Source organism: Nelumbo nucifera, chromosome 4, assembly GCF_055504915.1.
Source record: "Nelumbo nucifera cultivar China Antique chromosome 4, China Antique-T2T, whole genome shotgun sequence".
Classification (NCBI taxonomy): domain Eukaryota; kingdom Viridiplantae; phylum Streptophyta; class Magnoliopsida; order Proteales; family Nelumbonaceae; genus Nelumbo; species Nelumbo nucifera.
This window is the reverse complement of record NC_142652.1, coordinates 17,031,091-17,103,179: the sequence shown is the minus strand read 5'-3', so window position 1 is coordinate 17,103,179 and position 72,089 is coordinate 17,031,091. Positions and strand designations below refer to the sequence as shown.

General features: G+C 38.9%; 3 protein-coding genes and 1 long non-coding RNA gene across 6 annotated transcripts in view; 2 read left to right on the top strand and 2 right to left on the bottom strand.

The window, feature by feature from the left end:
• GASA6 (Gibberellin-regulated family protein) overlaps window positions 1-1,536 on the bottom strand; it is a 1,736-nt gene extending 200 nt beyond the window's left edge. Inside the window, exons 1-4 of one of the 2 annotated variants that reach the window (XM_010260047.3) lie at window positions 1,275-1,525; window positions 992-1,027; window positions 788-821; window positions 1-176 (exon numbers count right to left, since the gene is read on the bottom strand). The exon at window positions 1-176 is cut by the window's left edge and continues 200 nt beyond it. In XM_010260047.3, coding sequence (XP_010258349.1) covers window positions 1-176; window positions 788-821; window positions 992-1,027; window positions 1,275-1,340 — 312 coding nt within the window. In that variant the 5' untranslated portion in view covers window positions 1,341-1,525. Of the gene's footprint in view, window positions 177-787; window positions 822-991; window positions 1,028-1,274 lie in introns of both variants that reach the window. The other variant, XM_010260048.3, reaches the window with a different exon arrangement.
• Window positions 1,537-49,121: 47,585 nt separating this feature from the next.
• On the top strand, window positions 49,122-50,400 carry LOC104598131 (zinc-finger homeodomain protein 8-like). Its single transcript, XM_010260050.2, has one exon. It carries the CDS (start codon window positions 49,322-49,324, stop codon window positions 50,210-50,212), a length of 891 nt encoding a protein of 296 aa, XP_010258352.1. The 5' UTR covers window positions 49,122-49,321; the 3' UTR covers window positions 50,213-50,400.
• Window positions 50,401-61,300: 10,900 nt separating this feature from the next.
• LOC148792045 (uncharacterized) lies at window positions 61,301-71,456 on the top strand. 2 transcript variants are annotated; one of them, XR_016068619.1, is made up of 4 exons: window positions 61,301-61,792; window positions 61,956-62,049; window positions 65,889-67,435; window positions 67,765-71,456. It is a non-coding gene; the product is annotated as an uncharacterized LOC148792045 (long non-coding RNA). The 2 variants fall into 2 exon arrangements; XR_016068618.1 differs by having other exon boundaries at window positions 61,341-61,792; window positions 65,889-71,456.
• On the bottom strand, window positions 64,494-65,774 carry LOC104598132 (mini zinc finger protein 2). The gene has a single exon (XM_010260051.2). The coding sequence runs from the start codon at window positions 64,971-64,973 to the stop codon at window positions 64,680-64,682; it is 294 nt and encodes a 97-aa protein (XP_010258353.1). The 5' UTR covers window positions 64,974-65,774; the 3' UTR covers window positions 64,494-64,679.
• Window positions 71,457-72,089: the final 633 nt, after the last annotated feature.

The following is a 72,089-nucleotide window of genomic DNA, read 5'->3' as shown; positions in this document are numbered from 1 at the left end:
GCATTTGGGTCCTCCACGCTTGGTCTTCCAGTTGTTGTAGCAAGGGCACACACCTTTGTTGCCATAGAAACCCGGAGGCACGCACAGGCATTTTCTGCAGCACTTCTGACAGAAGAACATGCATGGCTTATGGTACTGGGTCTTGCTGCATCTTCTCGTGCATTGCGAAGGGCATTCTAGTCATCACAAATCCAACACAAAATGATCAATCATCGGAGATGAAGTGGGCCTTGGGCTGTTTTGGAACCTGCTATGCTATCAATCACATCTCATAATGAACAATGACATCTTAGTATTTACACTCGATATTTTTTACTTTGTCCCAAAGATAAATGATGAACTGAATTAGCCAAGGAATCATGTATAAAGTCTCCCAAACCAATATTTTTACACTCGTTATAAAGTCTCCCAAACCCAGTGCAAACAGCGAAAGTGAAGTGATCTCCGGATCTCCCCCCTTCTCAGCTGCATCACATCAGTCAAACTAGTTTGACTGATTGCGTCTCCATTCTCCAGGCAACATGCCGCATTTTGTGCATCAGTTTGCGGAAGCGAAGTGCGCCAAACACATGCTTGTTGTCTCCACCCGCCATCGCCCCACCCCCACCCCATAACCACAAGACAACATACGAATATCTCATTGTGCATTGTTCTCCCTTCCCTTTGTTTCTTTTTTTTTTTAATTTTTAAAGATTTTTATTCGAAACATATGTATCAAAAGTGTTTTTTCTTTAACAAAAACTTCAAAGAAGATGAACTTCAGAAGGTTGAGGAGTGGACTACTTACGATAGGACTTCAGACTTCCCGGTCCATATCGGTTCTGGAAACACACAAAACATTAATGCTGTTTGTTTAGTCTAACAATTCAACTTCATCAAAGCAATTAAACTCTGATAAAGAAACTAATTATAGAAAACTATGATAACTTTGAAAGGGAACGTGAAAAGGGAAAAAAATAGAAAAAAGGGAAAAGGGTAAAATGGCTTATACACTATCCAAGTGGTACTCTGCTTCTTTGGCCAAAACCTGCATCAAACCAAAAGGCAGAAAATGGGAGATGAAGATCTATTTACGAATCTTTTCTGATAAATGATAATGAGCTTTAACGAGCTAATGTATACAGTGCATGATGTTGGATGGAGATAACGGGGCAAGACCAAGGATATTGGCACCTTGTAACAAGTTCATCAAGTTATTATATTGAGGGAGAGAGAGAGAGAGAGAGAGAGAGAGAGAGAGAGAGAGAGAGTACATTGAAAACAAAAACACTCACCATTGTTGCTTCAATCATGGAAATGGCAAAGAGTGCCAGGAGCATCAGAGCCACAACCTTAGCCATAGCCGTTATGCCACCAAATGACCAAATAAGCAGAGCAGACAGAAAGGAAACCCCTTTCCTCTTATTAAAGGAGAAAGACGATCGATGATGGAGAAGGGAAGAGGAAGGAAGAAAAAGCAAGGGAAGGGGGCTTGAGTTCAGGGTTCCTGGCTACCTGAGTAATAAATAGATGTGTTTGGGCCTCCCTTGGGCAGTGGGCTAGCGCCTAGCGGGATGGATATCATATTGAGTGATAAGAATAAACGGTTGATTTAAGCTGTCTAGCATTCATCCCATATTACCCATCCTCTTTTAGGAAATCACATGTAACTCCCCCTTTTACTTTTATAATTCATTCTCATTTTGAAGTTGAACGTTATCATTACCATTTCCCTGGTAGGCTCGTACATTAATAATAAATATTGCAACAGTACTTTAAACTTTTTAATTTGGTGTACAAAATTCAACACGATGTCAGATTGTAACGTACTATCATCATATTATTATATCATCAGGATCAGGTATCGTATCCTCCTGCATGGTTCATGGTTCAGCGTTTAGATTCGGGTCCGTATGTCCGCAATTTGAAATCGGTTTAAGGGTTAACTACATGGATCCAAAACAAATACAAATTATCCGAGCTGCGGGTTAACTACATGGATCCAAAACAAATACAAATTATTCAAGTTGCGTGTATTTCTGAAATAAAAGGCCATAACTAAGATGAGGCTATCCAAGCCCAAAGTCAGGGCATAAAATACGGGCATAGGCTGGCCCAATTTTTTTTTTTTTTTTGGGGAATTGGTGGATGAGGAGGCCAAGTTACTCCAATGAAGACATGTGCACTGCAGTCAATGTTTGTGCAATAGCCGGTCCCAATGTACTCGAGTATGTCATATGTGGGGTCCCTCTCCTCTAACAACGGAAAACAGAGAGAGAGGAGAAGCATGTAGGGGCCAATCTTGTTCTCACCTACCCGGCGACCCGGTAGAGGCGTAGAGCAATGTCACAAAAATCACAATGGGTGTGGGCCAAACATCCAAATTGCAATTATGGTTGGTCTGGCCGGCCTGGATTCGGGTTGTTTCAACGGATCGATGCTAGAGCTAGGTAGCGAGGCACTTAAGTGGGACCGATTGTGACGGGCACCGGCCGGGCGCGCCAGGCTTAACTGCCGCACTTGATAATGGGTACAGCAATTAATAAAATACGGAGAGACAAAAGGAAAGCAGCAGATGGTGAGTGTGTTAGTGCGCGCGCGCGTTTCATGTCATCCGCAAGAGGCTGAGGTTGAAATGAATACATAGAAACGGAAACTTGGCATATATCTTGTTCTGTATAGAGACTAGAGTGCCAACTGCCAAAGCCAAATGGCAAGGGAAGGATGAAAGGGGAGTTCACTTTCGCTCATTCAAGACGGACGAAAGCATCCGTCCCAAGATTTTTCTTGGGCCAGTTGGATCTATTAATCCACGTCATAGTTGCTTGTCCCAACGTTTAAATGAGACATTATAACGACGTCAGATTTAATTTGAACAATTCCAACTATTTTCAACTTTTACGGCTTGCATCTATTAGGGTTTGAATTTTTTTTTCAAAATAAAAAAACAAAGAGAAGAGGGAGACCGACCTTACTCCTCCTAATCACCATAGCAAAGCACATGAAAAGCACAATCATTTTCGTAATACGAACTGGTTTCTGTTACGCCAACATCTCCTTTGTCTCACCATTGCATAGAACAAGAAAGGAAGCACAACCATTTCCGTAATACGAACTGGTTAGCTTTTATTTTTGTTTTATTTTTCTATTGTCTATTTTTTCATTCTGATTTCTGTTACGCCAACAACTCTGTCTCACCATTCTGAAAACTATGTAATATCAAGCAAAAAAAAAAAGATGAAATATAGTTTCAGTTCTAATTCGTTAACAACTCCCTACATGTGAAAGAAACACATTAACTTAAGGTTAACAAGCCAAATATTACTCGTCTTTTTCTTTATATATTGGTGAGATACGAACAAATAGTTTCATGCATTAAAAACAAAGTTGTTTTCTGTAAGTTATAGATGAAATTATCGGCAGACGAATAATTCATTGTTAAAGATTAATCCTAGTCATTGATGAATTTATCGGCAGAACAAAGAAGATTTTTTGTTTAAAGGCTTAAAGCTAACTTGTTCTAATAATAGAAACAAAGGGGTTATTGGCGGAAATGAAAAGATTTATTGGCGTAACAGAAACCAGAATGAAAAACAAAAAAATAGACAATAAAAAATAAAAGCTAAGCGGTTCGTATTATGGAAATGATTGTGCTTTTCATGTGCTCTGCAATGGTGATGGGGAGGAGTAAGTTTGGCGTCCCTCTTCTCTTTGCTTTTTGTTTTTTGGAAAAAAACTCAAACCCAATCGTTTCTGGTTTAAACGCATTGGGACAAGCAATTCTGACGTGGATTAATAGATCCAGCTGGCCCAATAAAAATCTTGGGACGGATGATTTCGTCCGTCGTTGAATGAGCGAAAGTGAAGTAATGAAAGGGAGAATTAAATGAGGAAAGATGCCATATTCCCATATATATATGGGCTGTTTTGATTTTGGCCTTTTGGCATGCATGTGCAGATCTGTCCCTAGGTATAAGCACACTTTATACTGAACAATACATTATACATGTGATGTGAGGCGAGATTGTCTCACCTCACAGACCGCGCTTCCGCTCTCCCCATGAACAGAAATTTACAAGCATAGACATGTTTCCGATGCACGGCTAAACGTGCTGTGAAGCGCGCGCTCTGTGACTGTGACTGTGAGAGCAGATCCCAACTCATGTGAGGTTGCTTCTTCAATTCCCCTGCAGCGACAAAAGTGAGTGCGATATATTGCGTCGGTCCTTAATTCATGTCATCATCTAAAATCTAAACAACTACCATTTATCCCTCCTTAACTTCATCTCCCCACTACGAGTTAAGTCGTTAAACCCAAACAAACATCAACGCTTCAAGTTGGTTGTTGAAGTTGCAGGGTGAGAGAGAGAGTTATTGATGATTGCTGCCTACCCTACCCGGGCCACAACCGATTTATTTATTGACAATCCAATCCCAACCTCAGGCTCCCAGAAATCGGACCTGACTTGATGTGCATGCATTCTCTCTATCCATTTTTCATACGTATTAAATTTCTCTTCACAGAGATCCACGCATTTTCTATAAGGTTCTAGTCTACATTTCAACTTCAGGCAGGTCGCAGGTCCCTATAGGACTTGCCACATTTCCTATGTTTACACTTCAAAGGACTGATGAATCAAAACAAAGTAATTACAAAGTTTTTGGTAAGGCTCCGTGGGGTAAACATGCAAATAAAGTGTGAGTGCAAATATGTAGAGTGTAATACGGTTCATGTAAATGTAAAATTGGGTTAATTTTACATTGACAAATTTACCTTTTTATCAAATACTTTTAGCTGTAATGGATGCAAACATGAATACGGAGAAGTACAAACAGGTTCAATGCAGATTTCTGATAACATTCAAAATGTTAAAACCCCCACTCTATACACCAATGCCTGTCCATGTATTGTCATCAATTCCGAGCTAGCACCCACTCCAATTGTACTTTGGGCCTAAAAATTCTGACCCTGGGCTGAACCGTTATTCTCCCTAAAATATATGCCTTTTTTAACAAAAGCCTACATTGAATGCAAATTTACTTCTTTTTTTTTACAGATATACATTTACATCTCATTTTAAATGTAAATATCCATCAGAAAATATGTTTTCTGTCATTTGTAAATGCATAATTGTATTCTTGCCAAACACTGGCAAAACTGAATCACAATACATATTTACCCAAACCAGGGCTTACACTCCATTTGCATCGTTCCCAAATAGAGCCTAATGGGAGTATTCACATTTTTCAGTTGGGTACTGTCTAAAGAGACTCATATCGGCAAATTCCTTAAATTACTCTTATGGTTTAGGTAATTGACTAATTCACCCTCACCATTAATTTTTCGTTGTCTAAAGAGACTCATATCTGCAAATTTCTTAAATTACTCTTATGGTTTAGGTAATTGACTAATTCACCCTCGCCATTAACTTTCCGTTGTCTGAAGTGATTCATCCGCAAATTCTTAAATTACTCTTATGGTTTACAACAAAAACTTAAGTTTTCTGATAATTGTCTAAAACCTCCTTTATCTTTAACTTTCCTTTGCATTCCATTCACATGTGATATCACGTGATTAATATATTTTTTAAAATGCCTAAAATACCCTTCTCTTGTCATCTTCTCAAGACCTTTTTTTAATCCCAATTTCTTTAAGAGCTCGAGGTACAGATTTCTCAACTGTAGCACCGTCACCGATGCAACCCCGGTGAATATCTTGCCTTCTGAAGCTCAACGGTGTAACACCTACAAACTAGAGGCAATGAAACAAATTTCTATACACTCCCGATCATACGTTATCCCTGTCGAGACCGTCACCAGTGTAACACCCGCAAAAAGACTTCAGAATGTCCAAAATCTGTCTGATCTGACCCAAATTTAAGAGAAAAAACATTGAGGATTTGATTGAAGGTTAGGGATGATATAGTTGGAGCTTGGAAGCTGAATGTTTGTTTTGATTTTTGAATTCGTTTGGGAAAGGGAGAACGTGAGGTTTTATATGAGAAGAGAACCTAGAATATTGCCCCTCCCTTTTTCTCTCCATTCCAAATGGAGGACAGTCATCGATCTAATAAAAAAACCACTTATCAGAAAAGGACCTCGAAGATAACCACATTTCCTCTCCCAAAACGTTCCCCAAGTCCTCTCCACGGTCGAAAACTTCTTGCAGAACCATGGGTTCTATTAAGATGCAAGATGCATATACCGGTATTGCATTTGATCGAAACCTTGTAGATATGATCATTAGCATGTCTAAGAACATCCAATTGGATTTTTCTATCAAGAAGGAACCGGATCCCCTAGGAACAAATCCGAACACCTCTTAATTAGTTGATAACACCTACTGCAATAAAGAAGGAACGCTGACTTCTTTCTTTATTAATCCGATCCCAATTCCTTAACAATTAATAAAATTTTCTTTAGGTTAAATATCTTAAAATACCCCTATTGTTCACGAAATTGACAAGCGATAATTGACATTATCGTGTTAAGTGCTAACGAAAGGAAATGAAATATCAAATTTGTCCTCTACTATTCCTCAAATTTCATCCCCTCTTCTTCTTCTTCTCTTTCTCCTTCCTCTTCCTCTGCTTCTCCTTCCTCCATCTTCATCGTCTTCTTGACAGTGAACAGAGACTCTTGTGTTTCAGGAGACTGCTGTGTTTTGCCCAGAGACTGCTGTGTTTCAGGAGAACTGGTTCAATGGAGGCTTCATCACTGGTTTCGTTTACTTTTGCCCCTCAGATGTGAACTCTCCCACGGCCAATCATGAAGAACAATAAAATGACAAAAGAGGGGCTCACAAAAACAAAGCTGGAAATTCCCATGAATGGTTGAAGTAATGGTAACTGAGAAGATCCTTGACACCATCTTAGGATGTTTCAGTGAGCATCCATCATATCTAGCGTGTCCAACACAAGGAACAGAACTTGGTAGGATACTATATGACATAATAGAACCAAACATCCAAAAGGCTATGAGATGCATATGGCACGAGGACTCCTACATCCAAAATTTGGAAAATAGAAAGACTTATAAGAAAGATACCTTCAAACTGCCGCTGCAGGCACAAGGTGTCTCCAGGTTCTTGATGTGGTCCTCCTCTTGACAAATGCGGCATTCCATAGTCTGAAGAAGAGGTTCTTCCTCATCGGAGACGTCATGTTCCTCAACTCTTTTATCTTCAGTGGCAAGACCGGATGGAATTGCAGTTTAGGCGTGAGAGCCTTCTCCAGAAGGTCCCGAAACGTCAGCTCCTTGCATAGATTGTAAAGTTGTAGGCGTGATGAGGCGGTCAACGTACAAAATCAAGTGATCCCCCATAGCTCAATGAAATTTCCTTGTTGCTCAAGCAATATTCCCACTACACCACAATTCCAATGAGATGCAATTAAAATAAAAAGAGATTTTGACCGAATTTTCCCTATTATGAACCAAAGCTTCAACTTTTTCTTCATGCAAACAAAAAGAAACTTCAAATTTTACAGAAAAGACATGAAAAACCCTTAAAAAGCTGGAGTGCGTCTACAATCGTCGTTCTTTCATATGTTCTTGTCAAAATCAATGAAGAAAAAATTCCAGCAGTTGTTCGAATGGCCGTGAAGATCTGCGTTTATAACGGCCGTTCAAACTATCATAACAAAATGCCATTTGAAAAAAATTCAGAGAAGAAAAAAAAATCAAAGAAAACCCTCATCCATCTGAATCCATGTCCTAAACGACACTTCTAACTCTAAAAATCCAACTTCGTAAAGATCCAAAAGCTCCTATTCTCCCTCTGCAACATCGCAGCCATTTTATGAATAGCTGTAGCAGTTATCGACATTTCTTTAGGGATTCCAACAACTCTCTCTCTCCCTCTCACCCCAGTCATGCAATGGCTCACAGTGCAACAACAACAGGCACAACTCCCATTCTCTTTCTCTCTCTCCCTCTCCCTCTGCCCCCCATTCCTTCATATCTGCTCAGAAGCTTCCAGTCTTTGAAAATTGCAGAGCATAGTTGCAGACAACTGCCAATCCTCCACTTCCTCTAGAAAGGACTTGGTGCTAGATAAACCTGGCGATGCCAACGAAAGTGGTCAGATACAAACGATGACTATGGTGGCAATGGCGGCGGAGAGACAAGGAGTGGAACGGTTTGCAGAGTGGTTCGCTGTAGCTACCACCAGGGAGAGGGATGAAGGGCAAAATTGGGTTTTGAAGAAAATTTATACATCACATGGTGTCACGTGTGTATGAATTTCGTTGGAACATTAGCGGATATTGACGGCAGGGGTAGATCTAGTCAATTGTCAAAAAACTTAAAGATACCCCAAGACAATATCTAAACAGTAAGGGTACAACTTGTCAATTTTGTGAGCAGTTAGAGTAGTTTAAGAGATTTACCCTTTTCTTTATTAATCGGATCCCAATTCCTTAACAATTAATAAAATAAAGAAAGGGTGCTAACTTGCTTTCTATGCAAAAAAGAAGGTGATTGCAGTTGGAATTTCCAAACAGTGAGCTGGGATTTTTGCAGTTGAGATTGAGAGAGATCTTAAATGCAGGAATATGGGTAAAGAAAAATAGGCGGAGATGAAGGAAGTGGGGATTTGTGAGGCGAAGACGAAGGAAGATGATGATCTCCTCATTTTCTTCATCAATACAGCTTTTTTGGGTTTTCTCTTGAAATCTTGCGCTTGAGCCCGGATTTCCTTTCTGGATTTCCTTAAATTTGGATTTTTGAGCAAGATCTTGCAAAGCTTTCTGAGTTTTCTCTAATTGAAGCGTTTATGAGCACATTGTCTCCTTTCATGGGTGTTAATCTAATGGGGAATGACGGAAGCTCCGTTTATTGTGACAAACACTTCCCAGAAATGACACCAGAATTCACCGTTTTCTCGCTTGACTGATGTTAATGTTTCATTTAGAAAATTTAAAGGAGAATAAGGGGAAAAATAGTCTTTTTCATCTTTCTATCAATGGATGTTAATAGTAAGGAGGATTTAGTAAATTGCTAGAAAACTTTAGCGTACTCTAAGATAATAGGTAAACAGTAGGGGTAGAGTTAGTCAATTAGTTATACCATAAGGGTAATTCAAGAAATTTACCCTTAAAAAAGAAAAGAAAACCTCAAACAAAATAGTGGTAATAATTTGATCTCTAAATCCATGTAGAAATACACAGATAAAGTTTTACACTAAACCAGAAAGTGATCATTACTTTTTTGAAAATAGTGATGGACAGAAGAGTGTAAAGTTTTACATTGATAATCGATGTAATTTTTACATCTTATCAATGTAAAACTTTAGAAGTGATGAGGTTTTACATTTATTATCGATGTAAAACTACACTCCATCCAAACATGCACAAAACTGAACCGGAATATAGTTTTATATCGATAATCATTATACCATCTTTCTAAACGCATACAATACATTACATCCAAATGCAGCCTAAGGAACAAGGATATCCATTATTTGATTGTTTTGGGAAGTATTATTTGACTGATTCCTAATTATAAGAATGTTTTGTACTAAAAAAGATAAATAACGTAGATAGTTAATTATGGTAAGATTATAAATAATTAATAGGGTAAGCAAGTGGTAGGTTTATTTACTTATTTTTGAAGTTTGATAAGACGAATTCATTAGGTGCTTAAAGAGATATCATGAGCAATACAATCCTCCATGAAAGATGGAGTTCTAGACCTAGTGTAAATTGGGGAGATAGTAAGAGCATGACGAGCAATTCTGTGTGCAACCTTGTATGCTGAACTAGGAGTAAACACAAATGAGAAATGAGGGAACATAGAGCAAAGATCTCTACAATTGTCTACAATCAGACGGATTTTCCAAGGAGGAAAATGACTCTCCTTCAAAAACTACATTCGAAAGGTGAAGCTTCAGAGAAAATTTGATACTCTCTAAAACGATTAAGGCTTCAGCTTCCAAAGTAGAACAATGAACAAATTTCTTTGCTCTACAAAATAAGAGCGAACCATAATGGTTACGAATCACAATACCAATACCAATATTCGAATCAGAGGTGGCGCCATCAAAGTTCAACTTTAACTGGTTAGCTAGATGCCTGGACCAAACATTGGGAATGTTGTTAGCCTGTACCGTATGTGTTGGGACATATATGTGGTTCTCTTCAATATGAAATTGTAATTGTTCTATCTGAGCTTTAGCACTAGCAATAGTGGAATGTATGTCTACAGCTTTGCCCTCCATGACTATTTTGTAGCGATCTTTCCATATATTTCACATGACAATGGAACATTTATAGCGAAGAAAGATAGGGTCCCGCGCGTTCTGAAGGAAATCATCCATATATAGTTATATACTCGCCCAATCAACTAACCATTCCTTTAATGAGCGATCACCCATTGCATATTTGCATCGAGCCGTAGACCCAATGAGCTACCAAACCAAACTGCTTTAGAATGTGGACAATTAATAAAGAGGTGATCAATGGTTTCAAAGGATTGTCGCTAGAATTAGAATTGGAATTTAAATCAAATTAATTATTCCTCTCTTGTTTGGCTGGAAAATTGGAATTGGTAGAGATGGCAATTTTCTCTATTTCCCCGATCTCTATGGGGATTCGTCCTGAATGGGGCGGAGATGGGGATGATTTTCCTCCGTGGGAATGGAAATGGGGAAATTTTCATCCCCGTTAGCAGGGACGGAGAGGGGATGGGGAGAGCACTCCCCTCCCTACGGGGACCCAAATCCCCACCCCGTGAGATCCCCACTAATATATATATATTTCACATGACAATAGAACATTTATAGCGAAGAAAAATAGGTATGCATACGTTATATATGTATACATATGTCTATATATTAATATTTTAAAAATATTTGATTTTTTTAATAGATTGTAAATTTTAATTATTTCATTTTTATTTTTTAAATAAAATAAAAAAAAAAACAAAAACAAAAACAAAATGATTAACATTATAAAAAATTACAGGGAATGGAGATCCCCGTAAGGACGGGGATGAGGATAACCTTGTCCCCGTTAGTGTGGATGAGAACAGGAACGAAGAAGGGGATTTTCACGGGAACGAGAATTTTCACGGGGACGGGGATGAGGAAAGCCTCTCCGTCCCCACCCCGCCCCGTTGTCATTCCTAGGAATTGGCTTCTATAAGATATACATGGCTCCGAAGAATGAGGCAAGAAAAGTTGGAATGGCAATTCCCTCGATCGAATAGGGAATGCCATTCCTCCAGAATATGCATCTAGTGGCCAAAAAATGCATATTCTGAAATAATGAAAATGGAACATGGTTAACTAATTTAATAAAGCACCATTAATATAAATCAGACAATAACTAATTATTTTATTTTTATTTTATAATTTTTATATATAATTACCAAATATTAAGAAAAAAAATCATTTTGACATAAATTGTTGTTGGGTTAATGGGTTTGATAAAACATTGATAGAAATAGTTTATACATATAAATTAAATTATATTTGTAATTTTTACATATTTTAGTTTTGAGAAAATCCATAAATTCACTAATAGAGGCATAATTCATCACAAATCCAACCTCATATTTTTGCAATTGAAACACTGAAATACATGGATCTAATAAACATGATTAATTAAATTAGAAAAAAAGCATAAAAATTCCTTCTTTTATCCCCTTCTTTTTCCTCTTGGTTTAAATGATTCTTCTTTTTAATATACAATGCTAGCTTAAAGGTTTTTTTTTTTCTCTTTTTTTTTCTTAAGTTGGGGCCGCTCCAACAAGCTTAATTAAGACAATGAATGACAAAAGGATGCTGTACAGATCAAAACATAGAAAATGGTGAAAAAAAGGAAAGATTCCACCAACTCAAACATGGTATCACATTGTATTAATCTGTATTGTTTCATGTGAACTGATATATAGCAATACAATACGATACTAATGTAGAAAAAAATTGTTCAGGATTCTTGATCAGAAAAAAGAAAAGAAAAGAAAAGTGGCTCAAACAAGCGTAATGCTACTTTATTTTCATTAAAATACGATGTTTTGATGATGGTTTTAAATACCAGACCGAACACAGAACTGTTTTGGGCCTGTTTTGACTGTTTTAAAATTGAATGGTCCGACTGTCTGATTCAAACAAATGGCCTGTTCTGACTTTAAAAATTAAAAAAATAAAAATAAATAAAATAAAAAACAGCTAAAAATCGTTGTCTGAATCAATGGTTCGACTTCTTAGTTCAGTGGCTTGCTGATCAAATCAATAGTTTTTGACTAAAAAAAGATTTTAGGGTAAAACAGAACTGATAATCTGACTGGTTCCTGAATCAACTAGTCCAAGCATCCGATCCCATCTGATTTTCAAAACCATGGTTTTGACAAAATTAAGTCCAATTAAGAATTTTATCATTTCGGGAAAGGCATGAATTACTTAAAAGAAGCCATTGTATAAGAACAAATATACTTAAACGAATATGATTTCCATTGTGAATTTAAGACTTCTTTAAAAAAGATGATATTGTTCCTTCACATTCCCGCTATATAAGATGAATACCATAAGGGCATTAGTGAATGTTTGACACCAGGTCCATTCTACTTCTACCCGTGCCATATGCATTGCGATACAGCTTGTATTGACTGCATCATGTCAATATTATGAAACTTTTACTTACATTCATTTCAAGCTCATTAGGCTCAGTTTGGAAGGGGTATAAATGTAAATATATAAAGTACAAAATTTTGTATTTTATATTATTTTTTATGTATTTATATTGTATATATTTGTATTTATATTCTTTCCAAACTGAGCTCAGTGTTTTGTTTTGGTGGTTTAATCCAGCCTTTTTGTAATTAAGATCCGTTGATTTGAGCTTCTTATTTTATTATATATGGGTCAACTAGCTATAGCCCAACCGTCTATCCAAGGATGATACAAACAACAGGGTAAGGAAGGCAAATATTAAGTTGTGTTTGGTTGCAGTGCAATTTTATTTGCACAAGTACGAATGTATGAGTATGCAAATGAAAAAAAATACAAATTTTGGTTTAAATATTGTTTTGGGTTTTACTTTGTTTTACTTTAGGTCTTAATTTTACTTTATTTATACTGCAATCAAATAAAATATGATAAATTTTAAATAAAAATAAATCATAATTTACATTAAAATCATTTTCACTACCATAGTTTTACATAAGTGCAAATAAATCCGAATTACAACCAAACATAGCCTTAAGGGGGTTATTGATTGATCGGAAGCCAGACACACACAATGAGACCACAGGCAGACAGGTTTTATCCGCAGCGATCGAGACATTGTTAGCATGTAAAAATTGTAAACGGGAAGTATCATGTATGATCCATTCATTCTACTAAGGTTTTAATTTCAGCATAATTTGAGGAGTTGTACGTAGTATTGTTGGTGATGGGGCCGCTGCGTTTGTAAGTGTTTGAAATTAATTAAAAGAATTCAATTCATACAAAACCTCATATATGCATATTTTGTGTTTATTTTTATTTGGAAAGACCTCTGAAAACAACTGACAATTCAATTATATATTATCTCGCCAGTCACCAGTACCACCACTAAACAAATTGGCATGTGGCAACGGCAGTAAACCACATGCCCCGCCCCACTAATTTGTTCTGGATGAATATTTAATGGAGATGGCCGGAAATGCATCTCCACTCCCAATTACATGACCCCTATTTATTCATTACCTCAAATTTTCTACTTGCGACCTACAATATCTAGCTAGATCTTTTTCATTTTCAATTTTTTTTTTGGTAAAGCAGGAATTTACGTCATTAAACTGGAAATAAAATTCTTACAAACAGGATCCGAAGTGCAGAGGTTAACCTACTCGGGGGAGTAGAGATCCACAGGCTGGTGGGGAAGCCTCTCTATTTGCCAGATCATGAATAACAGAATTAACAGTCCTATTAATATTAAGTATGTGTTTGGTTCCGTACTGTTACATAGTATTCTATTAGTAAAGGTCTCGTTAATTGTGTCCATATGTATCGATGTTTGAAAAAGTAAACATCAATTTCTATGTGACTCTCCCATTTTATGAAGCTTAAACGGATAAACGTTTATTGGCACTTTACTGATGTGGTGCCTAATGACACCTATGTGTCATAAACACCCTCATTAATTACTTTTCTTGATTTTACAATCACACAAATACAAAATATTTACTCCATAAATGTAAATGGAATCAAACACCCACTAAGCCAGTTTACACAAACAAAAACTGAATAAAGCCTGAATATCTTTAACCACAAAGCAAATCACCATTGACTCCGCTGTCCTAAGACATTTCAAAATGCTGATCAACGAGGAGCAGTCTGAAATAACAATTACTGATCTAAAACCCAGATTATTAGTCAAAGTCAAACCTAAATAAAATAGACATAGCTTCAGAGAAAAATAGCCGAAAGAGGGACTTCACTAGTTGCTTGAGCTGCTACAAAGGATCCCCTAGCTGAGTAATGCAAAATGCCGCATCCAGCATACTGATTCTAACAAAAACCATCATCAATCCAGATATAGAGTCATTCATGTGCTTGAGATAATATAGAGTCATTCTGTCGATCACAAATACTTCTAAAGGTGGCCATCTGAGGTTGATGATGGCTTGGACAGTGGGTTAAGACTTCCTGTGTTAATCTGGTAGCGGGATCAATAACAACACTTACATCAATGGTTTCACCTTCAAAAACAAACTTATTTCTTCTAATCCAGATAGACCAAGAAATATTCATAAACAGAGAAATAGTTTCCTTGAAATGACGTCTGGAAATTGAACTGTCATTAATCCACTAGAGTATCCAATCCTTTAGGCTCCAAGACTCATTCAGATCAAGTCTAAGCCCAAGACAGGAGACAAACTAAATTTGCTTGGGCTTAGGGACACAAAAGCAGAGCATGCATGTTCTATAGACTCCACACTTGTTTCGTAGACAGTACACATTCTCCTGGCCCACAATTCCCTTTGCCAGAAGGTCTCTAACAGGCAGGCAGAGGTAGACCGTGGTGCATGTAAGGCTCTCCAAAAGAAAATTTTAACCTTGGGGAGGGAGAATTAGAAGCCCAAATCACCCTCCACAGTTTACCTTCTCTATTAACCAAAGACCGGAATATTCAGTCCCCCCTCGCTTATAGTTTTAGCAACTAAGTAAGCAGTTTTAACTGGGAAGACACCAGATTTCTCTAGAGGCCAATAGAAACGATATTGATTGAGGGATGTAAATTTTAACAATCTATATAGGACCGAAACCATTCTCTAAGAACTCTCATATTTCAACACCTGGGCTGGTTCTCATTTAAATCTGAGACTTTGGATATAGGGCATGCAGTTAGCCAGTTTATCCATACCTACCAGTGAGGGAATCCATTGGTCATACCAAACATCGATAGAATTTCCATCCCCACATCCCTCCTTTTATTAAAATCTCTTCCCCTTCACAAATGCTCCACCAACCCCACGAACAGCCCTTTCTTGCCCACCATTGTTGAAAAACCTTGCCTCAGGATTTCTCAAAATCCTCCAAGCACGTTTTGTTGTTAAAAAACTTTGGATGCCTGAATCCCAAACCACCTACAAGTTTGTTTCTTTTTACAGAGAGCAGTCCATTTAATCCAGTGAATATTCTTGTTTCCTCTTTTGTGCCCCCACCAGAAGGCCCTCTGGAGTTTTGAAATGGTTATCACAAACAGACCTAGGCAGTAAATAACAACACATCGCATACACTGGAATGGCTGAGATGGCTGACTTTAGTAGGACTTCTCTACCAGCTTGAGTAAGGTAATGCATGTTCCACCCTTGGATCTGTTTTGCCACTCTTTCAATGATAATTGAATGCAATGAATCAGTTGGTTTTTGTCTTTGAAATACTCAGATAGAGGTATAAATTGGGTCATGCATTGCTGGCTTGTGGCCAAGTTATGAGAGGTATATTAAAAAAAAAAAAATTAAAAACAGTATAATAAAAAATGAAAAAGAAACTTAAACTTTTATTTTATATGAATTTTAACATATACAATTGTTTATATATAAAAAAAATTAAAAAATTACAATTGGAATAAAACAGTAATAAAATTGATACCCAAACCCATGGGCCTAGAAACCCAAACCCGACATGGCCCGTGTGTCATTGTGCCAAGCCAGACCAAAATCATGTCGGCCCATGCAGCACAGTAGGGGTGTACTGGTACTGTTTTTTTTTTTAATTTTTTTAACTTTTTTTTTTCAAAATCCAATTCAGAGAGGCTGGTTTAAGGTTCTTCCACCCCCTGAAGAAGGTGTATCGGGGTACTCCTAATATGATATGTATCGACTAATACGTGGATTGATACGTAACGATTTTTTGAACCTTGCGTCAAACATGACCAATTTCCTTGTCCACATGCACAAATCAACACAAATGTTTCAATGAAGCAGCTGGCCACGCATGCTCTATCTACTTCCAATTTCTTTTATTTGGTCTACCCCTCCTTTTCTGTATGAATATCAATTTATTATAATTCCGAGCAGGTTAATCAATGAACATCAGCCATCAACACAATGTTGATAGGCCTTTTGGCCTTGGATTCGACTCCGAGAATGTGCAGGGAACACACTTGCTGAATCAAATTCAAAATTTACGTCAATGAATCAATCAATGTGGGGTCGAGATGTGCAAATGGGACAAATGCTACTTACCAGTATATTATCATTTGTCACCACCCGGCAATGTGGGTATGTTTATTATCATTTGTCCCAAATCCTCCTAGTCCTAGTTGACTAGTTGTGGTTGTGGGAGATTACAAGATTTCACAACAACCGAGTTTCTACCCTTTGGACCTAAACGGGTAAAATACGAATATACAATTACTCTGCTTCTGTCAACTATCAACTGTTCTTCTTTTCTTTTCCATTTTGGATCTCATATTCACCAGCTTAATATCTAATTTCCGTAGATTAACTAGTGAGACCCTAATGGCTAATGCTAATAAGAAACCCGTGTTTCTATCGGCCTGGTTTCTAATGCCACCTAATTACTTCACTTATTCCAATACCGGTTGATTGGTTACCACTTCTTTCGGCATCATAGTTGAACCTACACATGTATTATAAATCAGGAAGAAAAATAGTAGACTTGAATTGTATTTGGATAAGTTTCAGGCTTTATGCTTTCAAAACCCCAATTTAAAAGTGTTTTGACTTTAAGATGTATCAATTTCACCAATAGTGATCTGATCTAGCTGGGTATATCAGGGAAGCCACGATACTCCTCTTTGGCGTGCAATTTGGGTGAATTGGATCGGGAACTCAATCCTAACTATCAAATCTTGAGTTCAGGTTTGATCCAATTCAAGGTTAAGTTTGAATATACCAACCCAGGTCTAATTTCAGCTTAACCCAAATCTCAGATTAGGCTTTGGCTTGGGAGTATTGAGTTTTGTAACCCAATTTTTAGGTAGAATAGATTGATTACATGTAGATGTATATATCATAAAATGTTGGACGGGTTAAATTTGGTTGGGTTGGGTCGGATTACCCAAGGCCTCAATTCAAGCCCAACTTGAGTTTAAGTCCAACTTGAATTTTAGTTAGGCCAGGGTTTCTTGACCCAAGATCAGCTTGAAGTTCGAAAACTCAAGCCAAAACTGTACAAAAGCTTTGGTTTAGTCAAACAAAACTCAGATTGGGCCCACCCAAGTTGCATCCCTATCTTCTTTTACTTTTAATTCTTTTAACAAAACCCGTGATCGCACGGGTCCCCACTAGTATCACATATAAACGGGCACTCAACTACATGTTTAATTCGAACCAAAATGCTGCTGAATTGTTTTAAGATACGTCAATTTTACCAACAGTGATCTGACCCAGCTTCATCTAGCTTCAAACAATCCAATGGACTTAGAAATATTAGGGCCCTCATATTATTCATCCCTATTAGCTTGTCTAGTTCCTCGTGTTGTTTGCACAAAAATCATACTTGGACATTTACCAGCCCAATTTCTGCCTGAAACTGGATGGACTGGGCAGCAAAAGGCACCATCCACAATAACATCATTTTCCATTACAGGCCTATATATTTAACGCACAAAACTGGTCCAGCCCATTATTGTCTCCCCTGTTTGTTACATTACAAAGAAATCTCCTCCAAGATGGCATTCTGAATGCTTTCATGTGCAGAGTCGGACGATTCCATACAAGAATGCACCGAAAGAGATACTTTCTTCGTTAAAGTATGGGCCACCCCACATGACGGAGAGAGAAGGAACTTAAACTTGGAGGGGCTCCTTGCAATCGGCTAAGATTGGCAGAATATAATAAGACATCTCACATCTCCAATAGGGATTAGGAAGTGAACTATGATCAGTGAATCTCCTTTGAAGATGACCTAGTTCAGGTTCAGAGTATGATAATGGTTAATAAAATTTTTAGGTGGCCACCCGTCCACATTGAGTAAAGTGAGGGGTATTAAAAAAATGTTCAGAGTATGAGAAAGATGGAGCCATTCCTAATTCCTTCTCCAAATGTAATCTCCTCTCCTCTGCTTTTAAACGTGAGCAAACAGGAATCGGCAGCGATCTAATAATAGTGTCATTGGTCGGACTAGGTAATCACACCAAGTCACCAACACCTATCTTGTCTGATTGCACTGTGCCATCCATGTTGACTTTAAAAAACCCAGGAACACGGGCCACGGGGTGTTACTGATGGTGAGCAATCCGGACGGTCCTAGCAGTCAATGACCTTGCCTCTGAACGGAGTTACAGGGAACCTGAAACGAAGAAGATGAGGAAACTCCGGGGGGAACCCGATGAGATTACTCTGAAGCTCAAGTTAGAATTCTCTCAAGGGCAAGATAAAACCAAATGGCGCAAAGTTCACATACCTCGTTCTTGGGGGTAGGGAGCTTTTTATAACCACCTCGCGCACTTACTCCTAAGCTTCTATCAGGTCGGGTATGATTATCCCTGCGCTCCTACCAATTCGGGTGTCATCACCTCTGCTGGGATAGAACCGCCACTGCTCTCTTTGTCGAAGCCGTCTCTACAACTAGAGATGGCGGTAGCAGGTGGCAGTGGCAGGTGGTCGTTGGAGTGCGGCTGTCAAGCGTCAGATCCCAAGTCAGTCAGGTGCACTGCCCCTAGGTACGGACTTCCTCGGTGTCAGGTGTGGTACGGTTTGTTCAGTTTGGCGTCCTAGAGGCAAAGTGCTGGAGTGGTGAGCGAGGTGAAGTCTTGAGTTCGGATAGAGGTGTGTCCTGAACTGCCATGGGGCAGGCTAGTTCGGGTCGTTGCCCTTTGTGCTTGCAAGACTCGGGGCTTAAGGGAGAGCTCGGGCTCCTTACGGGGAGTTCGGGCTCCTTGTAGGGAGTTCGGACCGCTGGTTCCTCGTTTCGGAGCTCGCGCCTTGGGTGTGCTGTCGTGCCGAGCTGTTGCCTTCGCCACATGTAGAGTGATTACGAGGTCGGGCCAAATCTTCCTTCATCATTGCCCCCCACTCCTCGTGTTTAAGGGACTTGCCTTGGCGCGAGGAGTTCGCGAGGTGGCAGGTGGATTTGTCCCATACTTCGAATTGGTTTTGACTGATAGCGCGAGGTGTTCGTCCGGATTTTCTGGGTTTCTCGAGCGCCAAACAGACGGGAAGCGCGCCAATCTGTCTAAAAATGATGACAGACGTGGCGGCGCGCGCTTATTTCAAATTTCAAAAAAGCGCACCGCAGGGAGACGTGACAGCGGGTCTTTTCAATTTTGAAAAAATGCGCCACTGCCGCCTTTAATGTGAGGAGACGTGCGCTGGCGTTTTGTCAATTTCAGAAAGACGTGTGACGGCGTTCTGCCAGTTTCAGAAAGACGTGCGCCAATCACGTCTCGGTCTCAGGGGACGTGTGGTCAGCGCGACTGCGGACCGTCGGATTGGCTTTGATCTGTGTTGTTGGTTCTCGGTCACTGTGGGTATAAATAGTGGGGGACCTCAGTTGCTTTGTCACTTCTGCGCTTTGCTTCTTGAGCTCGCGTCCAAGTTTCAACTCGCGTCTAGGCTTTTAGTTCGCATTCAAGGTTTTGCTCGTTCAAGTTCCCGTAGTCCGTTCAAGCCTTTTTCCGAGTGAGTACCTTCCTGGAATCCATCTTCTCTCCTTGATGTCCAGCTCGGATAGCTCAGACGGTTCTTCAAGTGGGTCAAATGCAGGTTCTACGAACCGAGTTGCATCCCCTGATGGTTCTAGCGAGTCGGAGGTAGAGCTCGAGGAAGAGTTCGAATCCGTAGGCTGAGTCGCCTCGGGTAGTTTGGCGTCCACCTCTCGTCGGGGTCGGACGTTAGACAAGTTTGGCCCCTCGACCATGACGCCTGAGGGGCTCCAATCCCTTATTACCTATTACAACTTGCTTGGGGAGTACACCTATTTTATACCTTCGGGTAGCTTTCCTTGGGAACACGGTCCTGAAGAGATTGTGATATTTTGGGAGCAGCTCGCTGCGGGGCTGCGACTGCCTTTCCACCCCCTCCTTGTCGAGGTCTTGAACCACTTCGGCGTTACGGTCGGCCAGCTTCACCCGAACTCCATTCGTAACTTGGTGGGGACAATCTCCCTATTTTGCGAACAGGGCTTTCCTTTAGACTTGAAGATCTTCTCTTCCATTTTAATGCTTAAGAAGCAAGTGGGTCCCCTTCCCGGGCGTAGGCGGGCGTATTACCTGTTTCCCCGCTCGGGTTTTAAGCTTTTACATGAACTTCCCAACAAGGTCCCGGCGTGGAAGTGGGACTACTTCGGGGTGCGAAGTGTATTGGGGTGGCCGTTTCAGACCGGGTGGGGGATGGCCGCCTTTGACTCCGGTGTTACGCTTGATAAAGAAACGGTAAAGGGCCTCCGACAATGGGTACGGCTTGGGCTAAAATGCCATCAGTATCTGATGGAGGCCAAGCTCATTACGGCCGGCCTGAGCTCGGGTAGGTTCCTTACAAAGAGGTTTTTTGTTTTGCTCTGTTCTTTTCTTTTTCTTTTTTTTTTTTATGCCGAGCTTTTTTCACAGGTGTGATGGACTTAGAAGGGACTCGTGGTGGGCGCCTGTTTCACGGCATGAAGAGGAGGAAGCGAGTCGCCAAGCGAACTCGTGCCGAGCTGCCCCGAGATGCGGAGCCTAAGGTACCAGACTACCCGTCAGAGGATCCGCCCAGGGAGCCCGAGATGGCTCCTCCAATGCAAGAAGCGGCAGGGGCCCCATATGCCGAGACTACTTACACAGGGGCTCCCGCTTACTCTGTGTCTGCTTATACGCGAGCTGGGCCCTCGGGCTCGGGAGCCCAAGGGGAATTCAGGAGCGTGTTGTCGCCGAACCACGCTCTTTAGAAGAGTAGGGAGGCCATTTTTCCGGAGGAGGTCGCGGCGTGGACCGATCTTCCTTTGAACCAGGTAGCTTGTCGCGCTGTCACTCATGCCATGGTGGTAAGTCAGATTTCTTGTCGGGTTCTTTGCTTTTATCCCTCTTGTTGTCGTACTTTTGTTCACTTGTTCTTTCCTTTTGGTAGGTGAATTCTTCAATCCACCTTGGCGGCCCAGGTGGAAAGGAGCTCGAGGTAGGTGCGAGCTGCCGAAGAGGCTTTCCATGCTGCAGAGGCGACTTCCCGAGCTGCTGAGGCGGCTGCTCACGCTACACAGGCCAGGCAGGCGAGGTCTCAGAGGGATGCCGAGGCCATGGGAGTCGTAGTGAAGCACATGGCGGACTTGAGGCTGGATTTGCAGCATCAGGTCGAGTACCTTCAGGAGGACATTAAGGAGAGGACGCAGATCTTTTCTCAAGGCATTGAAGATGCCAAGAAGAAGGCCGTCGATGAGTACATCGCCTCGCTGAGCTTTGACGACCTGATGGTGGACTCGTACAGAAGGGGTTTTAAACTAAGCCGGTGGATGATCCGGAATACGTACCCCGAGCTTGATATTAGTGCCATATCCACCTCGTGCATTACTTAGGAGATGGCCAACGCCGCTGATGGTGAACTGGATTCCGAGGGCAAGGCAGGGCCTTCAGGTATCGTTGAAGTACCTTCTGATGATGAAGAAGTAGCACCGGGCCTGTGAATTGTTTTTTTTATTGAAATGTACACTCCCTTATTTTGAAATGACTTTTCTTTTGGTTAAGTGTTGGTTGTTCTTTTCTCCCGAACTGACTGTATTTGCCGAACTGTCCATATGCCCGATCTGTTTCTTGCCCAGGTTATTACAGTCGCATGGCCTGTTTTGGTGTTAATACTTAGTCTTTGAGATGCCGATGTCCTTGTTAATACTTAGTCTCTAGTAGTGATTTTGTCCACTTCGCTTGGTGGTCTATAGGTAGTATCGCCTTAAGTTGACGATGTTCCACACTCGGGGTACTTGTTTGGCCTCTAAGGTTTCGAGCTCGTATGCCCCCCCGAGCGCTCTCTTTACTCTGTAGGGCCCTTCCCAATTTGGTCCATGTTTGCCCACGCCAGGTTCGGGTACCATGACCTACGGAGAACCAGGTCGCCGATGCGGAAGCTCCGCTTCTTTACTCTGGCATTGTAGTACCAAGCTACTTTTTGCTGGTAGGCCACTGTCCGGATGTGCGCGAGGTCTCTTACCTCATCCAGTAGGTCGAGGTTGGTACGTAACTCGTCTCCGTTTGTCTGATCGTCATATGCTTCTAGTCGCAGTGTAGGTATTTCGATTTCCGCCGGGATTACTGCTTCAGTGCCGTAGGTGAGGTTAAAGGGGGTCTCTCCCATGGCGGATTTTTTCGTAGTTCGGTGAGTCCATAGAACACTTGGTAGCTCGTCCACCCACAACCCTTTAGCTCGGTCTAGTCATGCTTTCAGTCCGCAGAGGATGACTCTGTTCATTATTTATGTCTGACTGTTTGCCTGCGGGTGTGCGACCGATGTGAAGTTCTGACGAATTCCCATATTTTGGCACCATTCTTGGAACTTGATATCATCGAACTGCTTGCCATTGTCGGAGATCAGTACCTGAGGTAGCCCGAAGTGACATACTATGTTCTTCCAAAAGAAGTTCTCTATGTTTCGGGCTGTAACTATTGACAGAGGTTCAGCTTCTATCCACTTTGTGATGTAATCTACTGCTACCACTAGGAACTTTCTCCCACCTATTGCTAGCGGGAATGGTCCCAGGAGGTCGATGCCCCATTGTGCAAAGGGCCATGGACTAGTGAGGTACTTGAGGTCGGTTGTAGGCTGATGGTGGATATTGGCATGCTTCTGACACTTATCGCATTTTCTGACGAGCTCGACAGCTTCTGCCTTCATCGTTGGCCAGTAGTATCCTTGTCGAAGTGCCTTTTCGGCAAGGGCTCTTCCCCCCAGGTGTCTGCCGCACAGACCTTCATGAGTGTCGTGGAGTACAAGCTCGGCTTCGGCAGGTTGCAAGCAATGCAGGTAGGGGAGCGTGTAGGACCGTCGGTACAACCGTTCGTCTATTATGACGTTTTTGGCTGCCTGGCGCTGCACCCTCTTGGCTGCATTGCGGTCCGCAGGGAGAGCTCCATCTAGCAAGAAGCTCACGAGTGGGTCAATCCAGCTCGGCTCTGCTTCAAGGACGGGAGCGACCTCCTTTGCCCCACCGAGAATGCTAGGCCGAGGAAAGTCCTCTATGTACACGGTTCTCATGGTGTTGTGACTCATGCTGGCTAACCAGGACAGGGCGTCGACTTCAGTGTTCTCTGACCTCGGGAGTTGCCTGATGAAGTGTGACTGGAAGTTGAGCAGAGCCTCCTTTACTTTTGCTAAGTATGCGATCATAGTGAGCTCGCGTGCTTCGTATTCGCCCGTAACCTGGTTGACCACGAGCTGGGAATCACTACAAATAACTATGTGCTTTGCTCTTACCTTTTGCGCTAGGTTCAGTCTGACTATCAGTGCCTCGTACTCTGCCTCGTTGTTGGATGTCGCGAACTCAAAGCATAGTGTGTATTCCAATTTCGTGCCACCCAGGCCGTGTAGGACTATTCCAGCCCCGCTGCCCTGCTGGTTCGAAGAGCCATCTACGTGAAGGATCCAGGGCTCCTCATCCCAGTTCGCATTTGGCCTAACCAGGAGAGATGCCACACTATCTGCTACTTCACGGGGTTCAGACTCTATTGGCTTGGGAGCTCCGGGCTCACCCGAACTGGGGATCTCGGGCTCACCCGAACTGGGGATCTCGGGCTCAACCGGCCCAGGGACTTTGAGGCTAAATGTGCACTCGGCGATAAAATATGCTAAGGCTTGGGCCTTAATAGCAGTTCGTGGTTTATACTGGATGTCGTACTTGTTGAGCTCGATGGCCCACTTCGTTAGCCAACCGAAAACCTCGGGCTTGAGTAAGACTTGCCTCAGAGGTTTGTCGGTCAAGACTATGATAGTGTGAGCCTGGAAATATGGACGGAGTTTCCGATCTGCAATTACCAGTGCATACGCTAGCTTTTCTATCTGTAGGTATCTCGTCTCTGCTCCCTGCAGAATTTTACTAACATAATAGACAGGCCGCTGGATCCGATCTACTTCTTTTATTAGTACCGAACTGACCACCTTGTCGCTTGCCGAGAGGTACAGTTCTAAGACCTCGCCTTCCTCGGGCCTGGCTAAGGTTGGCACAGTGGCGAGGTAGCTTTTTAGCTCGTCGAACGCGAGCTGGCAGTCTCGGGTCCATTCGAACCCTTTGCCTTTGATTGCCTTAAAGAAAGGCAAACAGCGGTCTACCAATTTGGACATGAAGCGGCTCAGAGCGGCTATGCGGCCGTTTAGCCTCTGAACTTTTACTTTTCGGGGTGGTCTCATATCTAGGATGGCCTTTATCTTGTCCGGGTTGGCCTCAATATCGCGCCGGTTGACAATGTACCCTAGGAACTTACCCGAGGTGACACCGAAGACACATTTGTTGGGGTTCAATTTCATGCTAAATTGACGTAGAATTTGGAAGACAGAATCTAAGTCTTGTATTAATTCCCGTGAAAACTGCGTCTTGACGACCATGTTGTCTACATAACATTCTACTTTCGTGCCAATTAAGGGCCGAAACAGCTTATTTACAAGTCTCTAGAAGGTCGCCCCAGCATTCTTCAGTCCGAAGGGCATGACCTTGTAGCAGTACAGGCCGAACTCGGTTATGAAGCTGGTTTTTTCCTCATCGGACTTGTCCATCCTGATTTGGTTGTAGCCTGAGTAGGCGTCCAAGAAGCTTAGCAACTCATGTCCCGAGGTCGCGTCCACCTGGCGGTCAATTCTAGGGAGGGGGAAGCAGTCTTTTGGGCAAGCTCGGTTCAGGTCGGTGTAGTCGACGCACATGTGCCACTTGCCGTTTGCCTTTTTCACCAGTACTAGGTTGGCTACCCAGCTTGGGTAATGAACTTCCCTTATGAAGTCCGTTGCGAGGAGATTTTCAACCTCCTCGTCGACTGCCCTCTAGCGCTCCGGGGCTAAGTTGCGTTTCTTTTGTCTAATGGGTCTAACTACAGGGTTAGTGTTAAGTTTGTGAGTTATAAGGCCAGGGTCAATACCGGGCATCTCGGCCGCGGACCATGCAAAAATATCTAAATTTTGAAGTAAGAAAATCACCAGTTCGGTTCGTAGAGGCTCCTTGACGGAAGCACCAGTCTGTAGTGTTCGAGCCGGATCCGTAGCCGAGGTTGGGATTGCGACCGTTTCCTCTGTGGGCGAAGCTCGTTCCCCGCCCTACTCTGTAGGCCGCTCTAGCTCGAGGTCGTCGACCGCCTTGGTTTTTCCTTTTAGGGTGGCAACATAACACTTGCGGAACTCAAGCTGGTCGCCCCGCGCTACCCCCACACCGAAGTCTGTAGGGAACTTCATTGCCAGATAGTAGGTGGAGACCACTGCCCGCAGAATATGCGTAATTGGCTGCCCTATTATGGCATTGTACGGGGAGGGGGTCGCGACCACCAGGAAATCGTGGTTGAGTCTGACCGCACAAGGCCATGTGCCGACTTCCACAGGTACTGTTATCTTCCCGAGGGGCCTGACTTCCTCTCCGCTGAAACCCACCAGAGGAGTGTTTGCGGGCTTCAACTCGCTTCTCTGCAAGTGTAGCTGGTCAAATGCCAACTTGAAGAGGATGTCCGCCGAACTACCTGAATCCACAAGTACGCGCCTGACTACGAAGTCGCTGATCCTTAGTTTTATGACGAGCGCGTCATCGTGGGGGTAGTGAACACCTCGCGCATCGTCTTCCGTGAAGAAGATCGGTTCTTCTGTCTTCGGCCTCTTTGGAGGGTTTTATTCTTTTCGGGCTGCCTTGCGAATTGACGTCTGGGCTGCTGCCGAAATACACCCTGCTATCACCGAACCTCCCACTATCACATGGATCATTCCCCGAACTGGCCTCTCTTCCGGAGGCTGTCGTTGCAACGCTTCGACTGGTCTGCTGCTGGACTCGGGGGCATCCTTTCTGTGCTCCCCTTGTCGATCTGCCTTATTGTTATTATTATTATTATGCTGTACAAAATTTCTCAAGTATCCGCGACGGATGAGTCCCTCTATCTCGTCCCGGAGATTATTACACTGTTCGGTACTATGACCATGATCTCTATGAAAACTACAGTACAAATTTTTATTTCTCTCGTTTGGATTCCCCTTTAGGCGAGGTGGCCACTTTACGTATGGGGCGTCTTTGATCGTCATCAAGATCTCGGTCCGCCTCGTGTTTAACGGCGTGTAATCCATTCGAACTGCTAAGGGAGCTCGGGACGGCTGGCTCGGCTTCGCCTCCCGGGCCGGGTTTCTTCTATCACCTGGGTTGGAGGGCTCACCATCTCTTTTCCTTTTCTCGACCCCGCCTTCGGTCCTTTGGTTGATATCTTCCTCTGTTCTAATGAACTTGTCCGCGAGCTTAAGGAATTCGGCCACGGTCGCGGGCTGGCTGGCTACCATGCGCCATTTAAACACCTTGTACGTTACCCCTCTCTTGGCCGTCGCGAGCTGTACCGCAGGGTCTAATCGCGGTATCTGGAAGCACACTTCATTGAACCGCTTGATGTAGCCCCGGATGGATTCTCCTTCTCTCTGGACTACTCCGAAGATGCTTTCCTCGGTTCTGGGGCACCGCTTGCTGGTGACAAAGTGTGCGGTGAAGATCTGCATGGACTTATTGACCCGGGGGCTAGGTTCCTGTACCAAGTGCGGGCCACCCCCTAAAGGTGGTGGTGAAGGCCATGCACATGCATGATTCACTGGCCCTAGCGATGTGCATTTGGAACTAGAAAGCATCGACGTGGTTGTTGGGGTCAAAGGACCCATCATACTTGTCCAAAGGTGGGAGTTTGAATTCTCTGGGCATGGGGACTGCCAGGAGTTCTGATGTGAGGGGGGAAGGAACTAGGAGAATTGGGGCAGCTTTTACCTCGTCCGAGCTCGTCTCTTCCTTACCTCTGAGCTCAGGCAGGACACGGGTGGCAGTTCGACGACTTCGCCGGCGCCTTTGTTGTTGAGTGGGCCTAGTATTGGCGCTGCTGGCCTCTGTGTTGCTGAACTCGATGGGCCCAAAATGTTGGTAGTCTGCTGCTAGGGCGCTGAATCGGTTCTCTGTGAGCGGAAACTCAGGTTTGGAGCGCCGAGGTGCTGACTTTGCGGGCGAGGTTCCCGACCCGCCTGTGAGTTGCAAGGCGGGGGTGATTTTCCTTTCCCTTCGGCCTGGGGATGAGGCCTGGCTGTTAGGGGGGTTCTGGAGTTGGGAGGCTTCTCCTCGGTGAGGGCGTCCACCCTGAGGGAAGGCCTTAACCGGCTTCGGGGCAAGGTGCCGAGGTGGAAGCAGTGATTGGTTCAGGGGTAGTTGGGGGAATTGCTGCTGATAGTGGTGTTGAGAGAGGTGGTGTAGTACTTGGTGCTGCTGGAGTTGATGTTGCTGGAATTGTTGCATTTGGGCTTGCATTGCCCACATGCATTGCATTAGTCGTTAAACTGGTTCTGGCGGGTTGCCAGGGGGACAACAGTTGGTTCAGCAAAGGTTGTTTCGATAGGGAGTGGAAGAGGGATGTTCATGGCAGGAAGGTTTACGGGCGCCATTGTTTGTGGCGCATTCAAGCTGGGGATCCCATCCACCGGAAGGGGAATGGTGAACTATCCGATGCACACCACGGGGACTTGGAGTTGTTCCCCGGTGGTGTTCGTCTCTGTGCCACGTCCGGCATTGCTGGAAGAAGCCATGAGTGTTGGGGTTTTTGGAAGAAGAAGAGGTTATGAGAGTTTTAGAGGGAGGCTTTTAGAAGCGTTTCCCACAGACGACACCAATTGATGGTGCGCAATCCGGTTGGTCCTAACAATCAACGACCTTGCCTCTGAACGGAGATACAGGGAACCTGAAACGGAGAAGATGAGGAAACTCCGGGGGAACCCGGTGAGATTGCTCCGAAGCTCAAGTTAGAATTCTCTCAAAGGCAAGATAAAACCAGATGGCGCAAAGTTCACATACCTCGTACTTGGGGGGTAGGGAGCCTTTTATAACCACCTCACGCACTTACTCCTAAGCTTCTATCAGGTCGGGTATGATTATCCTTTCGCTCCTGCCAGTTCGGGTGTCACCACATCTGCTGGGACAGAACCGCCACTGCTCTCTTTGTCGGAGCCGTTTCTGCAACTGGAGATGGCGGTAGCAGGTGGCGGTGGCAGGTGGTCGTTGGAGTGCGGCTGTCAAGCGTCAGATCCCAAGTCAGTCAGGTGCACTGCCCCTAGGTACGGACTTCTCGGTGTCAGGTGTGGTACGGTTTGTTCAGTTTGGCGTCCTGGAGGCGAAGTGCTGGAGTGGTGAGCGAGGTGAAGTCTTGAGTTCGGATAGAGGTGTGTCCCGAACTGCCCTGGGGCAGACCAGTTCGGGTCATTGCCCTTTGTGCTTGCAAGGCTCGGGGCTTAAGGGAGAGCTCAGGCTCCTTACGGGGAGTTCAGGCTCCTTGTAGGGAGTTCGGACCGCTGGTTCCTTGTTTCGGAGCTCGCGTCTTGGGTGTGCTATTGTGCCGAACTGTTGCCTTCGCCACATGTCGAGTGATTACGAGGTCAGGCCAAATCTTCATCAACCAAACTCAAACATGGAAAAGGTGATGAGCTGCTTCCACTAGAACTGAATATCGGAACCGGGGTGTTACCATCCATGTTCTCGAATGGTTGTCGAATGAAGAATATTGGAAACCTGAATCCACACTCTAAAAAGGAGCCGGAGTTAGATTTTCAAAGATTACCTTGTTTATAGATTTTCAGATGCACCACATGAATATAGTCACAGATCTGAACTCGTTGGGATCTAATAGACAAAGGCCAGCCAAACCACACCCTCTTTGCAAAGTGACACCCAAGGAACAGGTTTGTAACATCCTCCTCCACAATCCATACTAGTGCACTACCACAACTCAGAAAGGAGGGGTCGGGGTCTATCTTGGATGAGCGTTTTGCTAGCACACTCTGGAGAGGAAGAGCATCAACTAAACAAGACAACACTAGGTGGTAGGTGCTTTGAGTTTCCAAACCTTTCTCCAGCCTAGTGGATGCTAGGGGTGTCCACGGTTCGGTTAATTGAACCATAGGCATATATTTGCAAATTGAATCAGTGGTATCGGTTTTTTTATTTCTCTAAATCGAAACTGAATCGGTACCACCGGTTAGTCGGTCCGTCAGTTTCAGTTTTTGACTGATTCGGTTATTTGGTTTTTCAGTTTTTTATACTTATAATATAATATTATATTATAAATATTTTAAAAATAATATATATATATATAATGAATATATATTTATATATAATATATAGAAAATATGTGACATATATTAAAAATATATAGAAAATATACATACCAGTTGATTCGTTAACTATTGATTTTTTTGTAGGTTAACCAAAAATCGAACCAATCCTTCGATTTTTCAGAAATTCTAAACTGAAATTGAACCAATCAATTCAATTAACCGCATTTTGTAATTTGATTTTTTCGACTCGATTCGATTTTTCCATTTTTCATGAACACCCTAATGGGTGCTGACCTGATTCATTGACGTAACAGAACAAGCTCCCGCCGGTGTCATATACCGAAAGCATTAATTAGATACTATTGTCAACAGGTTGTATTTGGGTCTTTGGAACTTTGATTCAATGTCGTCGATCCAACTGATACTCTGATCTGGGTCTGGCTTTTTTTTATCTTTTTATTTGAATCGGACTTGAATGGGATTCGGTATTTTGTCTATGTCATTTATAAGATAAACTGAGATACTGCGAACTAGATAATCATTTGTAATAACCCATTGTTCTTTTATCATGAAATTCAAGAAAAATGAATCCATTCTAATAATGTTTATAGCAATATAAACATTACAACAATTGGTTATTTCAGTTATATGTTCAATTATGAAACCCTGAAATGACTTCATTTCTACCTGTGTGGGTAACCATATGATGGATCCGTTTTAGATAACGAAATTGTCCATTTCAGATAGTGAATCCATTCCACGTGGTTTTAAAGCGGTCCATTGATTAAGACACGACGTCAAATCCATTATATGTGTGTCGTTTATCAAGTAGGGTCCATTGCAGGTACGTTTTTAAGGCCGTTCAAGTAGGGTCCGTTGCAGGTACGACAAATCCATTATATATGTGCATGGTTTTTTTTTTTTTTTTTTCCTTTTAGAGCAAAACATCAAATCACGGATGATAACAATGTGGTGTGATTGATGATGATGAACAAGTAATTGGGCCATGATTCATGTGCTTGGCAGTTGGCACAGGGGTCTTGTATGTGGGTTGGGGCATGTTACCTTCTCCTCCATCGCTTGCGGAGATAATTGACAGAAGAAGCTCCATATATGCAAAATGTCACCAAAGCTTTCCTGTACATGGTTCGTTTCCTCTCCACCACATTCCTATTCCATGACATGACAGTATGACACCTGGTAAACAGGCTAGCAATGTTCCATTTTTCCACCAACATTCTTTACACAAGTCTGAAACCCAAAACCAAAACTCTACAATTTGCAAAAGGTGTTGAGCGAGTACTAATCAAAATGGGCCACTCATGCACATGATAAGGTTAAGGTCTCTATAAAAGTGACTCTAATAACCAAAATGGGCTGGGCTATGCAGCCCATGTATGTATGCTCTAATTTCACATTGCTCAAACCCGGATGGGGTCTAATCGGTGCAGCCAACACATTCATCCAACGAAGACAGTAACTTACCATACCAAAACACCACACCAATGATGGGCTTAGGCCTTGAGGATGGGCTGGGCGTTCCTGTTGTTAGGGGCTCAGGGCCCTACAGCTTGTCCCGTGATGGGAACTGGGAAGCCCTGGCCCCCGGGTAATTTGTTGAAGGCCTAAGCATTGAGTTTCAAGTCTAACGATACTCAAACAACGTGGGATTTTTTTTCCCCTTCTAATGTTTGAATTATAATTTATTTATTTTCCATTTCTTGTGGACCAGATTGGTAGTTGGTAATTGGTAATAGCTGTTGAATGCTATCGTTGCGTTGCCCAAGAGTCAAGAGTCAAGACTGGGTGAGCTCTTTCTTACCGTTAGTTCGTTACAGAATGAAGAAGCTATGCTACTCCTACTTGCCACTTTGTTGCAAATCAACGAAAAGAGCAAAGCAAAAGAGAAATAGCTTATTCTCTCACTGGAATGATGGAATCTGATTCTGGACTTAAAAAGCAGGTTTTGGAGGGAAGTTGCAGGAAATTTCTAAAGTTTTGGTGTCACGCAAAGAAAAGAAACTGGGTTTCTAATTTCTGATTCTGAAGACAAGCAATTAGAATTTAGAAACCCTTGTATGGTTGGTACTATGTACATAAAAAACGGTCCGAAAACTGAGGGAAATGAACCCGAGTTTCAAGCTTAAAACAAGCAAATTGAGCAAACGTAATTTGAGTCATGCCGAGCCCAAAACTGATGAACGTCAAAACCCATGTTCAACAACCATGAATGCACATGCTACTTATTGCTTTGGGATATTTGGATTATATACATCACTATCATTAAGACTATACCCTAAAACCAATAAAGAAGATGGCCGCTTCCTCAAATGGCCTGGCATGGCTCGCTTAAGTGCCCATTCAAGACACAGAACGCAGTACCACTCAAAAAAAACACGTTGACAGAAATTTTTGCAGTTATCTTAGCTGCAAATCTGGCGAACCCTAAACAGAAAACACGGCAAGGCCCAAAAGGTAAACCTTAACAGTCTGTTTGGTTGGTGCGACCGAGAAGAGAAAATGGAAATATTCTCCTTAGATTTTTTTTTCATTTGTTTGTTTTGTGAGATAGACCGAGAAATAATGAGACGCCATTTCTCAAAGCTTGGAACGTGGGATCGTATTGAAATGGTGCAACCCTAGTGAGAAAGGAAACCACACGCACATGGCCTCCTCCGGTTTCTCCTCTAGACCCTCCTTTCTTCGTATTTCCTCTCGCATTTCTTTCTCATTCTTCGCAGCAAGCTTTTTCTGCTCACAACGGTCCATGCCAACGCGAAACCCTTTGCCAAACAATAGCTGATCCTCGCGGGGGGTTTTGGTAAAAGAGTATTCATGTCGCAGCAAGCTTTTTCTCTTTCAACTTGCTTTTCTAGTTGTGCTCGTTCATGGGATTTGTTATCTTCTTTGCATTCATGCTCGCAGTTGCTGGTTCAAGTAGCAGTGGCAAGCAAAGAAAAAGATGAAGAAGAAGAGGAAAAAAAAGAAAGAGGGAGAGGAGGAAAAAGAGGAGAGAGAGATAGAGAGAAAGAGAAATGAGGGGAGATTGGAACTCACCTCGTCCACGCCACTGGTTTGAGTTCGAAGGAAGATGATGAACAGTAATTTTTCCTTCTCAACAATCAACATCAGAATGCCAAAATGAGAAAATAAATTTTTCCTTCTCATCCCATCATTTCCCATCCCATCCCTTTTCATCTCATCCCTTCTCAGCAACCAAACAGACTGTAAGGCTATGATTGGTTTGATATAAGAGAGATATAGAAAGTTGAGGATAAGTTCTTAAGGAATTTTGAAAGATTTGTCAAGTTGTGTTTGGTTTGAAAGGAAAAAGTAGGGAAAGTAAGGAATAAGAAAAAGCTTTGTAAGGCTCCGTTTGGTTTGTGGGATGGGGATAAGAAAAAGGGAATATTTCAAAAATATTTCTTTTTCTCTCATTTCTTTTGAGGGAAATAGAGGGATGGGATGAGAAAGAAAATGTGAGAAACCATAGTTCCCTCTCTCCTTTGGTGAAACCAGCGACAACAGCACCCCTCCCAGTTTGATCTCAGAAACAGAACAGCGGCGGTAGCACCCCCTCTTAGCCACTCTCTTCCTCCCTCTCTCTTCTTTTCTTCTCTTTCTTCTTCTAGGTTCACAGACACAAGTCTGGGTTCGTAGACACAGATCTAAGTTATGCCATGGTAAAACTTAGATCTAGGTTCGCAGACACAAATCGGAGCTTCAATCATGGAGTTCTTTGTCTCTCCCTCCATTTTCCTCTTCTCTCTTCTCCCACACCTTCTTCTCTCTTCTCCCTCAAAATAGTGTTTTCTTATTATTTTCCCATGTATAAAACCAAACAATGGAAGAGCAAATTTTTACACTTTCCCATCCCATCCCATCTTTTCCCATTCCACCCAAATCTTTCCACAAACCAAACGTAGCCTAAAGATTTCCTTACCTTTCCCTACTTTTTACTTCAAACCAAACATAGCCTTAAGAATTTACCTCAACTTTCTTTTTCTTTCTTAATTTCTGTTAACCTCATACTACCTAAAAGAAAGGGTTCTGAGTTCTGATAGAACTCGTCATAGTATCTATTATTTAGTGCATTGGTGGTAAAATTCAACCTCCAGATGTCATTGCTTTAAGTTGCCTTTGATTGCATGCAATTTATAAATATACTAGCGGGGAAGCCCCTACTTCGCATGGGCAAAATTTAAAAATGACATTTGGAGATATAATTTTTTTACACCTATTTGAAGAGATACCATGATTTTAAAAAATAGCTCAGAAATGGAACTATTCTGGCCATCGGTTTTTGGGTTGACGGTTTAATCATCTGGTTTGAATGGATGACCCGTTTTGATAAAAAAAATAAAAATAAAAAACAACCAAAAACCGTTGAACAGGTCAACAGTTCGACCTTCCGGTTTGAATGGATGGCCTATTTTGACAAAAAATAAAAAATAATTAAAAATAAAAATGACCAAAAACCGTTGAACAGGTCGACAGATCGACGATTCGACCGCTTGGGTCAACAGGTCATTGACTGATTCAATGGTTTTTGGCCAGAGACCGGGTTTGGGGTAAAATGGAACTGATTGCATGAACGGTTCCTGGGTCGAATGGTCCGACTGTCCAAATCAACATCGGTTTAAAAACCATGGGAGATATAATAATAAATTCAGTTATATTTTTAAAATAAAATAACTATAACTATATTATTATGAATAAAAAAGAACCATGTAGAACCAGTCTTGAACCGATTCTTTAATTGGGATCAAATCATAGACTTCATTATATTGAAAACAATAGTCAAAATAATACTAATTTATTTTTATGTTAATAAGTTAAACATTTTTAAATAATATTATATTATTTATTATTTATCAAATGTACTATTTCAAAGATGAAACATGATAAAAAAAATATAAGAAAGATAAAAAATTATATATTTCATAAAATGTTTGGTTCCAGACCTGAATCAATTCTGGACAAATAAAAATGAGAATCAATCCAATAATTAGTCAAGACAAAATCATGAAACCAAAATTGTTATAATTATGTTCAATCAATTTAGCTCCATCAGGAAAAACCTAACCCATTGTTTCAGCCCTAGTTTTTCTTAAATAAATAAATAAAACTGTATTGGGATGGGATTGGTATAGACTATCTCAAACCAAACCCACCCATTGACAGCACTAAATATTGGGCTCAAGGGGAGAGAATAATTTGTTAGTAAATTATTCTAAATAAACAAATAATTTAGTAAAATAAATAAATGTTTATTAAATTCTATCTCTTAATGACACATTATTTTATCGATTTATTTTATTAAAATATATACTTTATTTAATTTTATTAAATAAATAAATATTTAGATAATAAGAATAAAATAAATAAATAAAAGTTGAGATAAAGAATAGGAGAGAGAGAGAGAGAGAGTTGAGAAAGAAGAGGAATGGCATTTTATTTATAGGATGACATAATCATAAATATTTGTATGTGGCACTATTATAATTTTCAAATACCATTGAATCAATTATATAAAGACATTTGTCTTATATGTGGTATTGCTATAATTTTTGAATATTATAGAAGCAATTATATAGTAAGGTTTGTCTTATATGTAGCAATCTTGTAATTTTTTAGACAAAGAGAGGTGGGGGAAGAGAGAATAAAGAAAACAAGGGAGAGAAAGACATGTGTCAATAATTTAGAGAACAAAAAACATGTAAGTATCACCCTCCCAATGTTTTTTAAGTATATAGATAGATGGGAGTGGAAATAGGTTGAGTGTAATTTTGGTTTAATTCACTTTTGGCTCAGTTGGCAAAAAGTAAGGCTTTGCACTGTGCATATTTGTATTTATACTCTTTCTAAACTGAGCCTTTGCTTCATATTTTACCTTATCTTATTTTAGGTTGAGTGTAATTTTGGTTTAATTTACTTTTGGCTCAGTTGGCAAAAAGTAAGGTTTTGCACTGTGCATATTTGTATTTATACTCTTTCCAAACTGAGCCTTTGCTTCATATTTTACCTTATCTTATTTTTTTGGTAGAAAAAATCAGAAGTAAAATGGTGTGGTCCCGCCTTATATGCCAAAGAATAGAATTAGGAAGGTTATTGTGGTTTGGGAGTAGTGAGATAGGAACTAAGATAATGTGGTCCCCAATTTATATAAGAGAGAATTTAGGTAGGAGGAAGGCGGTTAAATTTTGCATTAATTTTTGAAATGCAAAATTTACACCGCTAATAGGGCTATTGCCTATTGGTGGATTCTAAAAGTTCAATATTCGATTGAACACTGATATGATTATCCTAGATGTGAATGTTAGAACTTGAATCCAATTAACTCTATTCAATTCAATTAAAATCTAAATCTGATTAAAAATTACTATATATATATATTAAATTAATCTTAATTTGATGTACTATATCAATATTAGCATGGCTATGAACGTTAAGATTGGGTTTTTTTTGGGAAAGGCTTGGGGTTTTCGTTCAATTATTGGCAATTCATGTGGTCTTGGGCACTGTTTTCAAAATCGGGTCGGACCGGACGGTCGAACCGAAAAAATCGGGATCTAATCATTTTCGTTTTCCTCCAAAATCATTGATTTTGATCAGCAAACCACTGAACCGATCGGTTAATCGTTTGAACTGTTCGAACGGTCTTGATCGTTTTCCAATTTTTTAATTTTTTTGTCAGAATGGGCCGGCCGTTCAGGTCGAACGGTCCGTTCGATCACCGATTTGTTTTTAAAAACCATGGTCTGGGGTTACGTCCTAGCAAAAACTAAAGCTGTACAATTCATTGGGAAGATGCAAAAGGCAGCATTGCAGCAGGAAAAGAATATTTCCCATCCGGTATCAGCCATCTCTCCTCACTTGATTCCTCTAGGTTATGTTTGGTTTGAAAAAAAAAGTAAGGAAACCTTTACAAACCTTGTATAGGTTTTCTTGCCTTTCCCTTCCTTTCCTTATTTTTTCCTTCAACCCAAATGCAGCCCTAATAATTCATTTCCATAGGCTCAATTTGAAAAGAATACAAATGCAAATATATACAACATAAATACATACAAAATAATAGTTTTACACTCTACATATTTGCATTTGTACTCCTTCCAAACTCAGCCATAATAACTTAGTTGAAAAGCGAAAACATCTTGTTCTTCTATTCTTTTTCCTCTAAAAAGCTTTTATTTTTCAGGCATTTTTCAAGCTTTGAGCGGGCAAGGTCAAGGTGTCAAATAGCTTTATAAATTGCATGGGTCATTTCCAAAATATCTAGGGTTATTTTCTGGGACACCCCTTCACTTTTCTAATTTATCTTAGATTTTACCTTGCCTTTTCAATACCCCTGGACCTGGAGAGTGGAGACCCCCCCCCCCCCCCCCCCCCCCCTGGGCCAGAAATTTGTTTTGTGCCAGAAAGCCAATGCAGTTTACAATATTACAACGACGTCCTTTTACTCAACTCTATTCCTAGTACCAAAATTTCAAAAACAGGTCCATCCATTGACCGCAATTTAACCGTTGATGGATTGTGAGATAAGTGAGTGAACATGAAATAAAGAAGAGAAATAAATTAGGGGCGTTTTTGTTAGATTTGTTAATAAGGTAGATGAGGGTACAACTTGGACAGTTTGAATAGGCCCAGGCCCAGAAGACTGGGAACGATCTAATGTAAATATAAATAATTCTGCAAATTTAGTACCCAACAAACATACATCCCAAGGGTAGGGGTAGTCTGGTCTGCAAAGGTTAGTTTTGTCATTAAAAATAATCATTATGCATGTGGACCACTTGTGTTATGGTATATGCTATAAATAGAACTGTCTGGCGGGGGGTTCTTCATTCTTGTGCGGTATTGAAAAGTTGGGGTAACTTCAGAATTAATGTTACCAATTACCAGAAGTGAAAGGAAAGTTTAAATTATTTGGGATTAAGTTGATCAGTGGTCTGCAGTTTGCACAGCAGAGCTTCCTTTTATTTTTTTCTTGGTAAATAAAAATAAAACCAAATTCAAATGTCCCCTGAAGCAACTGTGGCAACAGTTGACCAAATTAAACAACATTCTCCTCTCTTCTGATTGATTCTGTAAATCATGTTAAAGTAAGACTAGGGATCCGCGGGAATTTTGTTTGCTATACCGTCTTCAATTTTTTGCACTGGGTTACGGTGCTGAAAAATAGTTTGGCAACTGGTGGGTTGAATGCACCTTTTCTGACATCCTTACCTTACCAGTCAGACACAGAGCCGTTCAAACCAAGAGAAACATGGGCTAGAAAAAGACCATTAATTTGATACACTGTTTTTGTATTGAGCTATTCATTGGGGATGTTTAATACTTTGGACGTGATTGGTTTTTTGAATCTAAGCTCGGTCAGATCACCACAAGTCCAGAAACCGTTGTATGTATTTATTTATGTGACCCTGTTAACCGACACATGCAATTAATTGGTTCCTCCTAATTTTGGATGAACAAGTGTTGTTTAATTTCTTGACTTTTCGTCCACAATGGAGCGTTTTTCTTTTGGGGATTTTTAATTTTAAAACGACGCCACCATGGAGTTGTGACGTTATTGAGACTGCTTATAAGATTCTAAGAACCAAGACAAGTCCAAAGGTGATTGAATTGTTCTGCTTGAGGGTTGACGCCAACGCCATCCATCACCAATATAATATATATATATATATATATATATATATATATATATATATTCAAACTGAATGACTTGAATATCGAATTGCTGACACGGATTATTCATAGTTTAATGTCTTGATGAAGTGGTCTAAGGTTAAACCACCACCAATCTGTTTTGGGACCGGCTCACCCTTGAAAAGCTTTTGCTGGCCGTTTAAGTCTTTTTTCCAAACCCTTTCACTAGTGGAAATGCCCATCCCAAAACAAGCTAATTAAAGCGATATTTGGATAAAGAATCATGGTGCACACCACCACCTATTTTTCAGAAAAGCTTGGACCAACGATTAGGAGCTCAACCTTGAAACAATAAAAAATAAATCAGGAAATATCATAATTTGTTGATATTTTCACTCCATAGAAACACATTTTTGTTATAAAACAGATATATAAAATTTCAGTGAGAAAAAGTAATTAAGATATTACATAATTCTATATCCGAGAAGGAAAAAACCAATAAAATTTGAGAATATAAAAAAAAAAACAAAATATAATTATTGACTAATAATAAATGGAAAAAAGCATAAAAATGCTCAATTTGTTAATTCCACGATTTGAAGTACTTATTAATTTGAACATATATAGAAATAAGAAAAATGATTCTTGCAGAGTACTGTTAATATTGTACTCTCACCCTTATGTATATCTATTATCACAAATCCTCCTATGCTTAAAAAATAAAATAAAAATCACAGGTCCTTCTACCTAGTATTTATTATTATTATTATTTAATTTGCAGTAGAGTAGGTTCTATAAAGATTTTAACTTTATCCCTTCAAAAAGCTACGCGATTGTTGGAAAGATTTTTTTTTTTTTTGATAAAAGAAAGATCTTTGTTCTAACTCCTATCCCCGTTACATACAACTCATAAAGTAAAACACTTTTACCCTTTCTTTAAAAGGTTCTTGGAGCTTGGATGCCTAAAGCATTGTTTCAATATTTATTATATAATGATTAGGCTTAACAAACTTTTATACTTTGGAAACTTTGTTTTATCAAAATTTTTCTTCCTTATAAACATTTTATTATCTATGTTTTAGACTAACCAAAATATCTATTAATGGCGTATAACTGTAATTTCCTTAAACTGAGCCTATGTTTGGATAAGTTTTCCCTTTTGAACTGTCGACTGTAGTAGACAAAAAAATGTTACAACTTACAAGCGTTTGGTAAGTGTTTCTTCTAAAGATATAGTCCAAGTTAAAATACTTTTAGCCATAAAACACAAAGACCTAAATTTGGTAATTTAAAAACACAAATCTTCAAAGGTAAACTAATTAAATTTCTAAAATTAGATTAGAGATCCAATAGAAGTATAAACATGAAGACTACAACGCAAAGAACAAAAGTAATAAAGTTGGAAAGCAAAAAGCCCATCTATATTTTCCAATACCAATTGCAGATATTTCCAAGTTCAGTTTTAGTTTTATGATGGAGAGACTTACATATGATTATTAGAGGGAGATAAAAGAAGAAAAATCTAATTCTGAAACTTAATTTTAGCGACCTTATCCAAAAGAAAGATTTACAGGAAAAAAAAAAAAGGAATATATGTTGTAATAATTTCTGTGGAGAAATTGATCTTTTTGGCGCCAAGTAAATGGGCATGCTAGCATGTCTTAACCTATTTATTCCAGATAACGACATAAAACAGTACATGTGTGAGAAAATCAAGCTGGCCCCAATCTCCATTGCGAATGAATAAAGGCAAAAGGGAAATTCGGGAATCCTGAGAAAATGAAAAAAGAAAAACCAGGGGACCATCATACCATGCTTCTTATTTGCATTCATTGATTTCTTTATTCATGAAGCAATTTTTTATTTCCGAAAACAATCTGTCTTAATGCTATATATATATATACTCATCAAATATCAACTCTCAAATCTATTCCTCTCAGATCACCCAATTCAATTGCTATCTTTTGCTTTCCTTGTATGCAGGGTGCACCCCCCGCCCATCTCTTTAAATCAGCTACATATTCAAACTGAATTCTTCATCTTCATTAAAGAACTGGTCTCTAAGTCGTCGCTTTGTGATGACTTTTTCTTGGGTTGCATACGTAATTCTGAGAGGCTGAGATTCCTAAACGATAAGTCTTTGATTTATTTTGTATAATTACAAAAGGAAACAAGGCAGAAGATGAGAATGAATTTAAATTTGAAATAAAGCTGCTGGTAAAATGACCCTTGGTTTGGAATTTACTACCGGCATTGCATTAATGCCACTATTCATGGCGGGGTCCACCAACCTGAACGGTAACAGATGTACTCTTTTGGTGGACCCCCATTTTAAGGGGAACGTGAACATTGATGGACCATTCGGCCCTTTTATTATGTCTGAATAATCGATGTGGACTTGTGTCGGCACTTGTTGTACATGTAAATTCTACTTGTATAATTTGTTGTTTCACACCAAAGAAAATAAATTATGGCTACTTCAAAACAAGAAAAAAAAAAAAAAAAATATATATATATATATATATATATATATATATATATATATATATATTATGGCGGAAGGGGAGGTAAATGTAAAACCCACATTACCTATGCAATGGTGAGGGCCCACTAACCAGATAGCCCATGAAATTTCGAGTATACATTCTGTGAACCCGTGGGTTGAAAGCACCAATACGCGTTGAATACATTACCAGTAATGACTTAATAGGCAGGTTAATGGGATTTAACGGAGCTATCCTGTTAACGGCCGTTTCATTGGTTGGATCAGGCATTAAAATATGAAAAAACCCACGAAAATCCTCTAACAATATCAGATCACCGATGTTTGACGAAATTATTCCGACAAAAATCAAACAGGCGGCCGGTGGCAGCAACATTCATTTGATAAACTTTCGTGTCCAATGGCCAGCGGAAACAGAAAATCAGACACTCTAATGCTAGAGCTGGTTCCATTGAGTATCTGTTTTTCTCAATTTGATCAGGAGACTAATGATGCTGATTTGAAGCTTTAAACGTTTCAGAGTAGAGGTTCCTTTCGATTTGAAGCTTCAGTTATTTGAGAGAGGAAGGAGGTAGGGTATCTCCGGTTTTGGAATCATTCAAAAGCAAAAGAAAAAAAGTAATAATAATTATAAGAGTTCAATTTATAGGGAAAGAATAAACGGTAGGATGAATCGGGGCCGATCTAATCCGATGGTCAACGGTGGAGGGCATAACTGTGGCTGTCGGCAAGGGGAAACAGGGGATGGCGGAAAGAGAAAGAAAGAGAGGAAAAAATAATGAGAGAGATGGAAAGAGAATGAAAGAGACGAAATTGATATAAAAGAGGAGAGAGTGAGAGAATTTGAGAGAGAGAAAGAGATTGGAGAGGAGGGAGATCTGCAGCCGCTGCTCTGCTTCTATCCAATGTCGATGCCGAGAAGAAAAAAAAGAAGGGGGAATCGTTTTTCACCGGAATAACGTTGTCACATGTCAGTTGCCCTACACATCACCGTCACCGATGATCTGATCTCGCTAGGGTTTAGATGAGAAGGGAAGGGGATTTTCGTTCATTTGAATATAGATTTCTTATTTTGGTCTTTTAGTGCCTGGTCCAACCAATGAATTGATGACGTGTTTAACACGTATTATTGGGAACTCTGAAATTTCAGCCCAGTCATCAACTTATTTACTTCTCCATTTAAATATACAGAAAACATCTCATGTTTGGCAGAAATTACCTTACTGAGAGCTGGGTTTTTCCGTTCCGGGTCAACCTAATTACATTCTGAAAAATCAAGTCTCGGGGATAAATATAAATCTGTCCCAAATTTGTTGTGTCTAATGCTTGTATTTTCTGTCTGATTGGATAATAAAAGGGAATTAAGTGAATTAACAGAACATATCCCAAAAAGAGTGATGTCTATCTACCCAATCTCTTTTGGCAGGGTGTGATTGCACAAAGGCATAAATGCATTAGGTGAGTCAAGCGCTCATCCATTCAAATTTTTTAGTATTATCTCGTGTCAGAGCAAATTGGGGAGTGGACCCACACTTCTCTTTCTGGGTGCGGGTGGGGTGGACGGGGCCCATGGATTCATTCATGGAATCTGGTTCCATTCATTCGAGACCTGTCTATGATAAAGGGAGCCGGCAGAGATTAAAGGCGCCCAACGCACTAAAACACTAATACAGCCTTCATTCTCAACCAGCACATTTGGCCCATTTGACTCCACATCCTCTCCTCTCTCCCACTGTTGTAGGTCATACCCATTGGAAAAACCTCAATTATTTCATAAAAGATGTTCTCGTTGTTGTATTTGACCACCTCCCGCCCCCCAGTAAATAACTAAATATTGGTAATAAATATAAAAATCGGATCATCAACCATCTTATCTCTTATATGTGAAAAATCCCATAGTCGAGTTGATGGATGCTTCTGAATTCTGATGATCCTGCCTGTCACTCGATTTCCCTTTTTATTTTATTATTTTTATGACTCAATTTAGAAGGAATACAAATACAAATATATAGAATGCAAAGCCTTATATTTTGTATTAATTTGTATGTATTTAGTACTTTTCCCAAACTAAACTGAACCTAAATTGATAATTTGCTTGGAAATGTAGTGGGAGGCCCGTGACCATCCTTGAATGCAAAGCCATACCATTCATTTTAAATTTTAATTCGTTGTTGTCTAAGCGCTTCAACCACAGACAGGCTTGCTCATTCTTGCTCATCCAAATTAAGATGAATAAAATCAATAAATTAAATAGTAGTGAACACAAATTTTAGTAAATATCAATCAAATCCAAAGTCTCCATTATTGATTGCGGATAGGTTATGTAATGCCAAAAGTCTAACACACTATTATTGATATCAATATTATATTAGTTTTAAAGGGTTGAAGTAACAAGTATATATTGAACCAACTTATAACTGGGATTAGGATTAGAAGCCCTCTGAAATCATGCAAAAATCCAAAAGACGCATAAATAAAAAAGTAAACGAAATGAAGAAAGTAGGCACGGCACACGCTCAACATTCAACAAATTGAGAATTTGAGATCGAATATCTATATATATATAGGAGTCCTAATAGGTGTTCTAAGACTCGCGTGATCAGGATTCAGGATTGAAGAATAAAGATTAATTTAAACTGATAGTGTGTGGGGGTGTGTGTTTGTCAGTAGTTGTCCTATCTTGCTTATGCCCATGCCCATGGAAAATGTAAATCAAATGAATAGGGGATTTGGTTTTAGTCTATAAAATACATACATTAATATAGTAATTACTAATTACTGTTTCGGTAGCTGGGAGGGTAGAACCGTAGAAGGCTTTGGGCGTGAGGGAAAAGAGTAATAGCCTAAGAAGTAAGAAGGAGCCTATGCATAAGAGCTAGCTGGACCCACCATCGAAATCGAATGGTCTGCACTTTCCAGCACGAACACCAGAGCCCAGCTTCAAAGTTGAAACATAAATATTTTCATTGTGCCGTGCTTGTGCTTTTGGAGGTAACATTTTAAAGCTGTATTACAAATATCTGAAATCAAATTACTAATTTACTCCATCTCTAATTCTCTATTGTCATTGTCAATCGTCATGGATGCTATTATTTGTGGGCCAGAATATCCCTTAAATGGGCCTGAGACAAATGAGTCACAGCCACCAGGTTCTCCGACTCCGCCCTGGGCTCCTCTTCTGAAAACGCAACATTGGAATTATGGCGGAGCGGGCAAAATGTAAGTGCACGTTCTGTATTTGCAGCCACTAACGTACCCACAAACCACCACCATCTCTGGTAATTGCGTTACGTAATGTAATCCTTTATTACATGAGTCATGGACGGACAACTGTGATCAAGAGTCAGGGGGAGAGGAGATGTCCTTGATGAAATCATCAAAGGTGACTCTACTCTAGGCTTTAAGGCTTTAAGGCTCAACTCACAGTGACAATTGTTAGCATTTCCGCCTGGGCTCGGGTTCACTCGTCATTGCCCATATCGTCCACATACAATAGATTTAGAGGTTGAGAATGGCAATTTAAGTGCATTAATTAGCTTTACTTTGGTTTCTCTTACTATGGAAGATAATGGAAGGGAAGAAGAAAAAACCAAGTTTGTCCAAACATCTGGAATGGGTTCTCTGTACCAACTACATGTGAAGGCATCCAGAAATTTGCAACTACAAATCCCAAACTGAATCTTCACCTGGACAGTGAATAATTCAGAAAAGATAACACCAACATGTGAAGCTATTGGCATCAGCGGTATGGGCGGGTGGGCTTGTTTTGGTAAAAGTTTTAGGCTTTCCAATCCAATCCCATTGACCCAAACGTGCCTTTAGCTACTCCATGTCTCCTTTCACTGCTAAATTTCACCATATATACATACTACTGGCTTGATTGTTCAAACTATGCCTCTCGTCCATGGAAATTAATTATAAATTCAACAAATAAAATGGCTAGAATTAGTAAGCAAATTTATTATTTAAGCTAAATTTGGGAGTGATTATTAAAAAATAGTTGTTTATTCTAATAGGTGATTATGAATATTTGGTGAAAAACACTTGTTTTGAATAAGGGTAGTATAAGTATTTTTAAAATGATGTGATAGGCTAAGACATGCCAAAAAAGAAATAAAGGCTTATTAAATAAGCACTTAAAAATAAACCCAAATTTTAAACTTGTCCATAAAAACACTTATCAGAATAAATTTACCAGTTATTTCAGGTTTATTTCCCAAATGCTTATTAATATAATCCAACCCAAAATAAATGCTTTTTGAAATAAGCACTTATTCAAACTTTGGCTTATATTCACAGTTCACTAGGAAAGGGCGTCAGTGTAATGTGGTCTAGTCCAGGTGACTTGGTAGACCTAAATACGAGGTAGCCATCTCAACCTCTTTTTCTTTTCTTTCCTGTTGGCTTGGTCATAGACATGGTTGGCATCATCTTTATGTTGGGGATATCTCAAAAAACAAAAGGATAGCCTCAAGTGTAGGTCGGTGTCACGCCTATCAAATTATAACTCCCCCTTTGTATTCTCTGATCTTTTCAACTCATAAAACGCTCAAACCTATGGAACTTATTTTGAGACAGATTACAAAGTCCTCTCTACTCAAATCAAAACCATCACTCTCTTAATAAAACCCTACAAGTTCCAAACAGCAGTGACTCAGTGAGTAGTGATGACTGATAAGGGTTATCTTCATCTACAAGAGTGAGTTTGTAACTTGTTCTTCTCAAATCTCAATTTTCAATTCGTTGTGGAGGTTGATGAGTGCATGGGAAATGGATGCAATAAATACACTTTGTTTAAACCTAAACTTTACTATATGATCAGAATAACTTTACCCATTTAATTAATTCCTAACATCGTTAAATATATTTAGAAATAAGTTGATTTTCCCGTATGTTGAATTGATGAATGACTTGGGTTAAAAAAAGATAGATATATATCCCAAGTGGGAGACAGTTGAATAATGATGGATCTATATCCACTATCCACTAGCTATGTTCATAATTGAGGAGGGCGCATGGAAGCACTTAGAATTAATGCAACCCTAACACCTCTAGTCTAAAATGAACTGTTGCCGTATTTTAGTAGGTTATGAAATTATCATCTTTGCTTTAAGGTTAGGTTAGCAATTCCTCCGACATAGTCTGAAAAGGTTGGGTGGACCATGGTTTCTAACTTTGTGGACCTTTGATTTTTTTTTCAAGTAAGCAAATGGATTCCTTGGTAATATAATTTTCTGGTTTAGAAGAACTTTAATTGAAATGTTGGCATTTCTACGAAACCATACATATATATATCAATAACATCAACTAATTTTTTCCCCTGATAAAGTTAGTAAAACAATAAAAGTTGAATACATGCATTGATTTGCATTCACAGATATTTCCCAATTTTTTTTCAAGAAGAAAGGGATAATAAGAGATATAATGAATTAAATTTTAGTAAAAAGTTTGAAAATTAATTTGAATGGCTATAACGAAATACCGGAATTGTATGCTGTTCAAAATCTTGAGACTTGAGGTGATGAACACAGATAACATATTAGCAACTAACTACTTTATTTTATTTTTGATACAAGAGCAAAAAAGGCTAAAAGGTAAAGGCCTACCAAAACCCCATTCTCCTTCACATGAGTACATGACAGCTCCTCCTCTTAGCCAAAACAAAAGTCTTGATACCATAATTTCTAAATGAAATATACTGGAAAGCTTATAATTTTACTTCCTCCTTACGATACGCAAATGCATTTGTATTGTGGGAAAAAATGATAAAATTAGGAAAAAAAAAAGGTTAAAGTAGTAAAATGTTTCTGTAGCTTTAAGAATTGTTAATATGGACCCAATAAATAAATAGTATCCATGTATGTATGTCATATGACAATATAAGTTTTGGCTACAATCACAATATTAATTTAGCTCGTTTTAATACGATGGTTAATTTGCATTTAAGGAACTACGTACCGTACCTAATTGTGAGTTAAGGGTCCCATCAACACTCAACAGTGGTCCCACAAACACCGGTATAATCCTCATCCCTCATTCATCCACATTTTCACTATCCTGCAAATTAAATGCAAATGATAATATACACCGGATTAGAATTTACCAGGAAATAAACGTAGAGTTGACTGTAAGATACCCACAAAAAAAAAAAAAAAGTGTGAGATACCAAGGGAATACAGCGTGGACATGCCTGATGCCCTTTCCCACAAATCGAACATAGAATTGAGAAATAATCATCCAAAGTAGCACATAGCGTGCTACTGTTGCTGATATGAACCAACAAATTAAAACGACCCTTTTGAGTGCGTATATGCATGATTTTTACTTACTTCTCTTTACTATTTTTTTCCTTACATAATTTGTTAATTCTCCAGCTTCAATTCCATCCAAATTATCAAATTATGAATTCCTTCACTCTCAACAAATTCTCCTTCACTCTGAATTAATTGACAAACCGGTTCAAATAAAGTCAGACTGATGTTCAATCACGTAAACAATCTATATCTATTTGTTATAATTGAGAATGCGGCCTTATTTGTCTTTTATCATACTAATTATAATAGCCGGCCATATAAACTAACTATTAATATTATTAACACATAACATGTCCCAAGCTTATACATATAACAACAACAAAGTAAACCTCCTAAACTTAGCAATTTTGACCTTCTAAATGTGGCGAATCCATCTCATCCACATCAATTATCTTACAAATGAATTTACTTTCTAATTGTTGTGATTACTGCATATGTATAAGAGCTAAGTGGTTCCCAACTTCCCATCGCCCATCGCCATCGGGGCGAAGGAGTAAGCAGGTAATGCGCTGATGACAACGATAAATAGTTTCTTTTTTTAATAGTAAATAAATACAAAATAAAAGTGCGAGTTCCGATGTGATTGTTTATGCACATCCAACGATGTTTGAACCCCTCCCTCATCCCATGATTGGATTCAAATGCTGATGTCATCCACAACTATACAACTATGTATCTAACCGTTGCTTTATCTCCTCCTGTTCTAATCTGTGCATCTCGACGGTTTTCGTACCAACAAAACTAAAATGGCGTAGTGGTGCGGTATATCGTTTCCAATACACGGGAGATATGCTGTAGGACGTTGTGGGGAGATCGGATCTGCTCTTCACACGTGGCGTTTTTCAGACGTTTTACATACACATTCTACCATGCATTGGGAACATCTTCCTCCCCTACTTAATCGTTATTATCTTATTTGAACTCAGCAGTCAGCACACCCGAGTAACGAGTTCTCCTCCTTCACGTCAATTATCTTATTTTTTTAATTAAAAAATTATTGACCCAAATAAAGTCGCCTGGCAATAAAACGCCACGTGTATATTTGGGACATGAGCGACAAACAATACGTGTCATCTAATACCTGCTTTTTCGGCACGTGGCATCAGGGGGTGCTGCCATTCCTGCTCCCTAGTCCATTCTATAAGCACCAACATGAAGGTTTATATCTTCTCAAAAAAAATTCCAGATTTATTTTTTAATCTTTTCAGAGGGGCCCTGTGGTCCTTTCACTGTCAAATTGCCAAGGATAGGTTCTAATATTAGTTACATCGCCGGATTGACGAACCCGCAGATTTCACAAAAACAAGCGAAATATATAAAGATGAATTTGCAGAGTAAAAGTACCGAAATATCCTTAAACATGTGAACCAATTTAAGGAAAGGGCTAGTCCATTTTTTGAAAAGTTGAAACTGGTTAAACCGACAAAAAAAAAAAAAAAAAATACCCCTCTGGTTTGAGGGGTCCCGCTTCTTTCAAGTTTCAAGATTCAACTAATTGCCACTACCACTTGGCATGTCAAAGGTCGGTTACAGACTCACGGTCAATACTTGCAGTGAGGTGAGGAGTGAGTAAGGACTGACTGACTGAGAGTGAGAGGAATGAGGAGGAGCCGGGACCGGGAGGAGGGTTACTGGGTTAAGGACCGCTTCCAAATTCCAAATTCCACTCGGTGTGAGAACGAGTGTGACCCGATATTCAAACGTGTGCAACCCTCTCTTCTCTCTATATCATATTTCTCCAAATACTCTAGCTAAGTTAGCTAACAGCGTAAATTGGGGACGGGGAATAAACGAACGAGTGAGTCAACCGAGTTGAAGCAATAAATATTTGACTAAGATATATTTATTACACCACATCTAACCCCAGCGGGTCATAAACGTAACCAAAGATTATAACCAGGGTTAAAAACGAGTGGTTAAGAAAGACACATGATGAACAGTTGTCTTTCTGTAGTCCCGTCATCCACAAAACCCCAGATTTTTATTATCACTCATAACTGATCATCATCGTCATCAACCCCTCCCCCCCCCCCCCCCCTCTCTCTCTCTCTCTCGCGCGCGCGGTCGCTCGCTGTTGCCCACCATCCTATCCCCCTCTCTCATCTGTTCTCCACCTTCCGACCGTTCCCATGGAAAAGGCCCTCCTTAATCCCACCAAAACACGGTTCCTGAAAGCGTCCTCTCCAGCTTAAGATTCCGACCCCTAAATGTTCCAACCATGGACTTGACCGCCACCGCAATAACCCCCAACAGTAGCCGGAGACCACAAGAAGCCGACGCCGATACACCATCTCCGACCCAACCCACCAAGCTCACCGACCACCACATTTCCAAGCCCTTATCCTTCGGCAACGGCGTACTCAAGCGGCACCACCAGAACCACACCCCATCCGCGGTCATTACTTACAAGGAATGTCTCAAAAACCATGCGGCAAGTTTAGGGGGCCATGCCGTGGACGGGTGCGGAGAGTTTATGCCCTCCCCCTCCGCTACGCCCACCGACCCAACTTCCCTAAAGTGCGCCGCGTGTGGATGCCATCGCAACTTCCACCGCCGTGAACCTGACGAGGGTGCCCATACGTTGGACTACCATCACCAGCACCAGCAGCACACTCCACACCAGCCAATTGTAGCTCGCTGTAGGAGCCCGAATTCAGCCTCCCCACCTCCTCTCTCATCTTCGTACTATCCATCTGCACCTCATATGTTGTTGGCACTGAGCACCGGCCTATCTGGAGCGCCGGAAAATCATGTGAACACAACTGCTGCAGCAACAACAGCGATTGTGACGCCAAACCCAAATGGGAGAAAGCGGTTTCGCACGAAATTTAGTCAGGAACAGAAGGAGAAGATGTATGCGTTCTCAGAGAGGCTCGGATGGAAGATGCAGAAGAGCGACGAAGAGGTGGTTGATGAGTTCTGCAATGAGATTGGGGTGGGGAAAGGTGTGTTGAAGGTTTGGATGCATAACAACAAGCATACTTTTGGAAAGAGAGATGCAAATGGCAATAGAAGTAGCGTTGACGCCAACGAGAACCACAGTCACAGTCACCACAATGATAATAGTGCTCATCATGTTGCCACTAATGGTTCTTCTTCTTCATCTTAATCTTTCTTCTTGACCTCTTCTTTTCCTTGTTGTTGTTCAGAAAATATTAGGAAGAGAGGGACTAGTGCCTTTTTTTTTCTTTTTCTTTCTTTCTATTTTTTCCTTTTTTAGATGATTAACAAACACTTTGTTCAGTTCCGGGAGAAGTTAAAAGAAGTAAAAAAAAAGCAATTTATTTGGGAATTCAATTTATTTTGGGTATGGGATTATCTCTCATTTTTCAGTTGGTTCTCCGTTCCGCTTCTCTTTTAGTTGTTCTGGATGTTAATTCGCGGTTCATGATTAATGGGTGTGGTAGGATTTGGACATTTCCCACTTTATATATGTGTTCCTCTCATTTCTCATTGTGGACAAAAGAATTTGGTGAAAAGCGTTTTAGGAGGATTTTGAACGAGGGGTTGGCATAGTTCAAATTAAGGAAACCACAGGAGTTATTAATGCAATTTTAAGTTTATAATAGTATGTGTTTCTCATATACTTTATTTGGAATGACCACAAATTAGTAATAAAAGTTTGGCATAAATATTCTGTATTGCATTTTAATATCTTGTTCTTAATTTATCTACATTAGTCGGTTGTTTGTATGTTTGAGTTATTTATTATTATCATTAATAATAGATTTGGCATAAAGATTTAATCTACTTGAGCTTGGCTCTTCTATCATTCCATTTATATTTAGTGGTATTTTGTTGCTCCTGTTTGGAAATTCTTTTTCAATTAATTTTTCTTTGTATTAAGTATTGTTTTTTTTTTTTAATCATTTGGAAGTGAACTATACACTGTAGTCTGTGAGTGCGTGCAGTGGCACCTCTCTATGATATCAAGTGGTTGAAGTTGGTTTCTTTCACTTTTCAATATTCTTTCCTTTCTTTTTGGTGATTCGGCAATGCACTTTCGTTGATCTTTGTCGGGATAAATGGTGTGTTTCGGTGGTGGTAGAGCAGGGTGAAGCCCTCCCTGAATCCCCTTCTATTAAAACTGATGATATGTGATGAATGGATGAGGTTGAGATTCTTTAGTGAATGGAGGAATCAGTTTGTTTTGTTGTGCTGCCTGCTATATTGGTTTTAGTCATCCCTTCCTTTTTAAGGGAAGCATGCAGACGAGGCTTTTATTTATATGATTAAAAGGTGGAGGGTCATGGACGATGGAAGGAACCAATCTCTCTCTCTCTCTCTCCACCTTTGCTTTTCTTGTTGGAGTTGAACCTCATTACTAATGTCTTGCTTTTCTTTCTTTCTTTCTTTTCTACCGGTGGATGTCGTCGTCGTCGTCATCGTCATCGTTGTAAGACTTAATCGGCCGTTAACGTGCGTTTTAGTTAAAACTTAACTTGCAGTATATTTTAGGCCTAAGGGAAAACTGAAAAGAGGCCCATGGCTGTTAGCCCATAATATTTATCTCGTAACTCGTTTTGTTAATTTAATTTAAGGTTTGTGGTGGTGTAGACTTGACTAGACACACGATTTGTTCTGCATTTCTTTACCGTACACATGGCCCCACTTGTATCAACGCGATCCCAACCTTACTTTTTTATTCTTTTTCTATTTGTTTATATTAGTTAAAAAAAAAAAAGAAACGACACATGGGATTCTCTTCTTCCTCTGGCCCTCTGGACTATGTATGATGGTCAATCACTCAGCTTGTGTTGTTGTCCGACTTCGTTTAGGTTGGATGGGTCTGGACCTGCTGGTCTGGGGCTACAGTTTGCTTCCCCCATTTTTTTTTTTTTTTTCTGTTGTGACTGGTCTATGTCCCAAACAGCCAAAGTTTTCTCAATAAGCACTGGTAGTTCAGATTTAAGAATGGACCCCATAACAGGCTATCTGTTTCCTAATGAATGGAAACACCCAGGGACCAGGGCCCACTGTAGTACAGTATATATCCGTCCAAGTCCAACCATTGAGAGTTGCTTCGATGCCATGCAATTTACAACACTGTAAAAGTCAAAAGTAGAAGTGAAGTCCCCGTTTGTTGGGTAAAAGTAAAAACGCTAGAAGCTGAGGAGGGAGGAAATTGAAACCTCTTTTAATTGGAGAGTAGCTACGGTATGGATAGAGGCATAGAGGAAGGTGTAGTCCCCATCCGCCCATCCCATCCCATGGGCTGCATCTGCAAACTGCAATGCATGTTTTGCACGTTCATTTAGCAAAGTGTAATGGACTCTCACAAGTCACAACTGAAACTGAAAGGATCCCTTCAGAGGGATTGCCCATGTCAACCACCCGCAATGTTGTCAAGGTGATCAGTCTTAGCTGTCCCATTTGCTGTGGACCTTTTCTTTGATGTTTAAATGCAACTCTTTCTTTTCCACACCTTAGGCTTAGAATATAATTGTGAAAGGACAAAACTTAAAGCTGAGCTTTTATGCACATCCAAAGGGTGATGGCTTTAAGGCTTTTGCTTGTGAGATGTTGCTACTATTTGGTCATTGCAAAATGTAGCAATCCATGATCCAATTTTGGTCCAGTTAGGAATTAAGATGTTGCTACTAGTATCAATTACTTACTCTGTGTAGGAGTTTATAATGCAACGTAGACATTTCCACAGTTACAGTATGGAAATTGCATGCATGCATGTGCACTTAGATATTTTGACAAACCTGTAAGATGTTACGTTGTTTCTCTTTCCCTTCTTTAATTGCTTTGGGTCCACTTCATATTCACAGGCGCAAATCAAGGACAGCCACACTTATTTACCTATCTTTTAGGTGATTTTTCATTAATTTCTTTTCTTTTTCTTTTTACAAATAGCATCTTTCATAATATCCGAATCATTGCAAATTCTATTTTGTTGGGATTAATTTGGTATTCTTTTCCTACATGTAGACTGAGTTATTAGGAGATTTTTTTTTCTTTTCTTAAAATATTGTATTATAATAATTGTCTGTTTTTTTTTTCATATTTCTATGAGCTTAAAAACAAAATTATACATAATAGTTGTAAATGATTTATTGTTTTGTCCTATTTCACAGTATTAGTTGCAAATGACTTATTATTTTGTCTTTTAATGGATAAAATACTCAAATAATAAAACTATTCAATCGTATAATAATTAACCCAACTTCAGCTTCAGCTACTAAGGATCTCGTAACTTCATTAAAAACAAAGAAGTCATTCACTTCAGCCGTTTCAGCCGTTTCAGCTGTTATGAATGGTATCTTTAAATGTGGAGTGCTAAAATAGGATATATAGATAACTGTTTGAAACCCCAAACTGACCTTGGCCTAGATGGTTCAAAATATGTAATGAGTTTTTGGGGTCTTGCCGTCAAATATTTAGACCGTTTGGTAATCAAGTATCTTAATACTTTACTTTGATCTATAATATTACTGTTAAATGAAAGATTTTGGGTGCAGAAAGACAATAAGTTTCTCTTGAAGCTTCTATATTGTTGGCCATTTTAGTCTTCTATCAGCTTTGTAGGACACAGCTCTCTCTGGCTTTCTGTTTCACTACCAAATAGAAAAAAAAAAAAAAACCAAATTTTAATCTTCCAAACTTTGAAAAGCACAAAAGACTTGCCAAACAACTCCCCAATTTTTTTACAAGTATCAACACCCCCAAAGTACAGGGTGGCAAGTCTGTGATTTACCCTAATCTTCTTTTCAGCATTATTCATATTGAAAAACTGAAAATCGTTCTGTTGTTCAGCTCACCTTAGTTATTTACGCGTACGGGTCGCATTCTATTCCGACTTTCTGAGATTTGGTTGTTGGCCAATATTTAATATATGGATCGTAATTAGAAGTGAATAACAAGCATGTTATGATTAAAACGGGATAAAAGTCACCTTTATTCCTTGTGAGTTGTGATGATGAGGTTGGACGTTTACTATTGCATCCTTATTACTTGTTCCAACTCCATTCTTCATCATTCAGTGTGTGGGTAGAGAAAGTGAGTAGAAGAAATCTAGGTTCTATAAGAAAGTTTCGCCTGATAGGAACCAATCTATAATAGTTGGTTGCCCCCCCCCCCCCCCCCCCCCCAAAAAAAATAATAATAATAAAATAAAAATTCATTGTCGCCTTGTTGGTTGGGCTTTAGTTTCATCATCATCTCCTTGGGCCTTATTACTTAATTGGCCTGTATACACCGAGGGAACGTATCATCAAATTCTTGCATTTTCTTTTGGGTATTACATACTACATATTACTTAATTGGCCTGTCGTTCCATGGGTTTGATCCTGTGCCTCTCGTTTGGAAGGTTACCAAGTGGCCATCTCAGCTACTAGACTATCAATAGCTTTTAGAGGTTGAGAACGATGTTTTTCACTATAGCGAAACATGTATACTGTGTGCTTGAAACAAACACACCCTAAAAGGAAAATTGAATGAAGATTCTATGGTACTGAAACACGTTTTGGGGATCAGGCCTATAAGGCTTTGTTTGGTTTGAAAGAAAAATAATAAGAAAAAGTAGGGTAAATAGGTTTTCCTACCTTTCTTTGAAACCAAACGCAACCTAAAGGTTGGGCTTGGGCCATGATGAATGGACCAAACCCTGAGAAATTGTGCATCCCTAACTTTACACAATTCATCAACCTTTCAGGTTGTGGTTCTCTTACTTCTCTAAAGCTCTGTGCAACGAAATTATACCATTTCCTCTTACTATTTTTAAAAGGAACTTAGTCCTAGTGCATTATCTCCATCGAATCGTTCAATATATATCAACTATAGTTATAGTTGAGAAAAAAAAAAGTCCATTCCTTGAGGCCATAAACGATCTTTATTACTTCAGTTTTATTAACATTTCCTAAATGAATGCGTTCATATGTTGAGATCATGTTCGAAAATCCAGTAGAAATTTAAAATAAAGATTAAACTAAAATATTTCGGTCGATTTGCTTCCAGATAACCCATAATGTCTAAATTGAACACCTATTTAACCTGACCATACGGCACCACCAGTTGACGCAATGGTTTAAGACCCCATTTGGTTCGTGGGAATAGGGGTCTGAAATTGGAATTGGAATTGGAATGGGCCATTTTGATTCTAACTGTTTGGTTGGGTGGAATAGGAATCACATTTCCATTCCTAGTCCTAGTGGAATGACCATTCCCTCCCCCTCCCTTAGGAATGAAATCTCATTTATGCTGATTCCAATTTCCATTCCTATTTCTATATGAACCAAACAAATTATAGAAATAGACCGTTTTAATTTTAATTCCGACAGCAAACCAAATGTCCCCTAAAAGATTTGAACAAGGGTGGAGCAAAAGAATACATTAACCTTGTCAGCCAGCCTGCTATTGCATGCGGGGTTATAACCGAGGGCTGTATGAAGAAGTAGAATGATGTAGAACAAGTAGCCTAAAGGTTTTTTAAGTCCCATGATCACCAAGAAGAGGAAAATTAAGGTCCAAATAGGCACTGGCGCTTCAAATGGCCACTTTTTTTTTTTTTTTTTATCTGGGCATCTTTTTCTGACATGTAAAATATCAAAATGGGCTTTATCTTATTTTGAGCCCAAGTTTATTTAGGAAGGTTTATTTCACACATCTCACTATGAAATTGGGGCCTGTCATGCATGAGATGTACAGTGTCAAATCACATTGGTAGGGTGTTATAACTTATTTTGTTGGCAGGTGATCCAGACTTACATCATAAAGGCCCAACAAAAATTGGACAATAATGGGCCTAGTTGAAGCACCCTGCTTATCACTTAAGGTGGTGTGGATGCACCATGATATATTATGTTCTAAAGCATGCAACACCTCAACCCATCATTCGCTTACATGTGGTGCGGCCGAAATACACTATATTGTGGATTGACCTATATCGCATGGCAAAATATTGTCTGCGGTTATTTCTCCTGGACAGGTCCACACTATCATGGACATTTATTTACAGATTGATCACATGCTTCGTACTACTCTCAAATAATGCGTTTTATCCTAAAACCATACAACATATTACCATTGCAACATTAGGGCTTGCCGCTAAAACTTGCCTCTGCTACCTCGATCTCACTCTAGGCCCTACTGCTACTCCGAATACCACCGCATCGCAAGACCGTCAGTTGTAATATGTTTTTCCACTATCATTTTTTTTTTTGTGTGTGTATAATATTTCCCTTTTACCTGTTTGGTTTCATTGGATGTTACAAGGCTTGCAGCTACTAATCCGTTGCTAAGTAGAAGTTCGATGTTGCTTGCCATTTACCCGCCATCGCCTGCTGCTGCAGCGACTGTTATCACCACCGGTAAGAGCTTATGCACATGCTACTGTAAAAGTTATCTGGATTTTCTGAGAAGCATCCCCATTTCTGTCTTCTCGTGGGTTAACCCCTGTTTTAACTTTGCTATTGTAAATGTCTTTTCCAATATTCATTCCAAACATGTTATATTCGTTGTACCTAAGGATGAACATGTCATTGTGATAATAGAAATTAAAATGGATAACATTTTGAAGTTGGGTTGTTTTAGATTGATTTTCAAGTGTTCTAAGCTAAGCAAACTCCAATGCAACAGATAAAGGAAATAGATTGTTAACATAGGGTACCTTACTTCATGGATAATTCTATATCATGTACCTCATTCAAAATTTTGCTTATCATCATTTATAAACTTATTGGCAGAGCTAGAATGATATCTTGTGCAAAAATGACTGGAAATGGTGTATGACCTCCATCCATTTTCTGCTTGATGGTTCTTTTTCTCCATGAAGGAAGACAGACCTTGTGATGCCATTTCACTTTGTTAAAACAACACAATACCACTCGCCTGAACAATTTTAAAAGTATACACCCATGAGTTCCTCTTCACCATTAGAAGTTCTCTTGAAACACAAGCCTTGAGAAGTTCTTTCTCCTAATTCCATATTTGGAACTTGATAGAGCTATACATCTTAGGGGGTGTTCTTTTCTTGGATTTTGAGAGGGGGGAAGTTGGTCATTGGGATTTTGATTCCCATTGATCAAAAACCCCATGTTCTTTTTTCAGCCTTATGTGGGGACCAGGAAAAGTTTATTTTCTTGGGTACCACTTACACAGGAAAGTGATACCCATATCCTATATGGGTAAATAACTTTTCCACATAAGGGGAAATTTTCAACATTTGAACGAGACAAAAATGCCCATTTTAATAATGAATTTCTATGGCTAAAATGGTCATTGCCTTATTTAACTGGAAAATAAAAAAACATGGGTAAATATTTCGTAGAAAAATCTTACCCAAATAATTACATTTACCTAGATAAATAACTTACCAAAAAGTGAACAGAGCCTTAATGATACTTGAGTCGGCAAGACACACAACATTAGGCTAGTTGAAGACCAATATTAGAATACCAAAATTCCAAACCACATGAAAACTTCATCATTCACATATACAAAGGTTTCCCCCATTTCCTAAATAAGAAATGAAAACCTAAGCATTGTCGTCCACATGCATTCAGATCTGTTAAATACGTATGGATGGAGCAAATTGTATTCCATAATTTCATCTTGTGTTTACTTCATTCTTTTTTGTTATCAAGTATTCGAGAGTTTAATTTTGTCACATATCCATCCATATGTAAATCATCAAACTGTAAAGACTTCTACATATTAACTTTTTTGTTATCAAGTGAATGATTACATAAATATTTATACAAAAATATATGTATTATATATGCATATAATACGTTCAAAAATATATTCATATAATATATAGTACACTTACCTAATGTAATCACATATTCTTTTTTTGTTTTTGTTCGCATGATAACCTATTGGAGATTCTCGTCATTCATAGGGACAATTTGATCTGGTGTGGGCTTTTAATTTATTCATGTGTATTTGAATGCGTTTCACTCAACCTACTAAGATCATACAAAAATACATGGCCACCCAAGCAGATACAATGCAAGAGGAAATAATAAACGAATGTGCAACATGGTGTGAGGCTGAGGAAAGGACATTCATAGAGTTGATGGTTGAACAAGTAAAAGCACACAATAGACCAACATCAACTTTTAATACAGAAGGTTGAAAAAATATATTGGAGAAATTCAACGAGAGGCACCACAAGTCATATAGTTGGGGATCAGTTTAAGAATAAATTTCATCATCTGAATAAAAGGTTTAATGATTATCAGAAGATTTGCAACCACACAGGGGTTACCATAGATCCAATCACAAAGAAACCAAGCAATAGTGTGTATGAGACTACCTTATTTCAGTAAGACTCTTATGAATATATATTTATAGATTTTAAATCATTAGGATGCTAATACCAAATATATTTCACGCAAAAGTATAAGTGTGCTAAACAGGTAAGGAAAAGGGTTGCCAATACTATAGGAATTATATATCATCTATTCTGGGACTAGTGCAACTGGTTGCATCTCTATGGGTAATGTGGAGACCCCTTCAAATGAAGATAATGATCAAGTCCCATTGACACAATATTCTATTGGTAATAATTCCCCCAATGACATATAGACTCCTTATGCCTCTACTCTATACACCACAAGACTTGACACTAACATAGAGATTTAGCCACCTACAAACAGGATAACAATATGGAGTTCCCTATCATCGTTTCTTAAGAAAGGGGAGAGGGCTAAGACAAGGAGGTGGTTTTATGCATGCAATGGAGATATGGTCTGAGATGTCTAAACATAAGATGGACATGGTCAAGTTTTAGATGGAGAGGCAGATTAGAAAGGATAAAGAAATGGAAGAATGAAGTAAGGAGAACCCATTGTTTGAATGTATGCATAACCTATTTTGCATTACTCTCTTGTTATATTTTGCTTTACTGTTTGTATTATTATTATTATTTTTAACGTAGTTGTAATTTAATCTCTTCAACTCTTCAACTCCTAAATGTGCTTCGAACTATGTGCTTAATATGTTAAACTATTAAATTTTAGAGAAATTTTCTTAAAGTACCCCCCTATGGTAATTGACTAACTCTACCCTTACTATTTACATATGTCTTAAAGTACCCTTAAGTTTTCTAACAGTTGTCTAAAACTTAACTTTCCATCACACTTCGTTCACATGTGACATCATGTGACTGATATATTTTTTAAAATTCCTAAAATGCCCTTTTCCCTAAAACTCTAGAAAAATTCTACCTTTGGTTTATGGCCAAAAATTCTACCTTTTCCCTAAAATGCCCTTTGGTTTCTACCTTTTCCCTAGAGCAGAAAGTCAAAACTTGATAAAGAATTGACTGGTTTTAGGTCAATCGGGGATCAATGCTTCTCTCCTTGAATTCGAGTTATCTCTGGTTGTGGGAAAATCAATGATAATGTACTCAACAGGGAACGGAAAGAACACGCGATGGTTTCCAAGAGGAGTAACTCGATGGTGATAGGGGATTAGGAGGTGGAAATGAGGATGATGACGATGATGATGAATTGGCTAGGGAAGTTTCGCTCTTTGTCACCTCGAGAGGTGATACGCTATTTACACAATCAGGGGCACCGATTTCGATTAGGATCAAGTAAGCTTTATGTAGTCGGTTAGATTTCTTTTGGTCTTTGGTTTTGATATATGATTGTAGTTCTAATGAATCCTTGAATGGAGATCGTGGTGATTTCTATAATATTTGTTACTAATGCATTCGTTCCCTCTGTCTCTACTACTATACTTGATTCTCTACTTTGCATTTGTTGATTCTATGGTTTTATTAAGAACAAATAGATTCTCTCATTCTTCTTCTTTGGGTCATCACTTCAAATGAATAAATGAATAATTGATTTATGGGAGATTGAATAAAATATTGCCTTGCACTGAGCACCCCTAATTGATCGGTTGATCGGTTCAGTTAACCTCATTTTCTAATTCTATTTTCTTGTTTTAGTTCGGTTTTTTATGGACACCCCTAATTGACAGTGGAGGAGTACTTGGGGCAAAAAGCGATGAACATGGTGCCGTGTGAGAACGGGTTATATTTTAAAAATTTGAGAAATAATGGAGGGTAAATTTGACTTTTTAATTTTTTTTCATCAATATTTAACGACAATGACAATTGTTAGAAAACTTACTTACAATATGTAAACAGTAAGGATGGAGTTAGTCAACTTCCTAAACCATAGGGGTACTTTAAGAAAATTTCCCCTAAATTTTATTTATGGTAAGACTGTGAACTTGGGTGAAATCATGATTCTATTTTTATTTTTTTGAATTGCATATACCATGCTAAATGATCTTGCGCGAAAAAAATTATGAACATTTAAATGAAATAATAATAATTATTTTTAATTATTATTTATTATCATTATTAGTATTATTTTAATTAATTATTAATATCTTTTGCAATTTACTAATATTTTTTCATTATGTATATTACTAAGAAATAAATAATTGTTTTTAATGATTAACAACATAGATCATCTCAAATGTTATAAGTGAGATGCATGAATAGCATATGTATGCATGACCACCATATTTTAAAAAGGGAATTCATCCTTCCACAATTAAGGGCGATACTATTTTAGGGCGGAAAGCGAGTGGCGCTTAGGCGGAAAGGTTAGGTAGGGTAAGGGTGGGCCCCGTAGGAAGGGTTACTGGCTACGTAACCGGCGGACTCTGGCGCCCTTTTTCACACTTGACAGCGAGATAAAGATTACTGGAAATAGGAACGAAGACAAGTTCTGTTCAACAATGGTAGTAGTAGATAATGAGAAATTGGGTTGGTTGAATGATCTCATCAAAAGTTTTAAAGCAGTTGCTCTGCATTAGACAAGGATCCAGAAAGCCCCAATACACCCATGAGAATGAGAATATGAGAGATAGGCCTTGCCCAAATTCATTTAACATTGATCGATAGCATAGCAGAGATATATGCCTAGCCTAGCTACTAGGCTACTAGCTAGCCTTAGCCTAAATAAGAAAGAAAAAAACATTTTGTGGCCCATAAGCCATACTCTAACCATCCCCCATAATTTTCGGACCAAGCAATGTGTTAGGTCCTGCGCACGTTGAGATTTTGGATACTAGCTAGTGGGTTGTGGCTCCTGTTAATCGATGTTAGGTCGTCCCTTTTTTCTTGGGCCACTAGTTTCATAACTAAGTCCAATCTCAATCTGTGTGATGCATCCAAGTCAATATTTATGCACGGTAGTAGTATTTGGTATTTGGTATTTGGTATTTGATATTTGATATTTGGAGAGTCAATATCTCCATTTCCATCTCCCATCATTTGATGGCTCTACCTCTACTTGTGCATTGTTGGTTAAGTGAATTGGATCCGTATGTTGTGTTGTATATGGTCGTGATTCATTGAGCACATGTCTCTCAATATTGCTTGTGAATTGTGATGTTACATTTGGAATAGACAAAGCAGCTTCTTTCAGACCACTCATATCACAGGATGTGTTGATCATATATATATATATATATATATATATATTACACCCATCCTCATCGGGCTGATCAGGCTGATGGGCTGGAGCTCCTATTATTATTTGTTAGGGCTCCCATGCGTATAAGCCATTTACACAGCATTTGGCATTCCTTATCTCGTTTTCTTAGTTAAAAGTTTAGTGTTGATAGTGTTATTTTTAATTGCAAAAAGGAGTTAAATAAGGAATGTCTAATGCAGCCTTAGAATGCAAATGGACACAACTTCTTCTTTGGCTCGGTAAGGTTTATACTATTTTTTACTTTGCAACATTACCGTTACTTTCCATGATTTCGTTTGCTTTTTCTGTTATATATATATATATATATATTTCAACCAAAATCTCCACCTTACTCTACTACTTTTCCAAGAAACCTGATGTTGCTGTAAACGGAATTTCCAGAAGACGGCCGGCATTTAAAATAATCTCCATGGCTGATTTGTGGATTAATAAAGCACCCACGAAGACGCCATGTGCCACGGTATATAGCAGCCAGGTCAGGTTAAGCCTTAAGCATGTCATATTGTCATGCATGTCCTACAGAGGTTATATGCATGTATCGTCCTGGATATAAAGTGTTAAGGCCACACGTCTGATCACAACACATGCATTATTGCAGCTGGCCACTTTCATCCCATCCCACCACACATCTGGAATATTATTGGTTGTATTTTACATCACCGATATTCTCAAAGTGGGGCTGGATGAATGTGGCCGATAGATCCAGACTCGTCACACAATAATAATATTTCATCATTTTTTCACGTAAACAACTGTTCAACAACTTAAAAGGTTCAAGTTATTAGGTGATAGTGTGATACCGTGATAGGTGAGGTTCCTTAATAGATGTTTACTACTTATCACTCCTTCACACAAATGTCTATTGGACTTGAAACGTTGATAAATACAAGCCCATCCATACCTTACCTACCTTACGCTGAAATTTAATTACTTATCCACTTAGTCAAATAATATAGGATTATTGCTAAGGTACTTGAATAGGTTTTTATTTTCTATACCTCATATACGCAAGTTTCAACCGTACCTATAACAAGGTTGGGAATTCCCTACTAATGAACCACATAGATCATGGTTGACGTATGCTAGATTATGTGTCGAATAGGAAGAAAGAAAGACATAAGTATTATGTATACTTTTACCAAAAAGAAAGTATTATTTATACAAATGCAGCATTAAGAACCCCAGAGCATGATAGAACCCATTCCATATGTCATTGCATGAATGTATGCATCCTAGAGTTGAGGCCACTGATCCAACATAATGAGAACTATATATGTTCCATGGATTTTGAATGCACCAAATTTTTTAAGGGTTTTCATTTTTATCTTCAGATGCTTATAACCTTTCATTCAATTAATTACTTGGGTTATCGATCATCGGTTCATTGTCCTATCTAGGCTTAACATTGTCCTTTATGGTGAAATACAAATTTGTCATGCATTTTGTTTTACTACTTGACAATATCGCACAAGTTTAATTTGGTGAATATTCATAGCTGCTCCAGGAATCATAGTTGCCAGAAGTAACATGTTCTAAAGCATCTTTTACCATTTTATCATTTGATAAGGTTTCTATGTTGCCTCATGCAGTATTCCCTTTTCTGGACACCCCGCCCCCCCAAAAAAAAAAAAATGATGAATCTTCCCTATTTAAAAGCATTCATTCATGCATATTGTAATAAGTTTGTAACATCACTGACATTTATACCTAACTGATCTTGCCCATTCTTGTATACCTCAGTTGGCAAATGATGTACCTTTTGATAACTAAAATGTAGCTTTTCTTTACAACTTTTTAGTTGCTATATATGAACAAAAAACAAGTATGATGAATAACAAGAAAGAATAGGGGGAGAAGCAAATTCCTAGCAGACTTGAGATAGCCAGGGAGACCCGAAAGGCATAAAATCATAAACAAATTCCTGCACCTGATCGAAGAAACGGTACTACTTGAAAAAAGTTTTGTGCTACTATAAACTAGCACACTTGAATCGTGCGTCATAGCTAGGGTATGTAGGAGAAGCAAAGACAAAAGACAAAATAGTATATATAGATGAACCAGGTATAGCATAAGGCTATTGTGGGGGAGAAATAATGTTCTGATTTTTGCCAAGCGCAGCCACTAAATACTTTCTTCACTATCTACAGTTATTATACTATTAGATCTTATACTGATTTCACTTAACATATATCGATATTTTACTGAAATTTTAATATTTCTACCTACATTCTCTCGTCCTCTTGATAATATCGGATCCCAATTAAGAATGCAATCAACCATTTCAATGCCACATATATATTATTATACTACTTGATAATTAGAAGGAGAGAAATTAATTAAGGATTCATGTACACAAAATGGACACTTACTTGTTGAGAAGATGCGAGGGAAGAATATTTTGAGGATATATATATATATATATATATATATATCTGGTCTTCCAAGTATTATGAAAAATATAAGGGAAAAGAAAAAAAAAAAAAAAGGGAATTTCCAGTTATCCATGAAAAGTGCTAATTACTTTAATCCTTATATTTATTCCGTGTAGTCATCATAATTTGCAATGAATTAATATAATCCTTTTAGGTCTCCCCTTCCTATATATAGATCTCTTATTGTTTACAATAATTTGGTCCATATATATATATATATATAAAATGATATTTCCTCACTTTTATTCCTCCCAAAACACATAATCTACTTACTTATACAGTTGATTATCTAGCTAAGATGATGAGATCTTTTCTTCAACCCATACCATATACCTACAGCTGCAGGCATGTTATTTTGTAGGTTACATTAATGGTAAATTACTAGCTAGCTAGTAGATCCACTTGTTAATTTCCAAATAGATATCTCAAGTTCTTAGGAAAGTACGTATAAGAGAAAAAAGGGGGAAAGAAAAAGAAACAAAGGAACTTTCATCAGTTTCTTCTCTTGCAATCTCATTGCAACATTAATCTGATGATACATATATGAGGTAGACAACAAAAACAAGAAATACAGGCAAATTTCATCACTAGATCAGAACTCTTTTTTTTTTTTTTTTTTAATTTCATCGATCACTAGCAGAACAAACTTCAACATGCATGGTTTTCTCTTACTTCAACTTCCATTGGAAAGAGGTGAAGAACACTCACACACTACCTCAGTCTCTACTTCCCTTCTGTGAAAATTTCTGTGGCAGCCGCAGGCAGCACATCTAAGCGCAGCAATGGTTCCTTCCTCTCCACCAGCCATGAACTCTCTGCACCCATCCACTGCATATCCTCCTATATTAGCAGCGTGATTTTTTTGGCACTCCCCGTATCTGACACTCCTCCTCATCATGCAAGATGATGTAGTAGAGCTACTGCAAGTTTGTTCCCCTCTTTTTATACTCATTTTTTGCTTCTTCATCCTATCCTATGAAACCCTAATTCTTCCTAAAGATGGAGGTCACTGAGCCCAACCAGAAGGATGGCATATGGAGAAGAGAAAGATAGCTTTGAGCTTGGCTCATGCCTAGCCATAACCCAAACCTGTATATTTATAGCGTGTAATTATCCATATTTTTTGTCTTTTTTTTTTTCTTTTTTATTTGAAAGCAAAAAGAGATCGTACTAGTACTTTTACTATTAGTTTCATTATGAAACAAAATATACTTAAAGTTGGAGAGGAAAATTGGGATCAATAGTAGTTTTAATAAAATCATAAACCCCTGGAATGGTGGTTGGAAATAATAGATAGTAGTTGGCCAACTTCTCTCTATATATATGGGTTCAACTATGATTATAGAAAAGATATATAAAACTCATCAGCAGGGCCAGAACAAAACGATAACCACAATTAATTAGGGCAGCTGGGTACCCGATGCTCTTGTTTTGTTCTGAGACATTTTGATGGGATTGGTTGGTTATAGTGTTATATAGAAAGACCAGCTAAGCGCGCTTTGAAGCTAAACGTAAGTGGGGCTCAAACTAATGGTGCTAGAAAAGGGCAGGATGGGGCCCTTGAAACGATGCCAAACTGTCCGGTCGGACCAAGCTCCTCCTCTTGATGCTTACGCCACCTAATAAATCCCAATAAAACGTGATAAAAACCAATGGGATGGCCTTGTTTTATGCAAAATAAACAAATTATATAATAAATTAAATCCTCCATCACCAACTTGGAATATTGCATGATACGATATGATATTTTCTTTCTTTTTTTTTTTTTTTAAGTAATGGTCGTGGAAGGTTTATGATGTTAGTGTTATCATGGATGATTAATTTAACTTTAACTTTTGTGGAAGTCTGTGTGTAATATATACATTGGCTGTGTATAACGCAGGAGCAAGAAAATTAATGGTAGCTAACCAAGTACCTGTATAATTACTTCGTCAACTTAGGAGAACAAATACTCAATTTTCACACCTGCTCTTCTTAATTGCTCTCTCGATTAAATTGTACTTTATGTTATATTCTTCTAGTTGTAATGTTTGGTACAAACTTAATAGCATTTATAATTATATACGAATTGATGTAGTACTATATTCTAATAATCTAAAGCTAAAATATATCCCATCACAATTATAACGGCCAGATTTTAATTAATTTTAGATTTCTATATTTATGGGTAAGGATGGATTTCAATCATGTTTTATTCGTTCAAGAGATTGATACAAAGAGATGTCAACAAGGCCAAGAAATATCAGAGATACATTTTCAAGAAGAATAAAACAAAGAAATGGATTTAAGAGAATCAAAAGAATTTTTGCAGCTAAAGTAATGTGACTTAACATCACCAATAGAAGTGGATAAGTACATCTCAGAACCACCATAACTAGTGAGCAAACTGACAAGAGGAGTTACCAACTAAAATGAAAACTGACATAGGATGTTATATAGCTACAAGCCATAAACTATAACTTCCAACCACTCCAAAACAAAACCACAAAAGACAGTATCATCTATAAATTCCATCCAGTACACCGAAGAACTACCAACTGCGAGCTCCCATCCAAAGAACGTTGGAGAATTGTAACATCCATCCACAACGCCGGAGAATTATAATGTCCATTCACAATGCCGGAAAACTGTAACTATCATCCAAAAAGCCGGAGAATTGAAACTTCCATCCAGGATGCCGGAGAATTGAAACTACTTTCCAAAACGCTGGAGATGACAAAATATGGGGAAAATCTACCGGTGTTTTTTGTAGAAAGAAGACTATAGCAAGAACTTCTTATCAAAAAGCCATAGAAAGAAAGCAACCAAAGAAAAACAAAGAAGAGGGGAGTGACTCGAGAGAGATCTTGAGCAGGGGTGGAGACAGGGGGGACCCAGGGGAGTCATGGCCCTCCTATGGTTCAGAGAATCCCCACTAAAAAACAGCTTTTCATGTAAATTTTCTCCTCTCCCCACTCTCAATCTCAATGGTTGCCCCCCCCCCCCCCCCCCCCCCCTCCTCCTCCTATGGGCCCATCCATACTTGATTTATATTTTGCGTCCCCCCCGTTATAACAATTTCTTGGCTCCGCCTTGATCTCGAGGGGAAAGATAGAGAGATCTCGAGAAAAACAGAGATCGAGAGATTGAGAGGGGGGGGGGGGGAACACAAAAGATGGGAGAAATAGAGAGAGGGGAAAAACACAGAAAATGAGAAAAACACAGAAGAAGGGAGAAACTGAGAGAGGGAAAAAACACAATAGGGGAGAAAACAAACAAAGAACTGAAAGAAAAAGAAAACCTCGAGAGATCTCAAGAGTAAAACCTCTCTAAAAACAGAGAGAGGTAACCCCCTAGCAAACTTCTCTACGGCAAAAGACGAACAGAAGAGAGACGGGGAAGAAGGACGGTGGTTATCCTGTTTTTCTTTCCTCTTCCGTTGATAATTAGGTAAGGATGGATTAAAAGCTATAGATTGTAACTTGTTTAATAATGCTTATCATGGTTGTAGTAGTCAGTAGTCAGGATTAATTAATGTATAGGTACAGTGAAAATTAATTAAACCTGAAAAATATTACATTAACCCTAAGTATTGTAACAGCATATATATAGTGTTATTTCAACATTTATTCAAATACAAATAAAAATCATTAATAGAATGTTCTACGACCATTTCAATTCAGAACCACTGGTTAATTAAAGTTATGTTTGGGATTCCTGAAACTTAATTTTGATGGGCCAAATCAAATTCCAAGTCTGGCATTGGTCTGATTGTTTAGGAAAGGAGTAGTGGTGGCTCGAGCTATTCTTATTGTGGTCAATTTGGCGTCTACCACTGAAGCCTTAGCGCTCTGTGAAGGCATCAAACTAGCCTTGCAACTGGATCTTCATTCTATTGTTTTGAAGATGATGCAAAAATTCTAATTGCATAATTCTTTGTTGGAGGTCAACCCAAATCCTCCTTGAAGTCTTCTCGTGCTCGTCTCTTCCTGCAAGAATCTACTTAACCACCTTCCTAACCGTTCAGATACATTCACTCCCAGATTAGATAACAAGGCAGCCCACAAACTGGCACAGTTTGCACTGTCTTGCTCCTCACTCAAAACTTGGACTTCTGTTCCAGAATTTTTGAAAGATATTTGCAATTCAGATGTAACTGATAATTTTCATTGAATGAATTGGCCCTCGGGTTTTATAAAAAAAACGTGCAGCTGCGTCAACAGTAGGTCTCTAATTTAACTTGCTTGGTCGTAACAATTTACGTCCCTATAGCAATAACGAGCATTGCAATAAGTTGCATGCAGGTGTTACTACTATGCCAATCTCATGCAGCACAGAATTAATTGAATATAAATGCTATGCGAATCTTTTAAGATGATATAATTCATGACGGAATAAAGTGTATTGTGCTCGTGTGTTTTTGTTTGTTTACGTTCCAAAAGTGATTTTCCTCATTTTTTTTTACAGCATAAAATAATCAAAGCAGTTCATCCTAAATTTTCCACCAAGGTTCTCTTGTTTTGGTAAAAAATCTGAATTGGACACAAATTTGCACCTGTTTCAGTTCTTGATCCATTAGTTTCTTATCATGATTTGTTCACTTACTTGATGCAAAATTTGTACTTTTTGTTTTATTTATGCTAATTGGCAGTGCAAATTTGGCATCTTGAAAGACAATGTGAAGCTCTCCCCACCACCTTCTTACTAGTTACTACATGAATTCTCTCTCATATAAAAGCATGCAATACATCATTTTGCTTCGTATTTTACTTCTCAAAGCAAACAATACAAAATCAAATCTGAAACAAAAAGTATATCAAAATTTGCACTGACATGCATTTACAGCAGTACAAATGAAATGCAAACTTCAAATAAGTAGAGCTGAAGTGAAATTTCAATTTATCCGTCCCTTATTAATTGGCATTTGCATCTTTTATTCAAATAGGGGAAAAAGGCATTCATGCATTCATGCATTTGCATCTTCATATATGAAGTGTAAAAGATCAAAATAAGAGCATCATTATTGGGAGAGAAGAGAAAGAGAGGTGACAAAATTTTATCGGTATACTCAACACAGTAAGGTTCAAAATTAATTTAATCTGATGACTACAGTTGATAAACCTGTATTTGGTTACGTTGCACATAAAAACAAAAGGATCATCAGGTTCCGTAGAAAATCATTCTACCAAAAAATTCCATAGAAAATTTAAAAGATGTTCAATAGGAAAAGGAATAATTTTTTTAATTGTTCTTAGTATTTGGCCTAACTTGGAAAACAGATTAGAAATATGTGGATGTCATGAGATTCGAATTGAAAGGATCAAGTACCCTTTGATTGGAAAATTATATAGAATGTCTTCCCACAATTACTATAAGAATGGCAGGTCATTTTATTTACAACCAAATTTTTAGAATTATTTTTCTTCATTTTACATGCAGACAAGTTGGAGATTCATAATCGTTTTGGAATTGCAGAGTAGTAATATCCATGGTTTTGAAAATTGGATCGGACCAGGTGGTCAGACCATTTGACCCAGGTACCAGTCAGGCTTCAGGTCTGGTTTTGGATCCAAAAACCATTTCACCAACGTTTAGGTTGGATGGTTGGACTGTTTGACCCAAGAACACCGGTGGTTATAAGTGGTTTCATTGCCGGGTCGGTTTATAAAATACATGTTTATATCTTTTAGCTCGATTCACATAGTTGAGTTGAATCGAGTATTTGGTTTGGATAGTGGAAAAATAAAGGGAAATTGTCTAAAAGTCAATATAACTTTTTAGCAATTTTCTTAAATTCACCATAATTTTTCAAAATGTTAGTCTACTTAACTTGGCATTAAGTAGACTAACAGGTGTTAGTAGGTTACTATTTTTCCCTTTGTTATATTTAATCCATTTTTCAATATTTCAGAAATACTCTTGTTATTATTCAACCCCATACCCATTTTTCAGCTTCCTTGGAATACTTTCAAACAGCATAATAAGAGCAAAACATCTCTCAACAAGTAGAAATCTTATATATAAAGCAGTTGGGCACTTAAGGGCATTTTAGTCATAAAAGTATGTTAAATAAGGCTGACTCGACATTTTGGAGAAGTTTGATCATAAAAATTGCATTTATACTGATACAGACAACTTTTGTCAATGTACACTGACATAGGATTCCCTATATGTTTTCAAAAAATTTTGATGAATTTAAGAAAAATGCTGAAATTCATTATGAGTTTTAGACAATTTCCAAAAAAAGAAAAAAACAAAAAAACCACTAGTACTAATTCGTTACATAGTAGGTGGCCAAAGTACTTTGAACCATATTGATTATCGTTGTATTGAATGTCCTCCATTAGCATGAATTGGTAGCATTTTTTAACCCATGTGAAGTGTCTGAACCCCATCTGAGCAGGTAGATTATCTACTCCCACTACTTTTTGCGTAGAGATGTGAACTACAGGTTGGGCTTGTATAAAATTCACTGCATTTCTTTTAAATTTATTATAATTTTTTAAAACGTCCAAAAAATCCCATGTCAACTAATGGAAGTTAGTGGATTACTATTTTATCTTTTGTTCCATTATAAATGGAAAATAGAACAAAGAAGTGACTTAATTTCCAATGCAACAAGAATCGAAATCAAGAAAATATCTATGACAAAGAAGTGGATATGTGGCTCTGTAAGGCCCAGTAGAACAAAGGTGTATTAAATAAAAATTAGGTTGACATAAAAATATGTTTAATAATGTTAATATGCCAATCAAGAGCAGTTTAGTCCTAAAATTTGCATTTATGATGACATTATCAACTTCTGTCAATGAACATTAAGGATGGATTAATGGACAGTGAATTTTGAAAAACAAAAGAAGTCCCTGAAAAGTCATGATGATGAATTTTAGACAATTTTCGAAATTACTATTTTTGTTTTAATTAGGAATTTGATTAACAAAAGTGCCACATGTATAGTGGTGAACGTCGACAATGGATATCGGAATAATACTCCCGAAAACCGATCAGTTGCCCATTTTGCACTAACATGAGTTCCTGCATAGACCAATTTGATGGCTAAGAAAAAAGCAAACACTGTTCTTTTGGCGAGATCAAGATGGGATCATCTGTCTTCCCATCCAGTCCTGTCCACCTGCCCTTAAACACGAGCCGTCTCTCTCTCTCTCTCCGTAGTTGTTTCTTATCATACAAAATTATTCTGAGCAACAAAGATGTAGCTGCAGTCATCAGTGATCAGTCATTGAACTGCAATTCCTGGTTCTTCCCAGCATATCCGACTCTGAGACGTCTAAGTGGGAGCGAAAATGTCTCTCCACCACTGGTTTCGGCATTTCCCTGATACCCCACCTGGCCCTCTTTCGAGTTTCTTTGAGGGTGTTTGGTGGTCCATCACAGAACTAATGACGAGGACTCTGATTTTCACTCCAGCCGGAACATCTCCATTCTCCACAAACATCTGCCAGAGTTCTTTTACGCTGTACTTTTTATATTTTATGTACTTTATATTTGAAAATACTTTTTTGAATTTTTTTCTTTTTTTTTCATGTCTAAATATTAAAATAGTAATATATTAACATACATTCAATTTATTTTGTATATATTTTAGATTTTTTTATAAAAGTTAAAATGATAATATATTAACACTCGTTAATCTTTTTAACCGTTAAATTAGTGATATAATAAATTTTAGATATTTTGAAAAGTTGTGATGAGTTTAAGAAAAATATTAAAAACTCGTGGTGAGTGGTGAATTTTAGACAATTTCCTTAAACAAAATTGGCTAAAATGAAGTATTCAAATTCCATGTACCTGGTCGATCAGGCCGATATTTATAGAAGTTAACATCCAGCGTGTTTCATGGCATTGATTGATGATGCTAAACCATGGATTGAAAATGGTATGTCAAGTTTGGCAGTGGAATCGGCCACTCCATCATCTGTTTTTAACAACCATACGACAAAAACACTCTGTAACTATCAAACACCTAACAACTTGCTTCCAAAAATCCAACCCTTTCTTAACTATAAAATCTAAAATCTATATTTGATTAGGATGATTAAAAAATCGAAATCCCACAGAATTTAAAGCAATATTATGGACTCTG

Bases quoted from the DNA above. Each gene is read 5' to 3' on its own strand.
- LOC104598131 (XM_010260050.2), top strand. From the start codon at position 49,322: ATGGACTTGACCGCCACCGCAATAACCCCCAACAGTAGCCGGAGACCA.
- LOC104598132 (XM_010260051.2), bottom strand. From the start codon at position 64,973: ATGAAGAAGCAAAAAATGAGTATAAAAAGAGGGGAACAAACTTGCAGT.